The 72,089-nt window shown below is 34.6% G+C and overlaps 4 protein-coding genes across 13 annotated transcripts; 2 read left to right on the plus strand and 2 right to left on the minus strand.

The window, feature by feature from the left end:
• The first annotated feature begins 13,513 nt into the window (after positions 1-13,513).
• LOC131595594 (uncharacterized) lies at positions 13,514-22,052 on the plus strand. Of its 9 annotated transcripts, none has more exons than XM_058867978.1 (12): positions 13,514-13,722; positions 14,266-14,429; positions 15,306-15,553; positions 15,913-15,954; positions 16,061-16,205; positions 16,489-16,718; positions 17,150-17,207; positions 17,765-17,842; positions 19,939-20,027; positions 20,355-20,436; positions 20,928-21,119; positions 21,207-22,049. In XM_058867978.1, the coding sequence occupies exons 3-12, from the start codon at positions 15,381-15,383 to the stop codon at positions 21,345-21,347; spliced, it is 1,230 nt and encodes a 409-aa protein (XP_058723961.1). In that variant the 5' UTR covers positions 13,514-13,722; positions 14,266-14,429; positions 15,306-15,380; the 3' UTR covers positions 21,348-22,049. The 9 variants fall into 9 exon arrangements, with proteins under 9 accessions (XP_058723961.1, XP_058723962.1, XP_058723963.1 ...); XM_058867979.1 differs by having other exon boundaries at positions 14,311-14,429; XM_058867980.1 differs by having other exon boundaries at positions 14,384-14,429.
• Positions 22,053-26,607: 4,555 nt separating this feature from the next.
• LOC131595596 (NADPH-dependent thioredoxin reductase 3) lies at positions 26,608-36,444 on the plus strand. 2 transcript variants are annotated; one of them, XM_058867986.1, is made up of 10 exons: positions 26,608-26,922; positions 27,079-27,289; positions 27,381-27,486; positions 27,602-27,867; positions 29,024-29,303; positions 32,027-32,134; positions 32,945-33,031; positions 33,176-33,280; positions 35,659-35,789; positions 36,041-36,444. In XM_058867986.1, the coding sequence occupies exons 1-10, from the start codon at positions 26,712-26,714 to the stop codon at positions 36,099-36,101; spliced, it is 1,566 nt and encodes a 521-aa protein (XP_058723969.1). In that variant the 5' UTR covers positions 26,608-26,711; the 3' UTR covers positions 36,102-36,444. The 2 variants fall into 2 exon arrangements, with proteins under 2 accessions (XP_058723969.1, XP_058723971.1); XM_058867988.1 differs by having other exon boundaries at positions 26,609-26,922; positions 27,082-27,289.
• Positions 36,445-58,784: 22,340 nt separating this feature from the next.
• LOC131600007 (protein MIZU-KUSSEI 1) lies at positions 58,785-60,196 on the minus strand. Its single transcript, XM_058872242.1, has one exon. It carries the CDS (start codon positions 59,917-59,919, stop codon positions 59,062-59,064), a length of 858 nt encoding a protein of 285 aa, XP_058728225.1. The 5' UTR covers positions 59,920-60,196; the 3' UTR covers positions 58,785-59,061.
• Positions 60,197-61,746: 1,550 nt separating this feature from the next.
• On the minus strand, positions 61,747-63,114 carry LOC131600008 (uncharacterized). Its single transcript, XM_058872243.1, has 6 exons — positions 62,832-63,114; positions 62,537-62,728; positions 62,340-62,450; positions 62,159-62,240; positions 61,972-62,067; positions 61,747-61,886 (listed from the first exon to the last, which is right to left on the minus strand). Exons 1-6 carry the CDS (start codon positions 62,990-62,992, stop codon positions 61,788-61,790), a joined length of 741 nt encoding a protein of 246 aa, XP_058728226.1. The 5' UTR covers positions 62,993-63,114; the 3' UTR covers positions 61,747-61,787.
• Between the last annotated feature and the right edge of the window lie 8,975 nt (positions 63,115-72,089).

A 72,089-nucleotide genomic window follows, 5' to 3' on the forward strand; every position in this document is an offset into this window, starting at 1 on the left:
ATCTCCCTCTTGAAACTCAAGTGTTTTCCTCCTTTTATCGTGATAACTCTTCTGACGACTCTGAGAAGCCTTCATCTTCTCCTGAATCATTTTAATCTTCTCTGTAGTCTGTTGTACAATTTCTGGACCAATCACAGCACTCTCACCAGATTCGTACCAACACAACGGCGTCCTACACCTCCTACCATACAAAGCCTCAAACGGAGCCATACCGATACTCGAATGATAACTGTTGTTGTAGGTAAACTCAATCAAAGGCAGATAACTATCCCAAGTACCACCTTTTTCCAATACACAAGCACGCAACAAATCTTCTAATGACTGAATTGTCCTCTCAGTCTGTCCATCAGTCTGTGGATGATAAGCAGAACTCAGTCTCAGCTTAGTACCCAAAGCTTTCTGCAAACCTTCCCAGAACTTAGACGTAAACCGCAGATCTCTGTCTGACACGATACTTGAAGGAATACCATGCAGACTCACTATCTTCTCAATATACAATTGAGCCAGCTTTTCCATCGGATAATCCATTCTCACCGGTATAAAATGTGCAGACTTCGTCAACCTGTCTACCACGACCCAGATAGCTTCACAATTTCTGACAGTTCTCGGCAAACCCGACACAAAATCCATTGAGATGCTGTCCCACTTCCACTCAGGAATAAACATCGGTTGCATCAACCCAGACGGTTTCTGATGCTCAATCTTTGACTTCTGGCAAGTCAAACAAGAATACACAAACTCAGCAATTTCCTTCTTCATCCCCGGCCACCAAAACAACTTTTTCAAGTCATGGTACATCTTGGTAGGACCAGGATGAATACTCAATCCACTACGGTGTCCTTCTTCTAAAATACGCTTTCGGAGTTCATCAATATCAGGAACACAAACTCGGTCACCAAACCTCAGTATACCATTCTCGTCGACTCTGAATTCACCGTTCTTGCCTTGATTAATCAAAGTCAACTTATCAATCAATCCAACATCAGCTTTCTGACCTTCTCTAATTTCTTCAAGAATACCACTAGTCAGCTTCAGCATACCCAATTTGACACTAACAGGAGTACCTTCACACACTAAACTCAAGTCTCTGAATTGTTCAATCAAATCCAATTCCTTCACCATTAGCATAGACATATGCAAGGTCTTCCTACTCAAAGCATCAGCAACCACGTTTGCCTTACCCGGATGGTAATTCAAACCAAAATCATAATCCTTCAGAAATTCTAACCACCTTCTCTGCCTCATGTTCAACTCTTTCTGATCAAAGAGATACTTCAGGCTCTTATGATCACTGAACACCTCAAATCTCGAACCATACAAATAGTGTCGCCACAACTTCAACACAAAAACCACAGCTGCCAACTCCAAATCATGAGTCGGATAATTCCTCTCATGCACTTTGAGTTGTCTCGACGCATAAGCGACCACTTGTTGATTCTGCATCATTACACCACCTAAACCCATCAGTGATGCGTCACAATAAACCACAAATGATTCTGTCGGATTCGGCAAAATCAAAATAGGAGCACTAGTCAACCTCCTCTTCAGCTCTTGGAATCCTTCTTCACACTTTGCATCCCAAATAAAAGCTTGTCCCTTCCTGGTTAATTTAGTTAACGGTAATGCTAACTTTGAAAACCCTTCAATGAATTTTCTGTAGTAACCTGCGAGACCAAGAAAACTACGAATCTCTGACACTGGCTTCAGAGCTTCCCACTGAGACACAACTTCTATCTTTGTAGGATCAACAGCAATACCATTCTTAGAAATTACATGTCCAAGAAAACTGACTTCTTCCAACCAGAATTCACACTTCGACAGTTTAGCAAAAAGTTGCTTCTCTTTCAACAGCTCCAACACAGTTCTGAGATGTTCCGCATGTTCTTTCTCACTCTTAGAATATATCAGGATATCGTCTATAAATACCACCACAAACTTATCGAGATACGGATGAAAAATCCTGTTCATGTATTCCATAAAAACACCAGGTGCATTAGTAACTCCAAACGGCATTACAGAATACTCATAATGTCCATACCTCGTTCTAAAGGCAGTCTTCTGAATATCGTCGTCTTTCACACGAATCTGATGATACCCAGACCTCAGATCAATTTTACTAAATACACATGCCCCAACCAACTGATCCATCAAATCATCAATCCTCGGCAATGGATACCGATTCTTGATAGTAACCTTGTTCAATTGTCTGTAATCTACACACAACCTCATTGAACCCTCTTTCTTCTTTACCAACAACACAGGCGCACCCCACGGCGAAACACTAGGACGAATAAATTTCTTCTCAAGCAATTCCTCTAACTGCTTCTTCAGTTCAGCCAATTCAGACGGCGACATACGATACGGCGCCATCGACACTGGACTAGTTCCCGAAACCAAATCAATAGAAAACTCCACTTCTCTTTCCGGTGGCAATTCATTCACATCTTCTGGAAAAACTTCTGGGAACTCGCACACAACAGGAAATTCGCTACTCGCCACTTTCTCCTTCACATTCATCAATGCAAACAACATAAACACTGTTGCACCATCTCCGATAGCCTCATTCACCTGTCTAGCTGTCATTTCCAGACTATCAGAACTAACCTCTTCAGGAAAAATCACCGTCTTCGCAAAACAGTTGATATGAACACGGTTGAATTCCAACCAGTTCATTCCCAGGATTACATCGAGTTGTTTCAACGGAAGGCACACTAAGTCCATCCCAAATTCTCTACCAAAAATATCAATCGGACAATTCAAGCATGCAGACGAAGTAGTTACTGAACCCGACGCAGGAGTGTCAATAACCATACTTCCATTTATGTCAGATATCTCAAGATTTAACCTCATAGCACAATCCAAAGAAATAAAAGAGTGAGTTGCTCCAGTATCAATAATTGCAACCAAAGGTGTGCCATGAATGAAACACGTACCTTTAATCAACCTGTCCTCTGGAGTAGTCTCTGACCCGGTCAAAGCAAAAACCTTCCCTCCCGATTGGTTCTTCTTTGGCTTAGGGCAATTAGGACTGATGTGACCCTCTTCACCACAGTTGTAACAAGTCACAACCCTCTTCTTGCAGTCAGCAGCAATATGACCCACTTGGTCACACTTGTAACACTTCTTCTGATCAAGCTTGCACTCATTCCTACGATGTCCCATCTCACCACAATTGTAACATCTGATACGAGCACTGGAATCTCCCCCACTGGGTTTCTTCCAATCAGCAGGTTTACCTCTACCATATGGCTTACCTCTATCCATATGTTTCTTCCCTTTTCTGTCAACCAACTCGCGAGAGTGAGATGACCTCAGCTTGATGTTATCTTCCTCAAAAATCCTGCTACAATCTACCAGATCAACAAACCTCCGGATTCTCTGGTACCTGATACCCTGCTTGATCTCATCACGAAGACCATTCTCAAATTTGACACATTTCGAGAACTCACTGGCTTCATCATCATTGTAGTGCACATAGTACCTTGCCAGTTCCACAAACTTGGCTGCATACTCCGGCACTGACATATTGCCTTGAACCAGTGCCAGAAATTCAACTTCCTTTCTGCCTCTGACATCTTCAGGAAAATACCTCCTCAGGAATTCCCTTCTAAATACAGTCCAGGTAATTGCTGTACCACCAGCATCCAGCTCAGTTCTGGTTGACATCCACCAGTCATCAGCCTCCTCAGATAACATATGAGTACCATACCTCACCTTGAGGTCCTCAGCACAGTCAATGACTCTGAAAATCCTCTCGATCTCCTTAAGCCATTTCTGAGCACCTTCAGGATTATGCGTGCCCTTGAACAATGGAGGATTGTTCCTCTGAAAACTGTTCAGTTGCCTGTCAGCACCAATCGCAGCTCCATTGGCATTCCCTCCCAACACACCAGCAATCATGCCCAGAGCCTCAGCGATAGCATCATCGTTTCTTCCTCCTCTTCCAGCCATTGTTCTGCTTAACACAAACAATCCAGTCAGAACAAAAGTATCGACAAATAACTCGTATTAGTCGCATACACGGAAAGACTGACACTAAGACTCTGGTCACAACGACCGACTATGCTTTGATACCACTATTGTAACACCCCTCTAATAACCCGCGGCATTTAAACAATTATTAATCAGAGTCAACATGCAAGAGGTGTCACAATTCATAAATAAAGAAAAATACACGTTCGGTACATATCATGCATTCACTGAAAACATCTGTAATTATAACTCAATAAACAAACCATGTCTACACAGCGGAATTAAAATCATCAAGTCAACATCCATCATTAATGTATCAGACTTTAACAACAAAACAAATAGAGTTATAATCGAACTCTAAAAAAAAACAACGCGTTCCCAGTGTTACATCTACCAGAGCATGACACCGACACAATACTAAAAACCGGCTTATGAGCTAATCCTCACCAAGTCGCGCCGCTATCCTCAATCTGAAAATGACAACAAGTAAGGGTGAGTCTCATCACAGTTAACCAATGTTATTGCATCATAAATAATAACATTTCATAGTTATATCATTCACCCAATTGTTCTTATTCAGATAATCATCACTAAACATCCACAGATAACAGATAATCATCACATAACATATATAACCATGTTACAAACAATCATGCACATGTATGAAACTGACACCATGCATGTGGTACCAAACATCACCAGTGGAAATCATCCACCGACCGATCTATCATCATCCAGATACGGCCCTGCCAGCACAGATTCCACACAATGGGAATCTTGCCCTTCACTGCATCCTCTCATCTTTAGGATACAGCCCTCAACTATGATTATGAATGCATGCAAACACATATATATAACATACCAACATCATCATCTCACTATGAGTAGCATCATCTTTACTCACACATCATCATACATCATCATCATCAAGTATGTTCAAATATATGTACAATTGCATCATTCAATTAAAATCATATATCAATCAATCATACGATTTATCTCATCTTAATCATCATAAATCAAACATTATTCCAAACAGATCAGCATTCTAAAAGTTACTCATTACCGAACTCTTAAAATCACAAAACAGCAAAACTCTGCAAGTCACGCTGGCCATACGCGTACCATACGCGTACCAGCAGAGTCAGAATTTCACAAAACACACACACCATACGCGTATCATACGCGTATGGGCAGAACCACATTTCCACACAAAACACAAGCATATGCGTATCAGCCTGCCATACGCGTACCTGCCAGTTACCATACGCGTACCATACGCGTATGAGCAGATGGTGCAACCTGATGCACACTTGGGGAGCGTATCATACGCGTATCGTCCCCCTCCATACGCGTACCGTACGCGTATCATACGCAAATGGGCAGCAGTTCACAGAAACCTGCAACTTACCCATTCGTCTTCCTCGCGATTTCACCTGTACAGCCTGCGATTTGGGTCTCAAAACCAGAAAATTTCACATAATAACATCACACAGTTCACCCAACAATCACAGTGTATGATTCTATAATCGAATTCATTCATCATACCCTAATGTATTCAGTTATTAGGGATTTAATAGCCACAGATCCAATCTAAATGATGAACACAACAGAAATCCAGAATACAGAATCAATTATCCAAACAATACTCCTAATCGACATCACTATCCATAACACGATAATAGAGATTAAATGGAGAGTCCCCCCTTACCTTAGACAATTGTTTTTGATCCTTGATCTCTCCCTCTACAGTTCTCCTTCACGTTCCTCGTTCCAAACCTCTGTTCTTTCACGTTCTTTCTTTCTTCCCAAATCCCAATTGTTTTATGAAAAATAATAATAATTTAGTAAAAAGGATTATAAAATCACCCTCCCTCTTTTACTATTTACTCACATGGCCCAAATGCCATAAACCATTATTTATTCATTATTTTCACAAAATCCCTAATAATTCTAATTATTAATTCAATGTTCCAATTAAATTAATATTAAAATTATACGGGTGTTACAGAAGTCACCCAACAATATGATGATAGGTTGCCTAATTGGACTTGGTTTGCCTGAGGCAACCCATTCACCTGCCATACGAAGTTGATGCAATCTTTAATCACCAATCGGTTGTAAGAATGGGTCACATAAGGAAACCGCTTCCTCCATAATTTTATGTGGAATAAGTCTTTTATCAACCACGATTTTTTATCAAGTTATAGGAGCAAACTTCTCTTGGATTTTTAGCTCAGACCCAATAGTTCTCCTATAAATACCTCAATCCCATAATTAAGAGGGAATACAGTCTTTCTCCAAGAAAGAAATACAAAGTTTCTTATAACTATACTCGAGTTAGCCCTAAACGCAAGCAAAGTACCCTAAACATTTCAGACAACCCTACACCGTAAGAGGTTGTCCTCATTGTACTTTTTGTAGCAAGTACAAAGTGTAATTAGGTTTATTCGTAATTTTGAATTTCGATATTCAATTAACTAAAACCTTAGTTCTATGATAAGGTTGAGTTCATGTTCAAAACATCTAAATAAACGTGTCTACATAATTGTAACTAAATCAAATAATTTGGTTAAAATCAAAATTAGAACAACATAATGGAAGAAACTAAGTCGTTATAAGTGTACCTGGGTCGAAGTCAAAGTCTAGAACAAATAAATGGAAGAAAAGTAATCCAAAGCTAAGTTTATTCAAAGTTTGGACAAATAAATGTAAGAAACACATTCCTAAAACGTGAGTATAACTTATTCTAAGTTCCAACATCTTAATGCAAATGTCTAAACCATTAAACATGTAATTAAACTCTTTCGTAGTTCAAAATGTCAAAATTCAATTAACTAAGTCATTAGTTGATTCAAAGTTAATAACAATTAATTAATTCATTAGAAAATATTTTTGACATAATTAGTCCCCAAGTCTCTTAACTTAATCAAATGTTTCTCTTTGGTTTCTAACCTAAAAAATCTTATAAAGTGGCCCTTAACTACCATTTTGTTATATGGAATGATTTGTATCGTTAGCTTTGCTGAAAAAACATTAAGTATGGATTAAGTGGCATGACAAGTAGGCAAATAGTAAAAGGTTGACTCGGTAACTATGTTATAAACGCCTTTAGGGTCCGTATTCTTCATCTTCCATCTATCATCTTCTCTATTCATCTCCAAAACCTAAATCCTTCTGTTTGCAACATTTTTTTCTTACTTGTTCCATCTGAGTTTGCCTTTGCGTTCCTGCTTCAATCACCATTTGTGTTTCAATGTCAAAGAATGTAACCAGTGCTTCAAACAACCAAACCTTTGGTACATCCATATTTGTGCTTTATGAAACAAAAGGATGTAGTATTTTTTTTTCCAATGTGAAAGTATTATTTGTACCATTAGTGATATGAAAAGTGTCAACTATGGGAATTTTTTTTGTAGTTGTAGAAATTATAGAAATCACATGGTTAAGAGCTGTAATTTCTTCAAGTTGTCAAGTGACGAAATTGTTGATGAAAGGGATTTGAAGCTTAACAAACAAAAGAAGAAAACTACAAAATTAAAGAATGAGGTTCTTCACACTAGAGGATGGTTGAAAATGTCCATTGTGGTTGGTATTTTGAGCTTAGGGTTGAATAATTTGTTTGTAACCATGTATTTCAGATATGATTAAGTTTGAAATTTGTATATGTCATGAGCTTATCTATGTCACACTTTGTTGGTTTGGTTTAATGCATATTTTGATAAACAATGTGTGTACATTATACTTTGGTATAACATTGATACAAAACACTGGTATAAAAGTGTTCACAAAAAACCCATATGTGCAACATACTGGTATATAGACCTAAGTTTAACAATGCAGTGCAGTTAATGGATTAATGTGTAACAATTTATAAAGTTAAGGGGAGAATGTGTAGCATATCAGAATAAAACAATAGTTATTATAACTTGACATATCAGAACAATAGTCATTATCAGAACAATTGACCAATTTATAAAGTTAAGGGCAAATGTGTAGCATGTCAGAACAAAACAATATTCATCATAACTTAGTATATTAGAACAATAGTGATTATCAGAACAATTGACCAATTTATAAAGTTAAGGGGTTAATGTGTAGCATGTCAGAACAGAACAATAGTCATTATCAAAATGATTGGCCAATTTATAAAGTTGAGGGGCCAATGTGTAGCATATCAAAACAATAGTCATGATTATAAGAGAATTTCATATAACTTGTCATTATAGCTGAACAATAATTCATCACTATCATACTCCTCAATGTCACTTAATCCTCTCAAATTTTCCTGTAAGACCCCACATTCATTCACAACATCGACTTTCCCCTTCCCATTGGCCTTGCCTTTCGCCTTGCCTTTTTCCTTTCCCTTTTACCTTTTACATTGCTTTTTCCCTTTGTATTCACTTCATCATCAACAACTACTATCTCTCAATCAATTCCTATATCATATTATGAGTCTTCAAAATTTACATTTTGTGAAGACAATCCTTCTACAACTTGGTTTTGACGAAGACAAGATTTCAATTGCAAAAGGAATGGATTAATTCATATGAAAGCATAAAGATTCAAGTATTTCAAAAAGAGCTTAAACTTCATTGATCAAAAATATTAAGGTATGTGGTATACAACTCTCTTGATGCATAAACAAGTGTGCTCAAACATTCATACATGTTCCATAATATTTGCAAAACATTAGAAAATATTTTAAACCTTTAAATATATGTTTTTGGTGTTTTTTGCATGTGGGAACCGAGTTCCAGTTTGGAGGAACCGGTTCCCAGTTCCCTCTGCCCAGCTATTTTTCGCTCATCATGTCCAGGAACCGAGTTCCACTTTCTGGGAACCGGTTCCCCAGTTCAAATTTTCAAATTTTGTTAACGTTACATAAAGGGAACCCGGGTTCTGTTTTAAGGGAACCGGTTCCCACGTGATTTTTTTTAAAATTTCATAATTCCTTTCATTCTTTAAATGGTACCTCTTCACCTTTTATTCTTGCATCCTTCCATACATAATAACCATTTGTAAAGGTGTCTTAGAGGCTATATATTTCAGATTTTTCAGAATTTATTCTTTACCTCTTTCATTCAAATAATTCAAACAATTCAAGTGTCCATATCTTTCACAAAAATCACCAAGTGTCCATACTCCATTTTTATTAAAACTTTGTTCATATAACTTTCACTCAAATACCAAAGTTTCATATCATACATTCATTGAACACTTGTTTATCATTAAAAGGAATTGTATGCTTGAAAGGGAAGGTCAATCCAAGATTGATATATTTTTCATCTTCATAAATTATTGTATCATTCAAAAATTATTTCTCCTTACTATCTAGGATTGTTGGAAGTAAGTGTTGTGTTTGAAGAGGATTGTTCTTCATTCACATTAGTGTTGTTTGATCTTAAAGGTGTTAAGAACCTTTGATCACCCTATAGGTTAGATAGTAGGCATAGGCTTGTACAATAATTCTAACTATAGTGAAATCTCTTTCGTGTTTGAAAGGGGACTGGAGTACTCTCGGATTGTGAGGGGAACCAGTATATATCGTTGTGTTCTTTATCTTTTCGCTTTTACCGCTTTCATCACCATTACCAAGAAAAAGATAAAAACCATCAAAAGCCTTCAAACACTTAACCAAAAATTAGTAAAGACATTCTCATAAAACCGATTATTTTTTGAAAACCTAATTCACCCCCCTCTTAGGCATATCTGATACTTACACATTTAAAGTATTGTCTTCACTCCCATCTACTTCCACATCTCATTGATTATAGTTAACTCCCTCATCTTCTTCCAGGTTATAGTTTGGTCCTTCATTGTTCCCTTCTACTTCAACATTCTTCTCAATGTTATAGTTGATCCCCACATTTTCCTCAATGTTACAGTTTGTTTCCCCTGCACCAATATTCTCCTCAATGTTATAGTTTGTCTCATCTGCACCAATATTTTACTCAATATTACAACTGGTCCCCACATTCTCCTAAATGTCATATTTGGTCCCCACTTTTGTCCCCTCTTCCACCACATAGCAGGGACCCCATTAATTCAGTTCATTCACTCAGAACATCTTCACCCACTGTCACATCTACATTATTACCTAATTCAACTCCTTCACCCACAACATCATCATCCACAGTCTTATCTACCTTATCACCTAATTTAGGTCTTTCACCATTAACATCTTCACCCACAATGGTCCCATCTAGATTATTACCTAATTTAGGTCCTTCTAGTGAAAATATATGTTCATAAATGATATCAAGTTGGTCAAGAGGATGGGTAACATATAAATGAAATGTCTCAGTCATCACTGTAATTGTTTTTATCCTCTTAGTCCCCTTGTCATTTTTCAACAGAACTATATCATCAACACCCATATTATCGTAATACCAAAGCCTATTTACAGTAGGATAACCTATATTTTTTAACTTGCTCAAAACTTCTAAGTAACTCCAAAAATCAGGATAAACATTATAGATTGACTATAATCCTATATAACTTGACTTGATAAAATTAGCAAGCAAATGCAAACCAATTCTGACCTTTACCCTAGTACCTTTCAACTTCTTATTTTTGTTATTTCTAATATTTAAATCAATATAAAATAAAATAAAAAATTCAGGCGGGCTTTAAAACGTCTTGCAAGACATTTTTTTTCATAAAAAACTAATGGGAGAGACCAAAATATGTAAGATAATGTTAGTTAATGAACTAATGTTTTTCAGTTAGAAGATTTCTTAACCCACCCCATAGGTATGAGGCGCACCACCAAATTGACAAAACTGCCCTCGTGCTTCCGTAGATGCATCTCCGGAGGCAGCTTTTTTTTTGTTTAATGTTGTTTTGTTCCGTAGATGCACTTACAAAAGACTTCTGTAGATGCATATAGGGAATCAGCCCAGACCTAGAAAACCAGAACAACATAATTTTTAACCATAAAAGATTCATTATTGATTCATTAATTAATCGACATTACAATGAAATTTCCAACAAAAAATTAAGAAAATTAAGAGATATAAGAAATTTCAACGGTTAAAACAATGTCATCCGATCCATGCATCATTTGAATGCAATCCATGTCAAATTTCACTTCATCCCACCAACGTTCCTTTTCTCTGGTCACAGAAGAGGTCCTTGTTCTAAGCCTCTGAATCCTTTTGATGACTTCGCCGGGTTTGTACTCCCCCTCTAAAAAAGACATGATAGTCCTCTTGAGTTGGTCGAAGGAATGGATATTCCAAAACTTAACCGGCATGGAGGGTTTGACGGGAGAGAAAATGACATGTGCTTCCCTTATGGGATATTCCGGTTCAGGATCGGGACGCTTGGATGATGTTCGCTGCCACGATTCTGGCCTTATGCGAGACATTTTTGTGTTTGTGTTTGTGTTTGTGTTTATGTGTAATGCAAACCTATAAACCCCATATTTATAGAAGCCTTTGGAGACTATGGACCACACAATCTCTGTCACAGAACGTTTTGTACAAACATCAACTAAAGTAGCTAATTCTCTTGAAATATTATCAGGGTGCACCATACCTATTTTGCCAAAATCACACAGAATTACAAAATGCTGGAAAAAAAAATGCAGGAATTATTCCGTAGATGCACCTACGGAAGTGTTCTTCCTCAACACATTCCGTGAATGGATCTACGGAAGCTGCGTAACCTTTTTACAGAAAAAATCATTGATAATGTGAACAATGTAGTGGTTGAAAGTGATTATTCACCTGAAATTCAGACTCTTCTTGCTCTTTTTGATTTGTTGCACCAAAAAGTTTGAGTCTCGGAGTGAAATAGGGTATTGATGATGTAGGGTTTTTAGGGTGTAGAATATGAAGAGTTTGAAGAAATAAAACAATGAGGGGAGTGATCATGCTGGTTCAAACTATATCAGACACTTTCGTAGATGCATCTACAGAACAATGTGGCGCTAAGCTATTCCGTAGATGCACCTACGAAAACGTTTCTGAACTGATTTTGATTTTATGTGTATTTTTTTTATATACACTAGTTTATTACGCTTCCGTAGATATATCTACGGAAGAACCGTAGATATATCTACGGAAGAAATTAATTTTTTTCAAAATATATTCCGGATGTACATCTATGTAAATTGAAGACAAAATGAAATTTTGCATAATGTTTGAGATCCATGAAATTGATTGAGAAACTATCTTTAATTCAGTCAAGGCCAAATATTGAATAAAGTTAACGGAAAAAAATAGAAAATTTATGTACCCACCTCCCTATGGGGGTCACCCCCAGCGAAAACCCAACTTTACCCCGCTTTGAAAATGCATTTCTGAAATATTTTCTTTTCTAAATTTTTCCAGACTTCAGAAGTGCATTTCCGAAAAAATCCCAAAAATTGGGATTTTGATTAATTCGGAGATACATCTCCGAAAAAAAAAAAAAATTAAAAGTCCTAAAAATTAATTTTAGGATATTAATTAATTCACATATCATAAATTTGATATAATTTATGAGTAATGAATAATAATAATTATATATTTTGATATAATTTATGAGTTATAAATAATAATTATTATATATTTAAATTCTTATTCATATTTTAAAATTTAAAATAATTTTAATTAAAAAAATTAAAATAATTTCACTTACAGAATGAGTTATAATTTTTTATTTATATATTTATAATAATTATTATATATTTACAAAAAAAATTAAAAAAATGAATATTTTAATTTATATGTTTATATAATAATTATAATAATTATTATATATTTATAAAAATTATTATATATTTATATATTTATAAATTTATATAATAGTTATTATATATTAATTATAAATATATTTATATAATAATTATAAAAATTTAAAAAAATGAGTGTTTTAACTTATAATAATAATTATATTTTTATATATTATATATTTATATATTTCACTTACAAAATTAAAAATTATTATTATATATTTATATATTTCTATTCTGATTCATAGTTAAAAATGAGTTATAATTTTTTATTTAGTTTAAAAAAATTAAAAAAAGATTTTGTCTTAATTTTATTTAATAAAATTTTTATATTTAACTCTATATAATTCAAAATTTATTTATAAAATTAAAATGTTTTTGATTTATATAAGTTATTAAATTAATTTTTAAGTTTAAAATTGTTTAGTAAATTTTGATTCTCCTTGATTTTATTGATTCACCTTCATTTTATTGATTTACCTTGATTTTATATTTATTAATTGTATTGATTCACCTTGATTTTAATTTTTTAATAATTATTGAATTCTTTCGGAAGTGTATATCGAAACATTCCAAGACCAATTTGGTCTTGAAATATTTCGAAAATGCATCTCCGAAAACGAAAACTCAAAAAGGGGTGTTTTCGGAAATGCATTTCCGAAAACTTAAAAAAGGGTGTTTTCGAAAATACATCTCCGAAAACACATTTTTTTTCCGTGTTTTCGGAAGTGCATTTCCAAAAACATTTTTTTTTAATAAAAGTATGTTTTCGGAAATGTATTTCCGAAACAACGAGTATTTTGATAAATTCGGCCAGAGGTGACTAATAATTAGAAAAACTGTTTTTTCTTTGAATTTTTTCATAAATTCTAGAACCTTAATCCTCATTTGCATCCTAATTCCCCGAATCACAACTATGGGTTAACCTAAATCTGTGTGAAACCAACGAAATTCATACTATATTCACATCTATTTTTATTTCATTCACAGACCTCAATCTTCCTCTTAATCGTCTCAAATTTCGGGTTTGCTTTCAAGTCCTTCCTTTTTTGATGTTGGATCAACTTTTATGTTAGTGTTTATGGTTTATATGAACTTCATTTTGCAGTTATTGTTATTATTACTGTGATTTTTGTGCATGGGTTTGATTTTCTCAGTGATTGCTAATTTGGGTTTTTCTCCACTAATTTTTTTTACCGTATGAAACCCTTAATTTGTACATAGATGAACTTTTCTGATTTGTTGGTTTATACTCTGTCTATAGTCTGTGCATTAACATGAATCGAATTGTATGGATCAATTGATAACAATAATTGTATTGTTTTTCTTTTTGGCATTCTGTTCATATAGGTTTGAAGTTAACATAAATAAACTAGTACATGTCTAGGAATGTCTGTATGTTTGTTTGCTAGTTCCCTCATTCTGCATGAAATCGGAATGGACACCTTGTTTGGGCAATTCAATAAATCATGAGCTGGGATTATATTCAAGTGCTTCTCTGTTACTGTATTGGAAGCAATTGATCGCCTAACACAGAAACATTTAATTAATTGTTCCTATGGTACTAGGACCCCTTTTAATATTTTCCAATTACTATACTTGCTGGAGTTCAGACTTGGCTTGCTCCTTCATAAATTACTGCTATAGCTGGTGGTGACTAGTGAATTGATTATTGGATTATTTCAGAAACATTTGCTCTTGGATAAAGGAATATATAATCTAACAAGGAAAGGTGGTATCTCTATGCATATAGCACGGTCTATTGTCTGTTACACAGAATATTTTCTGTTTATAATATGTTTGTTCTGTAAAATCTCTTTTAATTTATTCATTACGAGTATATAGATATAATTTTTAATATATTCATTACGAGTATATAGATATGATGAATGATGCTAAGAGAGATGTTGGAAGATTGGAGTCAACATGATAACAAGAAACAATAGCATCATTTGTTTATGTTGAATTGTATTAATTTGTACTTGTTATTTAAAACTATTATACTTTTGATATTGAAGTTATTTTGATCTAGGAGTTGTGGTGTTTTTCTCAATTTTGAAAAAAATTAGTTTGTTGAAATGTCTATCTACTGAAATGTCTAGCTAGAACTTGGATACACTTTGAAATAGAATGAATTTTATGGAAAATAGATTAAAGCAAAAAAGATTGGATAAAGAAAAAAGCGGCGATATAACTGGTTTTGAGAGAAACGGTTTTAGAAATGGTTCAAATAAAAAATAATCAGTTTTAAAACAGGTTGAGATAAACCGGTTTTAGAACTGGTTCAAATAGAAAACCAGTTTTAGAACCGGTTAAAATATAAAAAAACTGGTTTTTGGTAGAAACCGCTTTTGACCGAACCGGTCCAAATATAAACTGATTTTGGAAAATAAACCGGTTTTTATGACACAATTCTAAGAACCGAGCCATATATGGTCCAATTCGGGTTGGTTTAAGAACCATGTACACCCCTACTATATGTTATCCCACAATCCCATACTTGAGGCCGGCTGCTCCGTGTCGCTATCTGGGACTGGCTGGCTACTCTGGTATGTAAGATATATCCTTTTTATGGGATTGATTTATGGTGGCTTAATTTTGTTTGCAGTTAACAAAAGGACCACTTCCAGATCTAGAAGAGAACAAATTTGGTAAAGTGGTGCAAGGATAACTGAACTAAAGCATGGGATTTCAGATTTTGAACTTTTTAAAGCCCTCCATGAAAGTGCTGGTGGTGATATTAATACTGATATTTCTGACAAACATCAACCATTCTGTAGCATACTCTTTTCCTTCATCCGAGACTACGATGCACACTAATAATTGGGCGGTTTTAGTCTGCACCTCTCGGTTTTGGTAAATTAAGTTTCATTCTTAATTAATAAGAAGAAATCACAACAATATCTTGGTTTTTTTGTACATCTCTTCATGGTTCTAAACTAGTATTATTTTGAATGATAAAACTCTTTTAAAGCTACCTAATATTTTGTTTTTGCCTTATTCTTTGTTGAAGTTGCTTGGGAACGAAAAACTGTAAATCAAAATAAGGATAGATAGTGAGAATGTGTTTTTCTTTTGTTGTTTTATAAGAACTTTTGCAAATCAGGATGGAGTATAGAGGGTATTTTAATTATTGAAGGTTTTGGTTTATGTCTCATGAATCTAAACCTTTACAACATGGTTAGTTTACTAAATGTGTTGTTTCCACATTTCAGGTTTAATTATCGACATATGGCCAATACTTTATCATTGTATAGGTAATTATACAAGTTTAGCCTTATTTTGAATGGTTGGAATTATGCTGGATAATGACTTATTGATCACTAGATTTTTATATTATATTATAGTATATTTCACATTCAGGACAGTTAAGCGACTAGGAATACCTGATGAGAGGATTATACTCATGCTAGCAGATGACATGGCATGCAATGCAAGAAACAAATACCCTGCCCAAGTTTTTAATAATGAAAACCATAAACTTAACCTGTACGGGGATAATGTCGAGGTAAGTTTCTAGGCATGCATTTTTGTCTAAATATTTTATTGAATATTGAGAAGATCTTTATTATTAGTTTCAGCTATTACTGGTTACAAACGTAACAGTTTTTGTTTTACAAATCACAAACACTACGCCTTTGTTAGTCTGACTTATATTCTCTCCTTATTAGAGAAGTTAGGCCAAATAGTATTTTCAAAGCGATCTAAAATATTAGGAAAATGCTCTTTAATTATTTTAGTGCTCTTGATATGTATTATCTTTCAGATGGTTTTTGACTGCAATTTCTCAGGTAGATTATCGTGGCTATGAAGTAAATGTGGAAAACTTTATGCGGGTACTAACAGGCCGTCATGAGGTTGCTGTTCCGAGGTCCAAACGACTACTTAGTGATGAAGGAAGTCATATTCTTTTATACATGACAGGGCATGGAGGTGATGAGTTTTTGAAGTTTCAGGACTCAGAAGAGCTTCAAAGTCACGATTTAGCTGATGTTGTGAAGCAAATGAAAGAGAAACACAGGTACACATTCTTATTCAATTGAGTTGTGATAGGAAAATGAGAAAGCAATGAGAACTGTGTCAATCTGTAAAGTGCATAGATGTACAGTCGACAAGACACATGCTAGTAAATAATATCCAAATTATAAGAAATTCTGACTTAAAAATATAATTATCACTTGGTTAGTGTTATACCGCTCAATAACTTTTTACCAGATACATATTTAAAAAATCTACCACTTGATTGAATGTTTATATCATATAGATAATCTTGTTAAATGTTTAGGTAAAAATTAAATTAGTTGATGTTATTGAGGTGCATCAAGAATGACATCGTAAGTGCATTTATGAAATGACATTAAACTAGATGCATTTCAATGACATAAAGTAAATCTAAGTTGCAGGCAATAGGTCAAAGAACTAATCTTTTCCCCTCATAATGGAAATTGTTAGGTTTAAGGAGCTACTGGTAATGGTGGACACCTGCCAAGCCTCTACTCTGTTCTCACAGGTCTGATTATGCTACTATCTGTTGGTATATGTTATTAGAAAACTCACATGTCAATCCTCATGAATTGACACAGCATAAACTTGGGCTATTCATTTTCATAGAATGAACACTACCATTCTAGAATTGGATTTTCCTGAGTTTTAATGCTCCCAATGTTTCTCGTTAGATGGTTTTTATTGATTAATGTCATATGGGGCTGTTATACAATTTATTTGGGGCTATAAGCAAGTCCATTATCAAATATTTACCTTATGCATAAATGATAGTTACTTTGCTCTTAGTCATGAGCATACCTATAGCAATTAGATAGTCACAGCAAAAGGAGATTTGTAAATGTCCTATACCATATGGTTTTGGCTTTATCTTCACTATAAATATATACCTGTAGAACTCGTTATATAACATATTTTCCTCTGTTACCAGCCATGTTGTTTCATAATTGTTCTCCTGAAATTTATAATTGCCTACAGTGAAGTAACAAGGTATTTTTTGTTTTGCTGATTATTCTCTCTAAGTTTTGTTGCTTATGAGGCTCTCCTTTTTTCTTATCTTGACAGTTTCATTCACCTGACGTTTTGGCAATTGGAAGTAGCATGAAAGGACAGAACTCATATTCACATCACTTGGACTCAGATGTATGTAAGAACATAATAGTTATTGTGGCGGTGGTGGTTATAGAAATATAGTGAGAGATTTAGTGAAGTTATGGGTTTTAGATATAAAAGGGAGAGAAATAATAAGTTTGCATATTATTGATAATTGTTTGATAGTAAGTTCATATTTTTATAATATTCTAACACTCCCCTCAAGCTAAAGCTTAATACACTTATACCCTTAAAAAAAGAAAACGCAACAACCAGGGCATGACCTGAGGTACATGATTCAACAAAATCCTTTTCTAGTAAACATCATAAGACGATAGATATAGTGGGTTGTTTACACCAGAACCTAGGTAACTGTGGCCTGAAACCGAAAACTGATGATATATATTGAACTGACAATAAAACCCGAGTCAGGCACTGGAAATATCCGCTGAACGCGCTACCAATAATGCATGTGGCTAGAGAAGACCAAGATGGAAAAATGAAAATTATTATTATATTACCAAACTTTTGGGAACTCGGCAGCAGAATAGCCACATGTAAGTTCATGGATTATTGAACCAAGCTAAAATACCATGTTAAAATTGTGGGTCTTAGATAAAAAGGGGAGAGAAACAGGACAAGTTTGAATATTATTGATAATACAATTTGATAGTTATAATATTCTAACAAGATTCATAAGAGAGAGATAGTAAAGAAAGAGATGAGGAATATGAATTGTTACTCTTCATTATTGAGAAAATGATACAAGGTATTTATAGATACATATAACTGGATCAGTTTCTTACTTACAAAACTCATTCTAACAGAATTTCACAGCTGCAACAGTATACTAATACTACACAATACTCTAGCAGTCCTCCACAAACTCAGGGCAGTGATAGTTCTGGACGCTGCTGTGCACAGTTTGTTTGGTTCCAAGATCTGAAAAATGAGTCTTGGTCTTGGACACAGGTTTAGTTAGTTTATCAGCAACTTGCTTTAGGAAAGGCACTTAAGTGACAACCAGGGACTTGTTCAGAAATTTTAACTTACAAAAAGATGTCCAGCTACATGAGTTTGGTCCTTGGGGGGGATTAGGTATTGTAACCTGCAGCTCTCATAAAAGAGACTGAACCCTAAAAATTTCAGTGGCAGCAAGTATGTACGGCCCTTGGTGGGATTAGGTATTAAAACCTGCAGCTCTCATAAAAGAGAATGAACCCAAAATTTTTCACAGGCAGCAAGTATGTACTCGGTTTCAGCAATTGATCTTGTAACCAGAGTTTGCCTTCTGAAGATATTAAATTCGGCCCAAAGGAAGTACCAGCACCAGATGTGGACCTCCTATCATCAACTTCAGAGGCCCAGTCTGCTTCAGGGAAAGTCAAGCATTAGAGGCTGGTTACAGAACGTGGCCAAAATCAGGTGAACCTTTGAGGTATTTCAAGATCCTTTTAACATAAGCCCATTGAGACTGCAAATATTGTGCTGTAAATTGGCACACCTTGTTTATAGGATAGCCAATTTCTGGTCTGGAGACTGTGACATACTTCAGAGGCAGCAAGTATATGGCAGGATCTTCAACATGATCAGACCTACATTTAGAAAGTTTAAGTTTCCCTGGAAGAGGTCTCGAAATATCTTTTGCAGTTATAGGGACATTTCAGCATTCGGCAGTAAGTCTCTTGCATATTTGAGTTGAGACAGAATTATAGACCCAGAGGAGGTGTGCTTTACTTGGATTCCATGAAAGTAATCCAAGTCTCCCAACTGTTTAAGAGAAAACACTTGAAAATCAATGTCTGTACTAAATGAAGGGAGTTTCCTTTGTGATAATATCTCCGTCCACATAAATTAAAAATAAAGATTCAACATCCATCTCTGTTATGCACCACTAAGGAGGGATCACATTTACTTTGGGAAAAAGTTGATAAAAATTTATGTTATAACATGTATGCTCCAGCTTGAGGAGGAGTGTTAGGCAGTGCTACTATTCCTTAGCTGTACAGCATCCCTGATTCATGCTAACTAGGATCATGATTAAATAATATGAACAACTAAATTTGTCTTTAGAGGTATCTTGCTCCGTCCCGAATAATGATATGAACAACTAAAATTATATTTTTTATTTTTTTGCATATATGCAGGTGGGTGTTTCAGTTGTTGATCGCTTTACCTTCTACACTCTTGCCTTCTTTGAGAGGCTGAATATATATGACAATGCTTCATTGAGCAGGTACATGTAAAATATTTATAAGCTGCTTCATGTTTAGTATTTTATCCTTATTATCAAATGTCTATAAAGTAAGTTCCTCTTTTTGCATGTTCTTTTGATTGAATTTTACTTTCCAAATAGTTCTTGGAGTATGTTTCTTTGGCTTGTAACAGGCCTATCATTTGTTCATATTTTCTATCCTTAATATATGCATTAAACCATTACTCGCACATATTTATTAAGAAAGTTTAGTTTTGAAGTTATATTTGCAGTATATCAAGAAATGGAGCATCATCCTCTTTTGAAGGCTTGATTGTTTAATCATGCGTTTTTGTCCTTTCTTCGCAGTCTTTTCAACTCATATAACCCAAATTTGTTGATGTCAACTGCATATTACCGAATGGACCTGTATCAACGGCAGTTAGAGAAGGTAATAAAGTTATGCACATACTAAAAATCTTTTGCTCTTTTTTTTTTTTAAAATTTTTATTTTTTCTTTTTTGAAAATTTAAGCTTTAATTCTCTCCCTTTTTATTCAAAACACTATTTTCTTTAGCTATGGTTCGACCCTCCAATCTGTTTCCCTAACCCCTTTCAAAAGATTGTCTAAGGAATTCGAATTCAGAATTTGTCATTGCTCCCCAATGGATTCAACTATTTTACATGGAATTTGGTTTTACTTTAAACAAGAAATTCACTGTCAACATCCCCCAATCCATCACTGCCTTGCATGTGCAAACCAAACCTCTGGCTCAGCGAGCATTCTCGCCCCGTTCATCATATGCTATGTTTTTGTGCCATGTAAAGATTAATATCTGATGCACATTTATTAAATGATAATTATTGTTTGATGTAATATCTGCAGCTTGAACGCTTTGTTTGATTAAATTGATGAGTTCTTGTTCCATTACTTCTTTTTAGGTACACGTGACAAACTTTTTTGGCTCTGTGATGAAAATAATACGCACCGACTCAGCCTACAGGTCTCCGTCGAATAAAAAATTTAGCAAAGCGAAAATTAAAATGTCTTTGGACGAATCAACCTCAGACAATGGCAGAAGAATTTTGAGAAATTCTGATGATGAGGACCAATTTAATAAATTAAGTACAAAGGTGAATTGAACATATTCCCCAACAGAATTAGTATACACAATTTCATCTAAAGCTGTAACTCATGGATACTGGATTTTTACTATGCAGGAACATTTCCTTGGTGTTGGACAACTGTGGAATACTATTCTCAACAAATTGAATACTTTTGAAAGCATTGATGCTTTTGTTTGCTATGGCCTTGTTTCAATGCTTCCTCTGTTGATAGTTTCTACGTGGCTATCATCATAGATGACTACAGCAATACTCTTTGACAGCCACATGTTATGGCTGCTTGCAATGCAAGACAGTGGCTTATAGAACTTCATTCTGTTAGCCCTTGCTTTTTCCATGGTGGTGGAGTCGTGTTCTGCAGTTATGGTAACATAGATTCTTGACGGGTCATTGAATGGCAGAGAGGCAATTCTTAAAAATGTTCTAATTCTTGAAGTCTTTCAAAGACCAATTAAATATCTTAAGAGACAATCATTCTTTAATTTGTCTTCACAAGTTTTAGTACAATAGGTTCAAATATCTATTGTTGTCCAAATGAGTTTAGAAAGTAGGTTTAGATAGCTTAAAGTGTGGTTGTACAAATAGAAAGACGTGTGATCTTCCATGTGCTTATCTAATTTCAAAGAAGGTGAAATTTAAAAGCCCAATACGAATGGGTGAGGTTTACACTCACTGAAAAAGGACCCACTTTGATGATGATGGTGTGATGAAAGATAGTAACATATTGACAACTCAACGATGCAATTTTTATCATATTTTGAACATATTCACACACTTTTTCCAAATTCTCCTATTTCAAAAGCTCATAAAGTGTTTTCAAAGGTACTCGCATTAGCAAACCATCTCTTACACCACGTTTACAAAAAACTAAATATATCTAAGAGATTATGATTTTTATGCACAAATACATTGAACGAATTGTAAAGGTTGAGGGTGACGGTAATTGTGGTTATCAAGCTGTTTCTGCTTTGTTCTCTAAAAGAGATGAGAATGTTACAAGAAGAAGAAGACTTATAGTCTCATCAGTCGGGTTATATACAATTATGTCTAGAAGACTTAGATTCTTTATGTTAACTAACTCTCGCATAAAGGACTTAGTGTTTCTTCAGTTGGATTACGCATTGCTATGGCTAAAGAACCCAGATTTCCTAGGGTAGCTTAGACTTCACGAGAGGAAGAACCAATTCCCAGGATATTCCCATAAGTCGTGATTTAAACACTTTGTCTTCTACCAAAAGACTTATGCTTGAGGTACTATGTAGTGTTATATTTGCAAACGACCTCTCATAGGGAGATGTAATTAGACCGTCCTAGAAGAGGCGACAATATAATGTCGCCCAACAGGATGTATCACCTTGCCATGTGGTTTTTCTATAGCCCCGTCGTGGGAAATGTGAGACAAGATACTTCTTTGACAGATAGAAAGTCGCGATCATTAACTGATCCACGTCTCCCTTCGAAATAAGGATTCAACGATTAATTATTGACTGAGTGGGCGAGACCCCTTTCCAAGAAAATCCTAGGCCATAGAGGCCTCTATAAATACGCCTCCTCTCAAGAAGAGAAAGACATATCCTAAGTGATACTCATTCTCTACACCATAAAGAGCCCAACGCTAACTACAGTCTTCACACACGATTGCCTATAACTATATGTTTGCTACAAAGTATCACCACTCATCATGAGAGCCTCTCACCTCACATGAGTAGGTCTCCTAAACTACCTCAAAACACCACCGTATAAGACTTCTCACCATCGTGAGAAAACCCTGACCATCATATCGTGTTATTAACCTACTAAGACATCTGAGTTTCAATTCCCTTGTAGGGGGAACATGCACACCTATACTTTTTGACGTGTAAAAACATTCAACAAAAAATGTTATACTTTTTGCAAACATGTTTAGTAAAAATTAAAGTTATAGATCATGTTTAAACAAATAAATGCAAATAATGTTTAGGCAATTTCATTAGAAATTTTACATAAAGAGTTCTCATAATATCATTAAAATAAACTAACCTATAAACACAAATTTCAAAACCTGGTAATAACTTAAAAGCATAAATATAACATAAAGCATGTAAAACCAATTAAAATAAACAAAAAAAAATCATAAATAAAAAAGATAAGCAAATACAAATAAACATTTAAAAAACATGGAAACTATCCATGAGACAACATAAACACCAAAGAAACAAACAAAGTAAATCAACTCAGATGTAAAAGACTTAAATAAAAATATAGTTTGATTATCCTGCTTAGAGTACTTTTCAATAATTTATATCCTTCCTCTACCATTTTCTCATCGACATCATGTATTCCATCTAGTCTTTCATGTTGAGCCTGGTCCCTTGGTAAAAAGGACCATTCCCAAACCATGCAGAAAGTGCGTCAAATGACATTGGGTCCATTACTTTATTTGAATAAGGGCTAGAGTTATATAACTGCAACCAGTGTATGGATTTATTCAATGATGTCATTACCTTTTGTTGGGCATCCGTTTGTACCAATCGTGAGTAAAGTAATCCATAATGTTGGAGTTCATGGAAGAAAGATATGTAGATAATGGTACATATTAGGTGTGTGTATCTTCGCGATTTCTTATTTTTCGACAATATTTATCCATGAATTCATCATCAATGTCTGGACAGATGAGATAGAGAGTCGAATTAGTTATTGGACATTTGACACGCTTAAATAATTTCATGAGTAATCTTGGGAACGTGAGGACCGATTTTTCTCTAAAGGAGGGATATTCCAAATTCGATAGGGGATGATTTTGGCCAATTCTATTTTTTACTTCTTTCATTATAAACCAAATTAGTTTAGCTACATCTATGGTAATACTGAAAATGTGACTTTTTTTAAATGATGTTGTGCAAATTTAGTATTGTCCATAATTGTAATTCAAGCTCCAAGCGTTGTCTTAGGAATTAAATCATACTATTGCGGGAATTTCTCATATATATTTTCCCTTGTTTACAAATACGCCCTTGTGATTTCATCAAAGTACCGGTTGATGGTGAACATTTTTTTTTGAAAATCAACAAGCTCTCCTTTTGGGTTTTGAAATGGTTTATCGAAATATGAGTTTAGGGTTATTATTCACATGGAACTTTGACTTATGTAACCATAAATTATTGCTCAAACGATTCCTCCTTTGTTGAAAAGGAATTTACATAGAATTCTCGTATCAATTTAATGTTTTAATGTGAATCAGGGTGTGCTACTTTTCATTAATCGTGAGCATCAACTGTCGTAACCAAACTGTCATACTTGTCCTCATGATAAAAAAAGACTCATCTATTATAGACCTAATGAGTCTTGATAACAAACTTAACTTGGATGAGATACTGAGTTCCAATAATTTGTCATTCGTTAGGGTGATACATGTAAACACTCTAACACGCAAGTTAGTGACTAAATAAGGAAGAGAGAACGTGTACCTCAATCACGATATTTATCCTCCTTTGATAGTGGATTCTAAGAAATCAAGGATCCATAACATTCATCGTTGGGAAGGTGTTATAGTATTACTTGTTATATCATCGAACAACTTTTGTCAATCATGAACTTTGATTAAGTGTATCCCTAGGGAGAAACATAAAATGTTCCCATGGTCTTACACCCCTCTCGCCTAGCCTACCGCCCCCTTTGATCCCTTGATCCAACCGTCCAAAGGCTCAGTGTTGAGATTGAATCATCTTTAGCATAAGGAAAAACCTTATTGGGCCCATGTTATATTGGAGGTCGGCCTATGTAGGAACATTTTCTCCCTAAGCCTGGTTTGATGAAACCGTGACATGACTTATGAGGTAATTCCAGGTTGGTGACAATACTATTGGATGTTTTATACAACATTAACTTGTCTCATCACTTTTTATTTTATATTTTCACGTTCCTTTGTTAGGAAACAATGAGGTTTCTTGGAATAAGTTGCCTTAATTTCCTAACACATTTCAATCTATAACATTTAGCACGGTGTCTTATTGCTAGACCTAATATGATAATTTCCTAGGAGCTGCCATTGTAATTATTATTCTAATGATGTTATTATTGAAGATGTGTTCTTCATTTAATGGTTGCCATGCGACTCTTCACTTCTAATGCTTTTAGATCATGGGATTTTGTTTTTTAGTCATTTTCCCCTAAGGAGCAACACATGTAAATATCTAAATGTTCTACATTTGTTTTATTTCTTTTGATCTTTTCATGCAATTGTCATATAATGCTAGAAGTGTTCTTGCTTTTCTATTATTGATATACTTTTACTTCTTACGCAACTATCTACACGCTCCTATAGTGGAGAATACAAACACCATTTGTATTCTTGGGTAAATGATGTTTCAATATGTTGACACACAATCCATGTTTTTGGCCCTATTTAGGACGACACCAAAGGTTTGTTGGGTGTGTGTTGATGACCTTTTATTTCCTTATTTTTCCTTGTGTTTTAAATTTTTAGTAAATCATTATTCTTCTTTTTCTTTCTATAGATAACATGTCCAATGAAGAAATGCTCAAAGCTTAGAAGAAGTCTCGGCCCAAGCTCTAGCTAAGGCTGCTATAGCAAAGACTACCTTGGATGTCTCAATGAATGAAGATGTAGGGAGCCCTTCAGTCATAACCTCAAGTATGAAGACATCTTATTCACTAAATGTTTGTTCTTTCTTTTTGGAAAGGAAAAACTCAGCTCTTGAAGGATATAAGGAAGGAAAGTTCTTGTCGGTATTGGGTAATCATCTACCAATTTCTTCAGATGAACTCTTCGAGTTGATCCTTGACATGGATCACAATTATTAGCTAAGATGGGACCCTTTGGGTGTATGTTCTATATTTGTCAAGGGCGAGTACCTTAAATAGCTATATGCTTACCATAGACTAAGATTTTCGTATCCAAAGCTAAAACTTTAGATAAAGAGTTGAGCGTGATCTACTAGTCAAAGACGCTTTAAGGGCTGAGTTGAAGACTTCAAAAGATATTTGAAGACAAAAAAGATGATACGAAGACAACTCAAGAAGCTTTCAAAGGAGAAAAGAATAGAGTTTCTTTTTAATTTTATTCCAAATCATCAAGTTTAAGTGAGTTAGACTCAGGTCAATGTTTTGAAAGTTGAACCCGTAATATTTCAACTTATGAGTGAATTTTTTACCAACAACTAAGCGAATCTAACTTGGCTCTTAAATAACAATTTATTAATTATTAATAAATAGGGAAAAGCTAACATGTGTCCCAAAGACACAAGTTAATGAGATATTTATAGAAATATTTTCTTGGAACGCGTGCATTCAATGTATCGAAACTTTAAATATGACTTTATATTTAATTACATTTAACTTTTTCTATTTATAGTATCCTTAATATGTGCCCTTGGGCACAGGTTAGCATGACCCTAATAAATAAACTCAAAATTTAAATCAATTTATCTAACCAAATTTAAAGATATCAAATAAATCTTTTTTTGCCTTCCAAAACTAAACACTTGGCAAAGGAAAACTCCCTTGTTTCGTTGAAACGCGTGTTCCACAAACGCTAAATAAACAAACCCCGCTTTTAATCTCTAACTCTCTTGCTGCTGATTGTATGGTCTGAAAGAACCAATGGCTACTGCGAAGATAGGACTCGGAGTGGCCACTCTTCCCACTCACCGAGTCACCACTGCCGCCGCTCTTTCCTCCCTCGCAAGTCCCCCGCCTCACCGTTTCATCTTCATCAATTCCCGCCGCTCCCTCCGAACTCGTCTTCCTTCTCTCACACTCCGAGCCTCTTCCGACACTTCCTCCACCTCCTCCTCTGTAACCGCCTCACCAGGTTAATCACTTGCTGTAATCACTCTCTCTTCGCTTTTGAATGACGATGGATTAATTAATGCAACTCTTACTCGAAATAGTGTTATCGGTGAATTCAATGCTTCCAAGGTTTCTCGTTTTGCGATGAATTGACTGTGGCGTTTTTTTCTTCTTATAGCAGGAAATGAAGTTGAGAATGTGGTAATTGTAGGTTCAGGCCCTGCAGGATACACAGCAGCTATATATGCTGCAAGAGCCAATTTGAAACCTGTAGTGTTTGAGGGTTACCAAATGGGAGGTGTTCCTGGGGGACAATTGATGACTACTACTGAAGTAGAGAATTTTCCTGGATTTCCAGATGGGATTACTGGACCTGATCTAATGGACCGGTACTGTATGCATGTTAATATGTTATAAACCAGTGTTAATTTGTAGTTTATAATATAAATTCCGGAGTTCAGAGATTTTCTACTTGTTTAGGATGCGACGGCAGGCTGAACGTTGGGGTGCAGAGTTGCATCATGAAGACGTTGAAGCTATTGATGTGAATACTAGTCCTTTTACTATCCAAAGCAGTGAACGTAAGGTGATATATTCATTAGCAGCAAGCTTATTTACAATTAAAATATCTTTCTAGTTGGGATTCTTTGGAAGAAAAGTTGATGCTATGTTGTTTATTACTTTTTCTTGGTTACGTTCAGGTTAAGAGCCATACTGTAATTTTTGCTACTGGAGCAACTGCAAAACGACTTAGGCTACCCAGAGAAGATGAATTTTGGAGTCGAGGAATTAGTGCTTGTGCAATTTGTGATGGAGCATCGCCTCTCTTTAAGGGTCAAATTCTTGCTGTTGTTGGAGGGGGGGATACAGCTACAGAGGAAGCGTTGTACTTGACAAAATATGCTCGCCATGTTCACTTACTTGTACGCCGGGATCAACTAAGGGCTTCTAAAGCCATGCAAGATAGGTGTGTCCGATTAATATTTCTTATCTCTCTTCTTGGTAGCTTACTAGTTATAATTTTGTAAAAGAATAACTACCTATGCAATGTATGTTAAAATTTACAGTGATCATACATGTGAATAATCTAATTTTAATCCTACTATTATAAAATATAATGTGAAGTATTCTTATATAATTACCAGCTCTTATACACTTAATAATGTTTCCATTTTAGTTTATCAACTCTGTCTCTTTCTCTCTCTCTGACATACACATTATTCCTATGAAAAATTGGAGTTTTATACAAACTTTGTCAGATTAATCTTGTAAAGGCACAAACCGTGGCAAGGGTTTCTACCCATTGAGCCTTGGACCTTCATATTTTTTTCGATGTCCTTTTTTTTTTCCTTTCTATTTCCACCTTATGTTTACTTGAGGCTATACAACTTGTAAAGTATTATTTTTCTTTTCTTTGTTTTTGCTTCATTTTGTAACATTGTTTTTTTTTTATCTTCTTTTTTTTTATTTTCATATGCATTATAGGTTTGACGGGTGGTCAGTATCTTTTACTATTTATTGATTTGTTAGGCATTATGTTTATATCAATAATTTGTATTGGTGATAACAACGGATATAATTAATTAGAAAAGTATTTCCTAGATTAAGGTTTCTTTGTGCTTTGGCTTTTAGTGTAGATGAAAAATTATATCTATCCTAATAACTTAACATGTTTGATCATAATTCTCTTCTCGCATGGCAAATCATGACCGTTCTCTTTCTGTATCCCCCAAAAGCGTGAGCTTGCTAAATATTTTACTGAATTCTTGTCTAAATTGTCATTTAATAGGGTGTCATGAACAACTGCTATGAGATTATTTATATCTGGATTCTGTTATATATTTAGCGAGCTAAAGTGTATATATCGTTTACTTTATACATTCTGAGTATTCTCTAGACTATACCCAACCAGTGCTTGGTTCTGTTAAATTCTGGTTTTGTAAAAGGGGAAAAAAGAGTTTTGCATTATGTACTACTACTTTTCTTATTTCTTGTCAGTCTGTCGTGGAGTTTTCTATTTGGACTTCTTTAAGGCGGTGGATTATCTACTAATGAACATTTTGTATGTGAGTTTTCAACTCCTGAATGTTTGTTTAACAGGTTGATTATCACGAATGTTTCAGAGTGTATGACAATCCAAATGTCACCGTGCACTTCAATACAGAGGCTGTGGATATTGTAAGCAATACAAAAGGACAAATGTCTGGCATTTTAGTAAGAAAGCTGGATAGTGGGGAGGAGTCTGTGCTCGAGGCCAAAGGACTATTCTACGGCATAGGCCATTCGCCAAATACCCAACTGTTGAAAGGCCAAGTTGAACTTGACCAGTCTGGCTACTTACTTGTTCAAGAGGGCACTGCAAAAACTTCAGTTGAAGGTTTATTTGCTGCAGGAGATGTTCAGGTAACCTATTGGATGTTTTTTTGATAACATACTTGATTGTCATGAGTTATGAAGAAAGTCTATGTTCGGAACAGTAAGAGGGAGTAGAAACAACAATTATTTCCTCCGTCCCACAATAGCTGTTACAATTAATCATTTTACACATTAAGAAAAGTTGGTAAATGAAAGAGAGAATAAGGATTTTATTAGTTTACCCATGTTAGCCACTGGTGTATTTCCATTATCTCCTAAATGTAAAGCGTAGAATAGTAACCTCGTAGTGGTATACATAATATTAATTAGAGGGTACAATTGAAAAAATTTAATTAAAGTTACATCGAAAACTAAAGCCGGTGCTATTTTTAGGGCAATTTTGTGTGCAAATGTGATTGTTTATGAGACAGGGAATAATACAAAACAGAATAACCATAGTAACTTTTTAGTTGGTCGTTACACTTGTACATAGTAAGTAGTCGTAAAACTGTCAGGGAGAGACATCGGAGGTTACGGGAGGAGATTGTCTCCCGTGAAATTCATGTGCAGTGAAATCCCATCCCTTCATTCTTTTCAATTCAGTACAATTAAAGTATTTTTAAAAAGAATTATTGGTGAGGATGTCCACTTCATTCCCTCCAGTGAAATCTTCATGGGAGACAATCCTAATCCGGAGGTTACCAATTGTTTTACAAGAAAGATAGAAAGGAGATTCCAAATCTCTCGAATGTTTGAGAAAGGGGGGTTTTACCTTATAATTTTTATTCTGCAATGCTATTGATCTCTGTTCAATATCACATTGGTATGATTTCAGAGAATGTGTGTATTATCAATACAGATTTGGTTCCTTCACTCATTCATTGTAGTTCTTTACGGTTCTATTGCTATACTACAGTGTCTTCTTTGTTTTCCAAATTTGCTATTTATTTAGGATTGACTATGTTTCCATATAAAAAGGGATTAGTGTTAAGTAATCTGTATCAAGCCAACATGAAGTTATTTTTCAATAATAACATTCAAAGTCCTTATTATATTTTCTCTTCCTTTTATCTAAAATTTGGCACCTTCAACCTGGTATCTAGAGCTTGTTTTGATTCTCTTACCTGTCTCATCACTATTCTGCCGCCGATTATCAAAAGTTTAGGAGTGAAATAAAAGTTCCATCTTTCCTAACTTGGTCTTCTCGTTTGACTGATCATGACTTCATTGTTCAATATTATCAAAATCGACCTTGGCAGATGGCTGAATTTTTACAGACCGTCTTACAATGGCGATGGCATATTGGTATTGCATCGTAGGACAATGACGTCCGCAATAAAGTTTGCAGCTATGGCGGGAGATTCCTAAAATATTGAAGAAAACACGAGTTGGATGTGTGATTCAACCGGAATATGACCCAAATGAGTTAAAACTCAAAAAACAAAAATAAATTCTTGAGTTGCCACTTTTACTGTTTGTTTTACCTCAGCCCTCTTCTCTGCTTGTCAAAGATTCAATCTCTACATGTCCGCCGATGAACTTCACCTCTGGCAACCCCACCCATAGAGAAGACCCATCTTGTGAAGCACTTGTCTTTTTTCTTCAGTTTTGTTAAAATTTTTGTAATATTTTTTCTTTCTCCTATTTCTGTACCATCATCTCTGTTCAAATATTCATTTTTTCTTAATTTTCTAAGTTTTCCTTGGCTAGTCTATTGGTTGTTAATTCGTTTATTTCTTTATTTGCTTCATTTTATTTAAATTGTTTTTGTAATTCCTTTTATCTAATACAATATGTTTTCCTTGTTCTTTTTTTGCGTTTATTTCTTCATTTTTTAATTTCTTTTTATGTAAACATTTTTTGTGCATTGTGCTTCTGCCATACGCTATCCACCATATTTATATGGCAGATTTTGTCTCTCCTCCATCGACAACACTGATGTTGTTACAACCTCAATTTTGCGCTCCTTTGGTTGATGCCTTTTAATAGATTTTTTTTAGGCACGTTTTTTTGTCTGCTTCTTCGATGCTTTGGCCCCAGCATTTGTCCCAGATGCATTGACTTCGTCTTCAACATAAATGCAGTCTGGCCTCATTTTTGTCTCAGATACTCTAGCCTCAACTTTCGCCCAAGATGCACTGTACCCATCATGATCCCAGGTGCCCCGGCCTTGTCTGTCACAGAAGCAATTCTTAAACTTATTTACAGATTAAATATTCTAGGTCTCTGATACTATTGGTTTAAAGCTTCCGGATGCTGTTTAGAGAAGGCTGAAGCTGGCTTGTTCTATTGCTTGCCATAAAATTTCTTAGGCTGATGATCATTCCATCTGTCTGGCTATGCTCTTTTATAACAGTTCTCTCTGACTATGCTCATTTTAAGGAAGAGGTGCAAAAGTAGAGCACCAGTTGACCAACTTCGTATTAGTATATATTATACCATTTCATTAACAGTCATAGCATGAATACATCATCTGATCTGCATAGCCAACTCCACCTAGTGAAATTAGGTTTTGCTATTATTTGTTGATAGAGCCTCTTAAAATTCTTGAAATGCCATTTTAGGTGACATAATTTGGAACCCTTCCCTTAAAATGATCACAATTGCTGTTGATAAGCACGCCACTCATATTTTGATTAATGATTGTGCAAATCTGTTGAGCCATTTAGCATCCAAATTTATTTTGTGTTCTGATATTACATTTTGTATGAAAAAAGGGGTTACTGTTGCTTAGGCGCCTTTGTTAAGGTTATTTCTTTTTATTTTCATAGGACCACGAATGGAGGCAAGCCGTAACTGCTGCTGGATCTGGATGCATTGCAGCTTTATCAGTTGAGAGATATCTCGTCAGCAGTGGTCTTCTTATAGAGTTCCATCAGGTATTTTGGTTCAAAGAACTCCAATCTTACATGCACTTATTTTTTTCGTCTGTATATAGCATTGTAGAATGAGTTGTTCACAGCACAGTTTCAATTTACTATATCTTTATTATTCATGTTCTTTATTTTTTTGGCTTTGAGCAATACTATGGGCTTCTCTCATCTCATCAACATGCAGTTAAATCATAATTTGGTGACATCATGTGGTGCTAAACAGGCACCGCGTTGCAGCGGCAGATTTAGACAGAGAAACACAGAAGCTAGAATGTGCACAGCACACACATTCATGTAAAAAAAAAATCAAGACAGACCACCTTTGGCATTTAAAAAGCTATGTAAAAACAATTTATATGGTTGGTTGGGCGTTTACTTTATCAAAATCACGTTAAAAAACCAAGTTAAACTAGAAGCTTACTTTTCTAGCTTCATAAAATCACATTAAAAAATGCATTGGGATGTGAAAATGGTGGCGGAAACGCTCATCCAAACATATGCTAACTGTATGTTGTTTTACTGAGTAATATGTTACCTATTACTCTTCAGGAATCAGGATATTTTTAAAGAAAGGACATAGTTTTGAGAAAATATGAAGAATGATATTCTAAACTATGATATTTATCTCGGGATATATACAATAATCATTTCCATATGGCCATAAGCTTTTAATTTATAGCTGGAAAAAAGCTGTTGGTAGTAAGTGTTAGTAAAATAGTAATGGGGAAGTGAGTGACTTTACTTTAAATCAGTTGATTCATTCATGCTGTATATTCCAATATGAATTCCACCCTTCCAATTTAATTCTTTTAACAGCCAAAACATGAAGAGGTTAAGAAGGAACTAACAGACAGGGATGTTCATGCGGGCTTTGACATTACACTTACAAAGCATAAGGGGCAGGTATGTATTCCTTATCGGGTGGTTATGCTAATGAGATTAAACTCTTAGCATATATTATCTCCAATAAGTTCCTTTTTTCATTTGATTCTTAGCATAGGATTGTATCATAATACATTTTTTTCCTGTATGATTTTCTCTTTACAGTATGCTCTGCGAAAATTGTATCATGATAGTCCAAGGCTTATATGTGTATTATACACGTCACCTACATGTGGTCCATGTCGGACACTGAAGCCAATCCTTAGTAAGGTATGTTAAAGAAGGAAGAATTTAATTTATGTTATGATCCTGAAGTTAGATATCATAGTACTCATGGACATGGTATTGCTAGTCAGTAACATGATACATGAGTAATTTCAAAGAATGAAGTATGAATACTCAATTGTCTTTTGTTATATGGCGGCGTGGGACAGAACCTTAATCTATTTTGAAGAAATGAACTATGCTGCGTGATGCAATTAGATATATGCTTGTCAGGATTATATGTAAACTAGTGCTGTGCAACACACATAAGTCGGCATGAGAATGTGGTCCGTATGCCACATTAATTAATTCTTATGAAATTGTTGAAAAAAATTATAGAACATGTTCTGAATTAAAGGCATCAGAGTAGTCATTCCTGGATAGTGGTGCGGAGTGGCCAACCCCAAAAGTGGGATAGCGGAATGACAACTCAATTTTATCATTTTTTGGACAAATTACGCATAGTAATTATAAACATATATTTAATGGAAATTAAACAAATAACTCAATTAAAAATATTCACAAATCAAAGCACACATGACTTTTGAAGTGCATAAAAGACTTGAAATGCATAAATGACTATGAAGGAAGGTTAAGGTTGAGTCTCAACTCAAATTTGATTGAAAAACCCAAAATTACCCTTATAACATTGTAAATTTAAGGGGTAATTTTGGTTTTTTAGAGGGGAAAAGGATAGGGGCCAGAAACCGCTCTGCTTTGCTGTCCCACAATTTTCCCTATAGTGGTCGCTATAGTGTTTTGCACTGCTTAGACACTCTTCCCATAGCGGCTGGCCTCCTCTTCGCTATAGTGGGATAGTACCGCTATTGGCCGCTATTGACTACTCTAATATGCATAATGAAGAAAAATACACTGTCACACTGTCATTGCATTCAAGCAAAATGCAAATAGTCACTAACAACTTCATAACATAAATTGTCTGATATGAATTGGATGATACCTTAGTGATGGAGATATTTTTCTTAAGGTCGGATAATTAAAAAGAAATGCCACAACAGAAACAACATTAACATTAACCATATACAGAATTTCAATAACAGAATATTCAGATTCTTTGTAATTGTTTCATAGCGTTGTCGGATTAAACTGAATTCCTCAGTATGAACAAGCTCTATATCTTCTGGGAGATACTTCAGAACCGAATCTTTTCTCTGGGAGGTTTGGAGTATTCATTTTCATGTAGATACATGTTTTGAACCCGGATGAAGAAATCATTACCACCCCCATACATCAGTCGCATCCAAGCACCCCATGGAAGGTCTTAGTGCACGAGGAGAATGTAGAGGCTGATCGAAACCCAGAAATAACAGTATGAATTAATGGAAGAAAAACCAGTATTCAAACGATAGATAGCGTGTATTGTTTCTGCGTGGAATTAGTATCCCTACCCAGAGCTCTTCTCCATAGATCAAAGCTCCTCTCTACCAATAACCAACTCCATGATTCTCCCAGATGTCTCATTATCCTCTTCTCGCCCTTTTATATCAGACTCCACTTCCTTTCTCTCAATAGCAAACACTGCCTACCTCCCTCCCTCTTACTGAACCCTTGGACATTTGGGCCTATATGTATAGATCAGGCACCTATCAATACCACCCCACTCAAAATTCTGCCTTGTCTTCAAGGCAGGAAAAAAAAATCTGCACTTTAACAGCTTCTGCCACTTCCCAACCCTCCCAGCAGAAGAAAGAGTGCTGCTGTTTGTTAATATTTGTTTCCTCCTACGTGACTTCTTCTGCTAATCACTCAATCAATATTCTACCACTGCGTTTAATCTTTCCACATTCAAGTACTACTTTATTTGGCTTAACAATAGATCTTGTTGTCACTGGTTGCTCAATCATGGAAGTAGAAAATGGAATTTCCAAAACATTTTCAATATGTACTTTTGTGTAAATCCTTCCATGTAAACCAAGTTCATAATTCAGTTTCAACCCAACCGTTTTGATTTCAGTAGCCTCTACTTTTGCAAAACCAAAAACATCTTTTAACTTCATGTTCGGCAACCTTGGTGGATTAGTTTACCAGTTCATCAGCAAAGATCTTGGCAAGGACTCCCCTATCCTTCAGTTCTTTCCTTAACTCAAAGTCTGATAACAAGGGATTCACTGTTTCTGTTAAGCTCCATTCCAAGGAATAATCCTCTTCTCTGTGCACCCTTCATGCTCAAGATTTGACATTTAAAACATGAACCTATACCTATCTGAATGTAATAACATGTATCTCAAATAAGAGAAAACGTTAGTGGTTATATATATGCATGACTTAGTAACTAAATGAAGCCACTTTTGCTTCCTTTTTTGATAGTATTCTAAATCTTAAATTGAACAGTATTGATGTTTTTCCAAACTTTTCCATGGCAGGTAATTGATGAATATGATCAGAGTGTACATTTTGTTGAAATTGATATAGAGGAAGATCCAGAAATAGCAGAAGCAGCTGGAATCATGGGTACTCCGTGCGTGCAGTTTTTTAAAAACAAGGAGAATCTTAAGTTAGTACTGCTTGATCTTTTCTCTTATACTTATCATTTATCATCTCCATTAAGATATATGGTTCAAGCATGAGTTTGTGTTTCCTCCAAGAAATAAACATAAACTGTTAATTCTTATCACTGTGGAAATACACACTAACTAAAGTTGCTAATTGCCTTATTTATTCTAAAGAGATTGAGAGGCCATTGTAACATGCTTCATGGATATTCTTGCTAGTCTTGACTGCTGATGATTTACATTAATTTTGCAGGACTGTTTCAGGCGTTAAAATGAAGAGAGAATACCGAGAATTCATCGAGGCAAATATATAGAAGTACATAAAAAAATTCGAGGGTGATAACCGAATTCCATGATTCAATTTTGTTTTCCAAATTGGCCAGCTGAATAGTGGTGTCAGTTTTGACAACTATTCCTTGAACTGAGCAGCATTTTCTTAGATTGTACATGTAGATACCAGTTATTGTTGTTGTAATTTTGATTGTTCTATATTACACTTTTCTATTTGAATCCAGCAAGTTCAACTACGAGCTTCTCGTTGACGACAATGCGGCGAGTGAAATGACTGTCATCATGTATCATCCAAGCTGAAATGACTGCTCATATTTATTATTTTTTCACACTTTAATTGGTAAGTTCATGTCAAATTTAGTGCAACCTATCCTAGACTTGTTTAGGCGAGCAAGAATTTGGCAATTCCAAGCTCCATTTCTTACTTTGGGTTAGCCTAGAATGGTTTTTGTACCAAACTACCTGCCAATTGATCATTATTATTTTGTGCAGATTATTAATGAAAATATGTACAAATAAAAGTATAATTTTTTTATTAAAAAAATTAAAGTAAATTATTACAAGAGCTTTTAATTTTTAATTAAACTTTTAAGTGAGAATAGTTTTAATTTAATGTAATGCTATTTTAAAAAATAAAATAAAAATGTCAATTATTACAATTGCTTTTAATTATTTATATTAATTAAATGTGATGATTATATTTTGAAATTATCAAAGCTGAACATACCTTGTGTATATAGAAAAATAAGTTAGACAATTTTTTAAAGAAAAACCTTGATATCATAAACGAAGTTCTGTTGAGAGAGCTATGAACATTTATACATGATAGCCTAATTATTTTTTGTTGTTGTGAAATAGAGTTATTTTTAGACATGTGAAATAGTTATTGTTATAGATATTTATTTTTTATGATTATATTTTGTATGTCAATTACAACATATATTTTTTGTTAAAGTTTAATATATACATATAACATATTTTTATCACATGTTAAATTAAAATCAAAGTTAAATAACAAAATATTGTTTAAATTTTCATACGTGTATGCAGTAAAGTATTGTTTAAATACCGTTTAAATTCTAGGCACATACTTGGTAAGTTGAAATTACATTCATTTTGCAAAACAAAATTTAGAGGATAAGACATACCAATATATTCGATCAAAGATTCTTCTAGAAAATTTCTTTATCCACCTCCCTATGGGGTGACCCTAGTAAAAACACCAATTTGCCCCTGCTTCAGAGATGCATCTCCGAAGTATTTTTTTTCTAAAATTTTTCAGACTTCGAAAGTGCACTTCCAAAAACACCAAATGGGGGGTGTTTTCGGGGATGCACTTCCGAAAACACATTTTTTCACATTTTGGAGGGTTTCGAAAATGCACTTCCGAATTTTGCAGAAATTGTTTTTTTTTTTTTTATGTTTTTCTTAATAGTCCCGTATTTTTAGTTAAACGAAAACGCCGAACAAAATAAACGACATATCAACATAAAATACTAATATGATAAATAAAATCCAAATAATATATATATATATATATATATACACACACACAACGTGTGCGAAATATAATCCGAATACAAGAAAAATAAACCTGAACCCCTACTGGGTATGCCTAACCCTCACTCCCTAGGACCTCCTCTGCCTCCTATATGCCGTCGCACGGCCCGCATCACCGACGATCCTCTCCACCACGGCGACTGTCTTTGGACCGCCCTGATTAATGATACCTCGGTCCAACGCGTCCCGCCCAAGCAGCTCTATCCGCTGGCAGATTGGCAGGAGATCAATGGCATGGTCATCCTCGGCCTGCTGGTTCTCTAGGAGCTCCTCGTATGTTGGTCTAGGAGCGTCGGGAGCGTCGACTATCATCAGAGAATGTGACACCCAATAGAACCATGTGACATACCCCTCCACACTGTGCCAGTCCTGGGTGACCTGCATGCGACGATACTCCTCCGGGACCACATGACGCTCCCAATCCGCAAATATGCCAGTGAGCTGCACTCGGGTAACTGTGTTGGGAGCAGGCTCAAAAGGTGACCTGGGTATCATCTGCACAAATCCAAACTGCCGCATGCACCGCTCAGGGAGATACCTCACCATGATGTTGGTCCCGCATGTCAACCAGCCAGAATATAACGAGATGCGGTCAAAGGCGACAACAGCAGTGTAGTCACTGAATGACCTCCAACTGATGTCATCTTGAGCTGTGCGGTCGAGGTACCCACGATATGGTCCCACTGCATTGTTCTCCCTTTAGAGAACGTATCGGGCGGCCCTGGGCATGGCGTCCTCGTACGCAGGATCAATGTGAAAGCACGATAATGTATTAAAAATAAATACGAACCATAAATAAATGTGAAACAATTAAAATGAAACGTACCGTCAGGAGTGTGGCGGATTCGGTCAACTGTCTGGTCCTCCAGTTGGAGGCCTCATTCAGCTTCTGGTATAGGTATACCAGAATAGCTGACCCCCGGTTCCACTGGTGAACGGTAGTCAAGTCCATGAAGTAGCGGAGGTAGGTCACGTCGACGTATCTTGCACTCTTGTCCACAAAGAGTGCAGTGCCTACCAAAAACATGAACCAGCATCGGAGAGCGCATGCACGGTGATACTCCATAAATAGTCCGTTCTCCACATCCTCTGATTCGGCCGCTGCCACCAAGTGGTGCTCGTAATAATCGCTCAATGTGGAGAATCGGGTATGAGGCCCATTTGTCGTCTGACACTCAAAATCAGCCATATCTGGCTCCATACCCAGATAGATCGCCATCCACTCGATCGCATCGACCCTCTGGATCCGGGAATGGTCCAACAGCATCCCCTAATCGGCAAGTGGAGAAGAAACTGCACATTGTGCAAGGTGATCGTCATCTCCCCAACCAGTAAGCGGAAAGAAGACGTCTCCCTGTGCCACCGCTCCACAAAGGCCCCCTGCATGCCGTGGCTGATGGTGGTATACCCGGTCATGCACAGTCCACCTAGCCCTGAAGTTGTCACCGCGTCGTTAAACCACTGCGCCTCTGGTTTAAAGAGACCGAAAATCTTCTGGGCGTGGTTCACCATTTTTAAAGTCTGTCTCTCCTGTTACAACAAAAACAAAACAAAAACATTGTTAATTAGACTGTTAAGAAAATGTGGAATAAAAAGCTAATTAAAAAACGATTAAATAATAAAGTCGGACAAATTATAAAAAATACCTCTCCCTCCCAGACACGTCGAGCGACGTGCTCGTGGTAGGAAATCAGCACGAACGTGTCAATGGGTCCTCCTGGGTAGCCCTCCTCCTCCTCCTCCCCGTGCGGAGGGTCAACATCCGGTACCTCCTCCTTCGCCTCCTGGTATCTAATTACCTCCTCTTCCTCCCGTACCTCCTCCTGACGGGAAGAAGATACCCTAGCTAGCCGACTCCTCGATCCAGACGAGGAACCGGGCTCATCAGTATGTACGGGTGCTCATACTCCATCCCGTCCCCGCGTCGATGCAAGTTGCGCCGCGCGCTCGCGTCTAGCCGACGCTGTCTGTGTCTCTCTCCCCTGTCTGATGCGTGCTGGATTGCCTGCCATATTCTTGAAACAATTGAAATCCATAAGAATGCGAAACAATTGAAAAAATAAAATAAATCAATTCTGGACAACACTTCGGAAGTTCATTTCTGAAACTGGTGAGGGAGGTGTTTTCGAAAATGAACTTCCGAAACACCCCTACGAAGCCAACTTCTACAACTTCCATGGCAGAACCCAAAATCTAATGTTCAAACATGTTATGATGCTTCTAAACAACCTAAATACTAATAACAACCTACCCCCAGTGGCGGATCTAAGCTCCGGCCAGACTGGGCATTTGCCCAGGCTCTAACTCAAGCCATGGCATCACTTCTAACAACCTTCCATTCAATCTCCTTCACTTTCACATCAATATTCCTCACTTTCATCACACCATATATAACCAACATAATTTCTATGTCGTGCCGCCGCTTCCTCCACGTCTCAGCCGCCCATGACGCTGATCAGTCTCTCCATGAGTCGCCACCGGAATCCGCCACAGGTAGTCTTGTTTTTGTCTTTCCCGTTTTTCATCATTTCCATTTTTTGTTTAAACTGAAAACATTTGTTGGTTTGTCTGGTTATTATGTTCTCAATTTAAAAGAAATATAGGGTTCATGTTCATGTAAGTCATGAATTCACATCAAGAAGATAAAAAATACATGTCCATGTAAGTCGTGAATTCACATCTAATGCATAAAAATACAGCTTTTGATCTTGCCTGTAAGGTGTTCGATAGAATGCTTTAACCAATTTCCGCCTCTTTTCGTTTCAATTCTAACTTCATGATGTTGAATTATTGTTGTTGTTGTTGATGATTGTCGTTGTTACAGGTTGTGGTTTATGAATCGGTATTGAATTGGAAGTGATTCATTGTTCAACTAGGTTCAACTTTCATCACGATAAAGTGACTATAGAAAAATTGGAAGTCATTCATTGTTCAACTAAAGCTCAAGTGGCTTTGGTTTTTACAAAGGCAGACAAGGCTGATAGGATTGAGAAATTGAGAGATGAATTGGAAGTAACATAGTTGAAGAAACAATTGTTTGAATTAAGAAAAAATGTTGAGAGTAATTCAAACTATTGTAAATAAGTTAGGAGGTGCAGATTGTAAGATAGCATATTAGAAGAATTTGGTTTCATCAATTTGTTCATCCACTAATGTAATTAGAAAAAGAATAGTGAAGCTGATGCAAAACAAGAACATATGGACATCATGAAGCAAAGGAATTTCCACTCTTGAAGGGATTGGCTGGTTTGGTTTAATGACAGGATTTCAAGTAGGTGCAACAATAATTTGAAACTAGTATTGTTCCTTGTTTAAAAGAATCGTGTCTTTCAATTTTTTTACTCTTGGTTATTCTATTAGAAGTATATAATATATGCAAGTATCAGAATAGTTGCAATTGATGTTTTCACATGCACATATTGGTAGCAGTTTTGTGTATACGGATGTATACGAATTTATTGCAATTGATTTAATCACATGCACATACTGTTTTTTTCTTGATGTTCATACAATACAAGACCAACATATAGTGAGAGATTAGACAAGACTCTAGTTCATAATTATGCAGGCTAAGGTTGGTAGAGAAATGTAGTAAAAAGAGACCTTAATATGTAACTAAGTACATCAATATAACGAGTCTCTTTTATTATATATTATATACAATGTGAATTTGAGGTCTTTAAATTTTTGCCCAGGCTTCAGAATTTTTCTGGCTCCGCCACTGCCTACCCCTATATCATTTTTGTAATTTCTAACAACCCTAACATGCATTTCAATCATGGATCTAAAAGATTAGGAAACTTACAAATTGAAGTGATTGAGAAGCTTTTGAATGTAGTAGAGCAAGTAGAAACAACCTTTGATGTAGCCTTGGAACTTGGTTTGCAAAAAATTTCTTTGAGGAAGTGTTGATGGTGATTTAGGGTAAATGAATTGGGGGGAGGGGCTATTTTGCTTAATTTGCAAAACGCGCGGTATTTCAGAAATGCAATTCCGAAATCCTGTTTTCAGAAATGCATTTCCGAAATAAGACAAATTTTGAAAAAAAAAAAGCATTTTCGGAGATGCATCTCCGAAAACAACATTTTTTGCATTTTGGAAATGCATTTCTGAAATAGAGAACATTTTAGAGTTTTCACCAGGGGTCACCAAGAAGACAGGGGTGGATAAAGAAATTTCCTTCTTCTTTTTCATTTAAAGCTAGGTTCCATTGCTTCCCCCATTTCAATATTGCATTGTTATATTGTTGCCTAAAGTTATTAAAAAAAAAATTATAAAATTTTACTGGAAATTTCAAACTATACTAGAAATTTCAAAAAATAAATTTTAAAAATATAAAATTTACTAGAAATTTCAAAAAATAATTTTTAAAAATATAAAATTTACTAGAAATTTCAAAAAATAAAAGCTTTCATAAAAAATTTCAAACTCCGATAATTTATCCCTGTTTGCAGAAACGCCAACACAATTATTTAAAAAGATGGCCATTATATTACTTTTGAAGAAGCTGTTACTATATGCACAACTAGTAGAAGACCCGTGCGTCTGCACGGGTAAGTCAAATCTTAAGATGAATAACGTATTATAAACGGAAAAAAAATATTTAAAAATTCGAATGAGGAATGTTAATTTAAAATTCACAAAATATAATATATATGAAATGGATCTATATATAGTAGCTATGTAAAAAAAGAACATGGAAATGCAATAATCATTTGTATTTTAGATAATTCGATAAGGCTAGGTTGTTGATGATATACAATTGTTATTATAAAATTAATAATAACTGGAAATATTTATCAAATCACCAACATGATAAATTTAATATGTCTAATAAATATAAATATTTACAAATATGATTAATAATTATAAATATTTACAAATATCACTGATGATTATAAATATTTATAATATTTTATTGTTTAAATAAAAAAGATATTGTGGTGATAGTGTCCCGTGAAAATGGTAATAGTTGTCTCACATAGAAGCATCGAGGGGCTTGTGCTCCAAAACATAGTTGTGAGGAAGCTTTAAATGACGCTTAATCAAATCTTTCAAAGCCATTACCGACTGCATGAGAAACCAGGAACATTAGTATGCTTACAAGGTGCATTAGGGCCGGCCCAATCAACTCCAAGGCCCCGTTATAATTTTAAAAATGGACCCTAATTTTTTAAATATATATATATATATATATATATATATATATATATATATATATATATATATATATATATATATATATATATATAATAATTTAAAATAACATATAAAAAATATAATTATATATTAATTCAAAATAAATTTAATTATAATTATTTTAATTTTTAATCATTTTTCATTTATTTATTTATTAGGTTTTCATTATAGTTTTTTATTTATTTATAACATTTTTTTATCTGTTAATATTAAAAGAAAATAATTACACTTTCCAAAATAAAGGATCCTATGCTGTAAAATTTGTTGTTCAATTGATTAATAAATCTTGTAGGAAACTATTATGATTGTGAAACTGTCAACATAGTGTTCAGTTTGTGTTTTCAATAAATGATAAATTCGAACCGAAAGCATTTTGAATAATTTACTTAGAATAGTCAAATTAGAGTATTTTCTATAGATATTGCAAGTCCAATATACCTAAAAGTTAACATAGAAGTTAGTGTTAAAAAAATACCCAGTAAAAGAAAAAGGTATTTGAAAAAATATTCTAAATAACAAAATGAATCACCATACTACCATATAGAAAACAAAATTTTTAGATTGTTAATGAATATAGGTGTGTAATGGAACTTTAAAGAACATATCGTTCATAGTTGTTTCGAATTCAGTGCATACCAGAAAATTCAGTAAAATGAATCATCCATATTTTAACAATACTACATTTCTACATCATATAAAGAAGTAATAGTCTAATTAGTAACATACCGTGTACGAAGTTTTTTCGAACTCAGTCAAGAATATGAACCTGCTGATACATAGCTATACCAGAAAATATATGATGTTAATTTTTCAACTTCAGTACGGGATAAGGAATTTTTTTCTTCATCATACATAGCTATAACAGAAAATCATTTATAAAAGTATACCTGGATGTAATACCCCATTACTTGGAAGCAGATATTAAGCCAAACCAGGATGTTTCAAGACAGGAAACAATTTATTTGCTAGTAAACCTGCCCAGTAAACAAACAGTGCAACAATTTATAGAGATGATATAGAGGAGCAAGCAAACAAACAGTGCAACATTTCTGAAACTAAACCTGCCCAGTAAACACTATCGCAACAATACAACAGCAAATATACAGATGAGATACCGACGCGATCCGAACCACCGATGCACACAAAAACTGGAGCTTAATGTCTTTAAGATAAATAAAATCCAGTTTACAAATCACCAAAGGATAGAAAGTGTCATTTTGGCATAAACTTAGGGTGATCATTATCTATATTAGCATATATATTGGATTCCATTTATTTTGAAAGTATGTCATTTTGGACTACACATAACAGTATATATAATGGCTTATATATGGTTATTATATACTGAACAATCATATAATAAAAACCAAAATATGACTACTAACTAAAATATTAAACAATCATACAATGTTTGTATACACTACAAACCTCATCAATTGTGCTAAGCATGCTATTTACAACATGTTTTCTAAAAGAAAAACTAAACCACAAGAAAACAATTTGAAACACTTGAATCTAAGTAGAAAAACAAACCAAAAGCAACTTAAACCACTTGCACATCATACATCTGCCCAAAAGTAATTTTGGACTGCCTCAAGACAAATTGAGAATTCTTAGACTCAAATACTTTGGACTACAATCATGTACTTATGCAATTCTCATAGGCTGATGACAACAACTCAAATTTGACTTACCCGAGACACCGTATTTGTCAAAAGTAATAATATGGGGTAAAGAGTAATAATGAAAATCTGCCAAAAGATGATTGTGACAGCACAAACGAAAGCTTCGTGACTCAAACTATGTTTATAGAAGTAGGATATTACCATATCAATGCAGTGACTGGTTCACAAGGCTAGGCAGAAGCTACAAAAGGCCGATTTCACTCAAAAGCCTGGACTCTACTGCAGTGATCACCATGTTGATGAACCATTCGTATGCTGATAAGTTCTGATGCACACAAATAGAATAATGAGTGTTCCCCTCATGTGGCTGCAAAATTTGCATTGTATTTATTTTTTTCAAACTTGGCGAGTGAGATGCAATTGAACAATTGCAATTGGTGTGTTTTTGTATGATACAATTGTATTACTGTGTTTGGATAATCAGTGTTGCTCTAACGAAATATTTGCTTTACATTATAAAATATATTAAAAAGTGCAATGTTTTATACATAATAGTTTTAAAAAAAAGAGAGAGAATATGTACTTCGACTATTATATTAACAATCATTGATGAATTTGATACAAATTGTTCCAAAGTCAGACTGGATTATGTGATATAGCAGCCTATTCAGTCTGGACTATTTAATACAGCCTAGCCATCTACTGTCTAGTGAATTATCTTTACATATGCTAAAATGAGAGATAAAAAAATTGATAACTAAATATGATACTGAATAATGGAGACGTCAAGCAACTATCAAAAAGCTTCAAACTTTATTATAAAGAAAATGTGAGGCTTCAAACTTTGTTATAAAGAAAATGTGAGGCTTCAAACTTAGTTAAAACAAAAATGTGAGCAAAGTCTTCTATCACACGTCAATCATCAATTTCTTGAACCCATGTTAAACCTGTGAATTATATCAGTAGGTTAGTTTCTTGATTGAGTTTGACAATGAATGGGATGAAAACTTATATGCGAACAACTCGTGGCCTCCTATGGCTTAGGCACGCCTGTATGAAAGTTGAGGAAACAGGGAATGAAAAAGAGATAGTGCGGAAGATCCAAATTTCCAATAATTTTTGACACTCTTCGACTCGAAGCGCAATCTCAATGATATAATTGCTTCAACCTGAACAGATTTCTCATGTCAACACAATAACAATGCTATAAAAAACAGAAGCGAAAGAATCAAGAAACCGGCAAAGACATTTCATCGAACACTTTGTAAGCAAGATTGAAAGTGAAATTTTCTTCTCCTTTAAAGCAGTTCCACACCCACAGAATAAACCCAATACCAACCTGGCCACACAATAAACACAGTCATAAATCAACCACGAAAAGTAACATCCCTTATGAATCAGTAATCAAAAAATCAACAGATTTTGCAAAAGCTGAAATCAAGCTACAATCAACAACAAAAAGAAACAAACACATTATTTAATCAATAAATAAATTAACTTATTACATAGCTTATTGTAAATCTTAGAATCATTAACAATGATCTTCCTGCCATTGTTCTGCATCTTGCTTCGTAGCATAAACCCTAAAATCAAAATAAGAAAAAGAGCAGAGCTTGAGAAGAAGCAGAAGAATAAGAAACAATATCCATAAACGAACCAGAAGAAGCTTAACCATAAAACACACAACTTGATTCAAAAGCTATGTATACCTCATACTCTATTCACTATATGTATGGAGACGAGTGAACTTGGAAATGAAGGAGATGAAGGAGAGAGAGGAGATGAATGAGACAAATGTGTTTTGGAGAGAGAATGAAGAAGATAGTTATGTGTGAATAATGAGAGGTGTTAGGGTTTGTAGGATTTAGAGAGAAGAGAAAAAACCGGAGAGAGATTGTGAAAGTGTTGAAAATGTAAAAAGTGTGGAAGGATGGTGGATGGAGAAGAATGAGAGGGAAAAGGGAATTTGAAATAATTGAATGCCACTTGTACAAAAAGACTGTTTTCATTGGTTGGAATTAATTCAATTAGTAAATTACGATAAAGGACAATTCTTAGTGTTAATTAAAAAGCAAAGAAGGGTAATTTAGACGGTTTGGTGGTATCTTTCATTCTTAGTTAGGTAGTTGACTACAATCTATTGATTGGAATATAAAAAGTTACCCACTATTCCATCTTCACGTGTATCTTATTCCAAAAGCGGTGAGTAGCCTTGAATTATCTTAAGTTTCATTCTTTTTAAATATTACTGAGATTGCCTTATATTTTGATAGTTGCTTTTCAATCTCAAATAAATTAATTTAACAGTGTAGTAAGCGTTGGAAACTCAATAATATTAGTCTACAGTGTTTGAAAACTCAGAATAAGGTGGTTTATAGCTTTGACCCGGAGTTTTGACCAGTATGGACAATGGGTTAACTAGTAATAAAATAGGAAAGTTTCTCATCCAACCACATAGGTCTCTTATACACCACACAAAATTTCAATTTTATCCCCTGCTTCCGTAGATGCATATCCGGAAGTATCCCATATTTTAAAAAAATTTGATTCTTTCCGTAGATGCATCTACGGAAGCGTATAAAATAAAAGAAAACACAGTTAATTTCACCTTATTTTCAGTTTAAAAATACTTCCGTAGATGCATTTACGAAATGTGGTGAAAATAGAGTGTTCCGTAGGTGCATCTACGGAACAATTTGCTATTTTTTGAATTCATGTCATTTTCATTCAAAAACTCCATTTTTAAAGACATACATTTTTCAGATTCAGTAATACATTTTAAAGACAGCAGTAGGTAGACCAATAAAAACGCAATATATAAATAATGTCGGTCAAAGTGTCGAGTACATCATCAAATACATACAAAAATGAAATATAAATGCATCATTAAATATAACTACTGAGTATGCGGGTATCAGATGAAAGCGGGTGATGAAAAAGGAATGGCTGGGGCGGGTGTATTAGATGTCGTAGGTGCATCATGTGGAACAGCTGCTCCATCCGTGACCTGAGATACTACACGCATTCGTTCTCGCCAGACAGATGCGTGCTGTGCAGTCCTCCCATGAATGTCCCTATCCGGGCCATGGGTCATGATGTCTATATTATGATACAAAAAAGCTCGAGTTAGATACTGCGTATTTATAAATAAACATCAAAATAAAAACAGAAAATTACTCTTCCGTAGATGCATCTATGAAAGTACCTTATTTTTCAAAACATTGGGTGCTTCCGTAGATGGACCTACGGAATGCCCTAACGTACATCTCTTCCGTAGATAAATCTACGGAAGCCACTGAAACTCAGAAACACAACAATGGCGTCTGAGTACTGTTCCAACTACTACAAACTATATTTTTGTGGCTTGATCGTCCGTTTAAAACCTCAAACAACCCCTACATTGTCTCTAAACACTATTGCTAAACATATCAATTTATTTTACACCTAAATATCGAATTCTAATTCGATTTTACAAATACTCTAAAATTAATCGAAATTTCAAAAACTTACTGGTTAAATAAATATAGGAACTGGATAGAAGCTGGTACTTGAGTTGACAACGTCTTCCGAACTTGGGATAAAGAAATATGTCAATTTGAAATTTGAAGGTTGAGAGAGTTTGAGTTTGAAAATGTGAAGAATGAGGGAGGGGAAAGGTCTGACGCGAGTTATAACGTCAAATCTTTTTCGTAGATGCATCTACGGAAGTCTTCCGTAAGTGCATCTACGAAACAAATTAACGTTAAACAAAAAAGTGCTTCCGGAAATGCATCTACGAAAACACGAGGACAGTTTTGTCAATTCAGTGATGCGCCTCGCCCCTATGGAGTGGATTAAAAAATCTTCTAAAATAGGACTTTCTTGTGGATTAGTATCATTTTGTACAAACATATTACTAAAAAAAAATTAGTACATTTAGTGCAATTTTTTTATTTTATTTTATGCAATTTTTAAATATAAGAAAAATATGTTATAGAGTACGGATTTTGTGTAAAATCATCAATTTAAAATCGAGACAAGATCTTCTCCATTTCCTTCCTTCTCCATTCTGTGCATTACTAAAGTTTTGAAAATATTAATGTAATAATGTGTACATTTATTTTTTATGCCCTACATATATCTTCAAAACTATAGTAATGGAGAGGGGAAATGGAGAGAAAAAATGGAGAGGATCCTATCTCTTTAAAATCAATCTTTTTCAATGTTCCTCGATAAAAACAAATCTTTTCAAGACCCAAGAAAAGAGTATAAATATAGTAAAGTTCGTGTTGAAATAAATGCCACTTTATTTCACCTTAATTAGAAGAAAATAATATTTTTACTATAGTGTCACTATCATGTATTGGGAATAATGAAATTTTAATTAATTAAAGAGTAGAATTGGAAAAACGGTATTAAAAATTGAAATTAGTCATTCATTTTAGGACACTATTTTATTTCAAATGAGTCATTCATTATAAAACGGAGGAAGTAATATATTAGCAGTGTTTTAAAAACCGGACCGGACATCAAACCGGTGAGGGTACTGGGTCACTGGTTTATTGGTCGAACCACTGGATCACTGGTCGAACCGCATGACTAAACCGGTCATTATAACAAAATTATATAGGTATAAAACATGTCGAACATGATGATTTAGTCTCTACAAAATATAACCGGAACTTAAATTTTTTAAAAATTTCATATCCTAAATAAATTCACAAGTTCATAATTTAAATTTAAATTTTAAACATAAGTATCACACATAATAAAATAGTACAAAATTACAAAGTATATATTTGCAAACAAAATTTAATCGCAAACTGTGAAGCACGGGTACTCCGTTTTAGGTAAAGTACCGGTACCGGGTACGTACCGGGTACCGGTACGCGTACGGTACGCGTATGGTACGCACCGAAGCCGTACCAATTTTTTTTTTTTTTTTTTTTGCTTTGGTACACCAACCGGTACACATTTGGTACACGTACCCAAAATTTTGTATGGAGCAGGAGTAAGATTTATAATGAAGCAGTAACAAAAATGTGGAATATTGGTGGAGATGAATTTGATCTATTTGATGGAGCTGGTATTCTCGAAGTTGCTACTCTTTCTCTCGATGAACGTGAACTAGATGCTGCATTCATGGGAGGAGAAAATATTGATATTCAACCATGCATGATTTTATGATTTATTAATACTTTTAAGTGTGATTTATTTAAGCAAACTATTTTTTATTTTATTATTGTACTGTTACTTAAATAATATAATTGTTTAGTTATTTTTGTAATTGTATTTTTAAAGCATTATACTAACGTACCCGTACCTTAGTTTTTCTAAAAATGCCGTACCCCGTACCAGTACCCGTACTGGGTACTAGGTACGTACCGGTACCTATGCAACGCAGATCGCAAAATAATCTAATTGAATAAATTATAACAAAGTAACTTTATTGTCTACTAAATTTAATTTCAAAGAAGAAAAAATTATTTCAATGTTGGTATCTCATTCTTCAATATCAAAATCATCTGCAACAAAATTAACCGCATTCGAAAATCTTTATTTTTATCTTTATTTTTTATTTTAATTTTTCATTAAAATAATTGAAATGATGTTGTTTTAAGTTTTTAAAATAAAAAAAATAAAAAATGCATTTAAACCACCGATTCTGGAAAACCGCCGGTTTTTCCGGTTTTATCAGTTTACACCGATTTTGACCGGTTCACACCGATTCAATGACATATCCGATCCAACAATCGAACCAGACCGGTTACCTGACCGGTTCCCAGTTCAACCGGTCCGACCGACCGGTCCGGTCCGGTTTTTAAACATTGTATATTAGTACAGTCCACGACAACCATCCATAATCATATAATGATTGCATCAAGAAGAAAACATTGGTTTCTATTACTATTGTTGTGAAAAAAAATGAAAGAATCGGAAGAAGAAGAAAATAAAATTAATGATCAAGAAACTTTATTCAAACAAACTCATCATAAATTTTTTATCAATGAATTTTTTATCAAATTGGAAATACGAAGAGAATTGGCTTGTCAAAAACTTGACAAGATTCAAAATAATGCTGGTTTGTTTCAATGACAACAGTGATGCAATGAAAGATTTCCACAAACTTATAGGATATTCAAGTTAATGTCACATTTTTACCATTTTTACCGGTATTTAAGGGTGTATTTGTCTAACTTGTATACTTCTTTATATTTAGTCTGTGTTATAATGTAGTTTTTATACTGAGAAATGAAAATTTTATAATTTCTTTTTATTATTTTGTTCTTATTTGTTTAATTGATCTCTATATAGTATTTTTATTATTCAATTCATAAATTATTGAAATTTTCTTCAAAAATATTGATTCTTTAATTTAATTTAATTTTCTAGATTTGTTTTGATATAGAAGAGAAAAATCTTTTGACAATATTATATTGTTTTTATAAAAATTGATTCTTTCAATAATTAATTTCTCTAAAAATTGATTCTTTCAATAATTAATTGATTCTTTAATAACACATTATTTTTTAATTTCTTATAATTAATTTTTGTTTACTTTTAAAACAAAAAGATATTTATAAGAAAGAAAAATGTAAATTGAACGGAAGAAGAAATTTATCATTCAATTCCTACTATTAATGTCTATATTATTTTCTTAAAAAAGACAATAATTGAATGACAATAGAAAAATATTAATTGAGAGGATTTATTTTTGGTAACGCATGATAGAGGACTACTTAACTATAATTGAAGTTATAGAATCGATTGTACTATTTATTATTACCTATAAGTAGATATCAATCTTTAAAAATTGGTGCAGTTTATTAGTGTATATTTATAACCTTTTATTAGAATAATTACATTTTTAAATTGTTTAATTTTAGTTTTGCCTACTAATAGCATTTGTATTCATTCCTAAAAATTTATTAAAATTTTAAATTTAAATAAAAAAAATATTTTAAAAGAATCTCTCTATTTTAAAATAACTGCCCTAAGGCCTAATACTAATTGAAAAATATTATGCCTCACTCAATTTTTAAAAATCATGTTTATGAATGATCGTAAAGAATCCATCATATTAAATAATTTACATTATTTATAAAATTTGATAATAATAAAAAATAATTTTATTTTATTTTATATATCATTCAATCTTATTGAATATTAAAACTTTAGTTTATAGCTTAAATAAAACTTAATATTTATAAAATATGAAAATTTAGTATTAGGAATATGCATATTAAAATTATTCATAATATACCTATGCAAATTATATTTTTCTAATGACAAAATGATAATATTTATACTAAAAATTGCTATAATATTTGTTTTAATAAAAAACATGAGACAATCATGATGTATGAAAAACACAACATTCTTATGTAAAAAACATGAGACAATCATGATGTATGAAAAACACAACTTTCTTATGTAAAACACAAATTTATCATTCTTTTTATTCAATTCATTTTATTGTATATTAAATATTTATAGAAAATATGAATAAATTCATACTATATTTTTGCTTATGTGAATTTCTACTATATTTTTGCTCACGTAAATTCATACTACATGAACCTCATGTATATTTGTAAAAAAAAAATTTCTTAACCATTATTATATTATATTTATTTTTTATTTATAGCGATATTTCTTAACCATCATTATCCTTCCATTTATATATTTTCTTTTTTAATTAAATTAAAATTTTTTAAACTAATACAAATATTTAAAATTATTAATCAAGGCCGTCTCAATTTTTTGGAGGCCCTGTGTAAACTAGTCATAGTTCAACCATGATAAAGTAATTAGAGGTCCTGTTTAACCTCATTTTAACCATGGTAAATATTTACGAGGCCTTATTTAATTATGGTTTAACCATAAAAAATTTGAGGCCCTGTGCGGTAGCCCGCCTTGCACACCCTCAAAGACGGCCCTGTTATTAATATATATGTAAATATATATATTTATTTACCACAAAAATCATTTTTTACTCAATTGTTAATACTCGTACGAGTCTGAACGTATCTATGAGATATCAGCTGTAGGCTGTTAATTTTGATGTCATCTTTGTAAATTTTTTTGTTGCTTCTGTTTTATATAATTGAAGTTAGAGAATCAGATGTACGGTTTATTATAAGTACATATCAATGATTAAAAGTTAGAGCATATTATTAGTCTATATTTGTAATTATGTAAATATTAACCAATTGAAGAATGAATTCGAACTTTACAAATAATAACTTGGTAGATGTGTAATGTGAATTCAAGACCCAAGAAAAGAGTATAAATATAGTAAAGTTCCAGTTGATATAATGCCACTTTAGTTCACCTTAATAATCCATAATAGTATACTAGCACAATCCATTACAACAATCCTGAATCATATACGACAACAATCCTAAATCCTCTGATCGAGGTGTAGTTTAAACACTAGAAACACACTATTTTACGTCAAGGGCCTCCTTATCGGTATTACTTTCCTTTCCTTTTATATAACAATCCGCCTTTGTGACAATCTTTGCTAACGAATATGCTGGCCTTTGGGCGAGGGACTCGTTGAAGTGTCATGCTTTGAGACCATTCTAAAATGCTCGTACAAACATTTCTTGGTTCGAGCGAATGACTTTTATGGTGGAATTAATGGAAGGAGCGAGTTATTCCCTCTGTGACTCTGATGGGCCTTGTCAAATTTTAAATAAACTGGTTGTCGACATCATTCTGTGTCGACTAGCTGCGAGATGATGTATGAGTTTCTTCACCAGCTCTTGGTAGCTGGTGATGGAAGCTCGGGTTAAGCCCATGTACCATCATAGGGTTGCATCTTTGAAAGTTCCTGACAAAAGCTTGCATTTTTAGAAATTCGGGCGCTCTGATGATGGCCATCTGCGTATTAATAAATGCCACATACTTGTAAGGGTCACTACACTCTTTGAACTTTTCCTGGGAGGGAGGCTTGAAATTTTTGGGAGCATGTGCCTCCCAAATTTCGTCTGAAACTGGCTGGGTGTCTAACACTTTCATCTCCTATGTGGGGGTAGTCTCTTGTTATCGTTGTTGGATGTTGTGGATGTTGTCCTTCAGATTTTGATCGAGGTAGTGTAGTTCATCCTTGGCGGCACACATATCCGTTATGGTGTTGGAATCGCTGCTACCTCTTGTGTGCTCTTATGTGAGGGATTATGCTCTCATAGCAACCATGGCAGGGAACAGTTAGGGCTAAGAGTGGATATTTTGATGAGTGTTAAAGTGTTAGTTATAATGGAAGGTGTGACCCAAGTTAGTCTTATTAGGACGCCACGGTGGGCACCAATGTACTTGTTAAAAAGTACATATGCGTGGCACTTCTATGCTGGTAGGGATGGCCAGAGGCTTTAAGGACTTTCAGTGGTTTAGGCAAGCTTAAAGTGGTGATAAGCCTCTTTTTGAAGGTGTTTTTGGTTTGGAGAGAGCAAACTTACTTAAGATGAGAAGCTCTGTATCTTTGGAGTATTTTGTGGTGTATTCAGAATATCTCTCTCTTAATCCTAAGGTGGGGGTATTTATAGAGGCCTATGGGCATGGATTTGGAGGCTCTTGAGAAGTGGTAATTGCTCCACCTTGATTGTGGCACTTGTTAACTACCTTCTTCTTAGGGAGTCGTGACCAGGACTTCTTGCACATGTGTTTATAGGCTATGAACATGTCACCCTCGTGCTTCTCATCAGGGCGAGTCACTTGCAAAGTAGGGGTTATGCTTGGGCAACATACTCTAGGGTAGTCACCTTATAAGACTTGGCCCTGTACCACCTTATTGTGGGACCTTATAAATATATAACTACAATATAAAAAATGATTTTTTTTATGTAAGATGAATTAAATATGAATTTTTTAAGCGCTGGATTTAATTTTATGAAACAAAAACAACGTAAACTTTGGCATATGATTGGATTTTGAGCTAATATTTTACAAAGACTTATTCATGACACATATAAAGGATCTACAAAGTTTTGTGACGTTCCAAATAAGTCTTGATTTATTTGATTTTTCGATCAGAACACAAATATTAATGTATTTTTTAAAAAAGACAAACAACATAAACATAGGGATACACATCGTATTTTGATCATTTTTTTTGGATTTTTATGACAACAAATCAAGAGGAAATACAAAGTTTCGTAGCATTACGATGATGCTTCATTCTATTTTGTTTTTTTGAGTGTTAAGTATTCAAGAAGGAAAAAAACCACGAAAACACAGGTATATGCATCACATTTTCATCTAAATTTTTATTGGGATTTCAATGACAACATATAGAGAGGAACTACACCATTTCGTATCATTATGGGAATACCTTAATTTATTTTAATTTGTTTCCGCCTCTTGAAAAAAATACATTTATATATGTTTCGAGCGAAAGATCAGAAAAAATGGAGACTTATTTGAAATGCCACGAAACTTTGAAGGTCCCTTCTATGTGTTTTGACATAAATCCCTATAAAAAATTAGTTTAAAATTCAATCATATGTCAACATTTGTGTTATTTTCTACAAAAAATATTAATGTGAATTAGCTAAACATTAGTTACAGATTAGCTACGGATTAACTACTGTTTTTGTATTTATGTATGACGTTCATTTTAATGATGGATTTAGTGACAGACTTTTCGCCGTTATAATATTAATTAATATTAATAATATAAAATGATAATAAATTATCACGTGACATCTATGTTAGTATCTTTGTTACACTGACATTGTGACATGCAAGTTACCAAAAATTTCCACATAACATCTCATATAAGCTTTTATTAACAAACATTAATATGAGATATTAAAAGTATGGATAAAAAACATTAAGATAACGATTTTTTTAAGAATTTTTTTTAAAAGGCTAAAATAAATTTTAATATATTTAAAAGAACCACATAAATATTTAACTATAATTACTATTTCTCATTAGAACACTATATAATAGTGACATATTAACATGGTAAATAGGAAAATGTTATATTTACAAATGAGCATTTCAGGATTCTTTAATTTAGTTGGTCCCATTAGCCTCTCAATCATATACTATTATTCAATGACATGTTATTTTTTATAATTATTTTATTTTAAAATAAATTCAAATTCTAGACTAATTTGCACTAAAAATATGGGTGTTCAAAACCGAATCGACCTAATAAAAAACTGCAAAATCGAATCAAACTAAATCGAAAGCGCAAAAAATTGAAAATGGTTCAAATGTATTTGAGTCATTCTTTAACAAAATCGTGCTGTTCGGTTCAGTTTGTGGTTTGTATTTTACAAATCGAACCAAACCGCATTATGTTACAACCCAAACTTCACTTAACCCACATGCAACCCAAACTCAAACTTATTATGCCCCGACCTTACGATTACGACTGATTTTTTCTTCCTCACATTTGAGGTTCCAGTTTAAGTCTTCTCAAATCTCTCATAGCGGTATCTCACATTCTTCTCATATTCTTTTCTAAGTACATCTCACATTTTGCTACATCTCATATCTCTCATATGCTTTTTTTATCTTCTCTATTATTTCATCTCTATTATTTCATCTCTGTCCATAATATTTTTTATATTGTTTTATGCTACTATTTTATATTTTTATTTCACTTTTGTCTAATTTTATTTTTGTATATTAAATGAAAAGTTGTTGTCATATATGATGAAATTTATTGTTATTTAATAACTCATAAATAATTAAGTACAGAGCTATGTTGTCACCTATATGTGTATGTATGAGTTCAATAATTTTTGTATGAGTTCAATAATTTTTTTATAAAAAACAGAACCAACATAACAAATTTAAACCACATTGATTTGGTTTGGTTTAGTTCGGTTTTATTTTTAAAAATCAACCGAACCAAATCGAACCGCACACTTTTTCTATTACAGTTTGGATGACTTTTTATGTCAAAACCGCTCAAACCGTACCACAAACACCCCTAACTAAATTTCGATACTCAAGTACTATAGGTAGCTAAGAATATTCCATATTTACCCCTAACTCTTTTAATCGTTACTAAAAATTATTAATTTTCTAATATTGTGAATAAAAAATAAAACAGTCTCATTCACAATGACAAAGTTCTGGATAGCGAGTAATAATATAAAACTAGTAGTACTTGTACTATCCAAGAATGTTTTAACCATTTCAATCCGTCAATGTCAGGCCACGAAGCTCACATGCGCAAGGATTAAATTATTGCCTATTTGATTAAATTTATATCAAATGAACCTATTTTATATTTGCAGAAACCTTACTGATGACAAGTGTTGGTAACTCTTCTCGATCGATTAGATGACAAGTGTGCAAATTAATAAGCTTGGAACAGAATCATTTGCACTTTTAGTATTTAACTAGTAACAAACCCGTGTGTTCGCACGGGTTCTGATACGGGACGCGCATTTGTTTCAGATGTATATTTTTTAATAGAAAAAAGTTTGGTACCCGTGAAAAATAATAATTGAATGTATAGAAAAATATCTGGTACCCGTGAAAAAATAATAATTGAATGTATAGAAAAATGTCCGGTAACTGTGAAAAAATTAATAATTGAATGTATAGAAAAATGTCTGGTACCCGTGAAAAAATAATAATTGAATGTTTAGAAAAAATCAGGTACTCGTGAAAAAATAATAATTGAATGTATAGAAAAATGTCCAGTATCAATGAAAAAAATAATAATTGAATGTTTAGAAAATTGTCTTCTACGCATGAAAAAAAATAATAATTGAATATATAGAAAAATGTCTGGTACCCGTGAAAAAATAATAATTGAATGTTTAGAAAAATATCTGGTACCCGTGAAAAAATAATAATTGGATGTTTAGAAAAATATCTGGTACCCGTGAAAAAATAATAATTGGATCTTTAGAAAAACGTCGACTATCCGTGAAAAAATAATAATTGATCACATAGAAAAATGTCTGGTACCCGTGGAAAAATAATTATTAAATGTATAGTTGGACGAATGTCTGGTTTTTAATTAGAGGATAATTATTAAAAACTTAATACTACATAAAATAAATAATTTTAACCAATTCAAAACTGACCCATATTTAATTGGTCAACCACATGTTTTATTTACAAACAAATTTATTCTTATTTATATTTAATTCTACAAATCAATAAAATATGTTAAGCTGGAATTCAATTTTACAACCTTTAAGGTAAAGTTGAAAAAATTAAATACAATCGTATGAGACGCGCATTTGTTTTAGATATACATTTTTTAATAGAAAAATGTCTGGTACCCGTGAAAAAATAATAATTAAATATATAGAAAATGTCTGGTACCCGTTAAAAAATTATAATTATATATATCAAAAAATGTCTCGTACCCGTGAAAAAAAATATATAAAAAAAATATCTGGTATCCGTGAAAAAATAATAATTAAATATTTTAATCAATAACTTCATGTTCCTCCCGTTAATGTTAAATAAATTACATTGAATGTTAAATATGTAATATAGGAAATAAGTAACACAACAAATCTATACTATGAATGGATTGACATTGGACAATACACATCATACATATTAATTGTATTCAATTATATTTTGGAATAGATTATGTTACATGATTGAATGGTTTAAACTTTGACATCAATACTTAAAAACGGTTTGGCTGACTGCTTGTTAGTATGAGAACTTTGAAACTTTTACTCTTTAATTTTCATTCTTAATATGAATTTCTATATTTTTTTTATGTTGAAGCTTTTCAATAAGAAGAAAAAAGAGATGGGGCAGTACTGTACAAGGCGTGACTAATCTATTTGAAAGGTAATAAAGTGACTAATTATTAAGAAAAGAAAAGAGACGGGACAGTGTAGGGAGAGACTGAATAGGCTATGTTTCTTTGCTGTAACACACATTTCATTAATTTTCCAGCTTATTTTAATATGCACAAGTACTATACACATATGTACCTATCCCATATTAAATTGAGGGTGCTGGGTAGCAGAATATATCCTTGTTCTTTCTTTTTTGTATGACAGAGGAGGGTGGAAAGCAGTTAAGCTGAAAAATGGTTCTGCATCTTTTTGTACGCTGTAGAATTTCTCTTGGCACATCTTGTGCTTAGAGTTTATTAATAATATTTTGCTTTTTCCAAAAAAAAAAATTTAGTTTCTCCTTTTGTACTTAGATTGACATTGTCCACCTTACTGATTGCTTATAAGTGTTGGTAACTCTTCTCGATCGATTAGATGACAAGTGTGCAAATTAATAAGCTTGGAACAGAATCATTTGCACTTTTAGTATTTAATTTCACAACATGCCTGCATGACCACTAGCAGTCAAACATGCCAACACATTCAAAACTCCTCACTTCTCTTATTATGCTAATTTAGAATATACAATAAACTTGTATATAACTATTCATATTTCTGATCTTAAAATAAATCACATTCAATACAATCTCATCTTTATGTATAAAATACAGGTACTAATATCAAATTAACAAGTCATCAAAATCATCTTCCTAACTAAACAATACATATTACAATATCACTCTCACATAACGCCCTATTTTTCTAAAGCTATTTCAAACAAACAAACTCAATTTCTAATGACATTATTTTTTATTTGCATTGCATACATCAATCCATCATATTCTCAATAGAAAAATACTAAGTTCAGGTCCTCCATTACCATCAGGATTCAACATGTAAAACGCTTCCGAGTCACGGCTCCCAACCACTCGTTCGAATCTCGCTCTCATATACATCAACTCACCCTCAGCCCCGCCGCAACCGCCATCTTCTTCCAGCATCGGAATCACTCCAGCACCAACTGACACACTCTGCACGGTTCTCAGCACGTGCAAGTCCAGTTCCCCGCACGTGCGTGACACGGCATAACCGCATTTCCTACCGTTGCAGTACATGGTCCAGTCAGGCTCCTGAAAGAGTCTGTGATGACGGCCTTTGATATTGATATCAGAGGCTGCCGGTGTCTTCCGGCACTCGAGCGCGATGCGGACGAGGCCGGAAGACATCTCTTTGACAAGAGAGGAAGTGGACATGGCGAGTTCGAGAAGGAGGAGAGGCTCGGCGCGAGGGTGGAGTTGGACGGCGAAGGAGATGTGGCCGCGGCGGTTTCCGAAGAGTGTGCCGGTGACTTTGCGGGTGGGAGAAGGGGAGATTGAAGTTGAGAGCGTGGAAGGAATTGTTAGCCAGTTGCATGAAGGGAAGATGGTTTGGAAGGTGAAGATGTTGAGGAATGATCTTATGAGTGAGGATAGTTTCTTTGTTGTTGGTTTTGTAGGTTGTTGTTGGTGGTGATCGGAGAAGGAAGAGATTGAAGGTGATGATCCTTGCTTTAGGAGGAGTTTGCCGGAGAAATCATCGGATTCTGAGAGTCTGTGGTTTGAAGGGATGATTCTAGTTCTGTTGTTTCTTGTGGTGGCGCTTTTGCTTCTTTGGAGGATAAGGTTTTGTTGTTGTTGTTGTTGTTGGTGTTTCATGTTTTGTTAGTTACAACAGAGAGAGAGAATGAAATGAAACTGTAGAGACTATACAATACACAAGTATAGTACAAAAATAGGAAGATTGTGATTGAAGTTTCCAAAATGAAGAGAGAGAGAAGGGAAAGGGGCAGACAGAAGTGATGATAGTGTTGGGAAGAGAGGGGAAGAATTAATATAAAGGGAGGCTGTGGAGGGTTGTGCTTGTTATGATCATCATTTGTTGGACTTTTTATTTGTGCATATGGTCCTACAATACTGTCCTACAGTGTTTACAAACCATCGTGTGTGAGATTACAATCAATATATAGGGAATAATCAATACCTAATATTGATTGGAAATCGGTTGACACTCATTTTTATTTATTTTAATGAACTAATTCGATGATTAATTTATCACTCAAATTTCATCTTTAGGGCTTAAAGTTGACACGTTTTAAGTTCAAATTTAAAATTCTATTGAATGAAATATCCGATCAAGGAAGGGAAAAGAGAAATTGTATTTTCTTATTATTGTGTTGAGTGTTTGATAATCAATACATTCTCTACAACAAGTGTTAATACAAACATGTTAGGTGTTAAGAATATAATAAATGTGAGAAATAATCGTACATTGAATATAAACGTGGTAATTTGAGTATTTATAAGTGTGAGAATTCACTCAGCTATCACCTTAAGATTTTAGGTGAATAATTAATGTGTCTTACAGAAAGGTGTGTTGTTCAAAAGAAAGTCTCACAAAGTAAAAATGCTCCTCGCTCGATTTTGTCCTGATTATTGCGCTAATGATTTGTAATTGTCTTATATTTCTTTAAAATCTTTAGTAGTTTTTTTTTATGTGAACTCAAACTAGAACTGTTGATAGTTATAAATTTATTTTTCTCACTGAGGAACACATGCTTTAAAGGGGAGGGTAATTGTTTGAGCTCCACCCCCTTTTTCTACGTGGATTCATTTAGATCTTCATCTTCATTATTGGGCCTCAATTCTTCCTACTTTGGCATTCTTGTGATAAATGTAATTTTATGTTACTTCTAATGGCTATGACTTCGAATTCTCTTTGGTGATCACCACATTCTTCAACAAATTATGATCACTACAACGAGGAAGGGCTTTAAAAGCGCTTTTTATAGCCTTTAAAAGCGCTTAAAAGCGCTGTGAAAGGTGGCGCTGGCGTAGCTAACAAAAGCGCTTCTGAAAGCGCTCTGGTAGGCCCCCCTATAAGAGCGCTTTTCTGGAAAAAACGCTCTTGTAGGCCCCCCTTTAAGAGCGCTTTTCTGGAAAAAGCGCTCTGGTAGGCCCCCCTTTAAGTGCGCTTTTTCCAGAAAAGCGCTGTGATAGGCCCCCCTGTGAGAGTAAAAAATAAAAAAAAAAACGCAACATACTAAAGCGCTTTTGGAAAAACGCTCTTATAGGGTGGGCTTTAAGAGCGCTTTTTCTGGAAAAAGCGCTCTGATAGCCCCCCCTATAAGAGCGCTTTTCCAAAAGCGCTTTAGTATGTTGCTTTTTTTTTTTATTTTTTTTGCTTTTTTATTAATCTTTGGCAGCGCTTTTACAAAGAAGCGCTTTAGTAGGTGGGCCTTTAAGAGCGCTTTTCAAAAGCGCTTTCGTTGCTAAATGAGGTATTTTAATGTGCAGCCTGTAATTTAATCCTCCCGGTCGACCTGTAATATTTTCGACCTGTAATATGTTTTCAACCTGTAATATTTTCGACCTGTAATTTATTTTCGACGATATTATTTCAGCCATCAGTAAGACAATATATATATATATATATATACTAATATAATACCATTATAATATCCAAAATTATATATATATACATCATTACAACATCAATAATATTATAGTTCAAATCGACACAAATCCTACATGAAAAAGCGCTTAATATAAAATTGACACAAATCTTCTTTGATTTCTTCCAACTTAAGCTTCGGGTACGCAGCAGCACGGAATTCGTCAAGGTACTACAAAACAAAAACATAATATGAATGATATATTTAGTTAAATGTAATAAATTATATGAAATTATCTTAAGTTATAAATTCATACCGTGAGCGGAATCTCTAATTGATTCGCCTGAAGGATTTCTTTCATATACCTCAAAACAAAGTATCCGCAATCGTAACTGTTTCGCTGTTGCGGACACTACATAGAAAAACAAATAAGATTATATAGTTGTCTTGTTTTATCAAGTAGCATAAATATATTATAAGCAACATTGTGAAAAATAATGTACCTGCACTTGGATCCAAGTAATGTTGTTAGATTTAGTTCGGGATACCTGTGCGTCCCGTTGACTTCGGAACACTTGTATTGATCTAATTAACAAATATATAAAAGCATATGTTTAGATCAATCCCACAAATAAGTAAATATATAAATATACACGAATATATATTTAGAACGATCCCACTTACAAATCAACGATGTCCTTCATGGCCGGATAATTGGTCCATTCACCATTTACCGAATTCAGATAATACACGACTTCCCTTATAGGGTTGATAGCAAGCAGCAACCAGTGTGCTCTATAAATTAAAACAATAGGTTATATGAAAATTTTGCTATACACAAAAGAAACAGAGATTAGATGAACAAAGAATGAGAAACTAACCCTACTGGTCGGGTATTATACGCCCAAAGATGCAGACTTTCTGTATTGCCGGTGGACATGAATCTATCTACTAAGCGCTGTCTAACTGATTCCGGTTCCGAAGCAATTGCCATTCCGCTGCAGTGGGCGGAAGACACGAAACGGAATCTGTTAGACAACGGAGTCCCGCGCAACACTCTGTCATACAACAACCTTAAATAAAAACATAATAAACATTAGATTATTTTCATTGAAATGTGTAAATAAATTATATTGTGGGACTAATTAAATAATATATCGGATGAGTGAATATTACCGGATGTATGAGTGCATGTTAGTGACGCCTAGTTGATCATGCTTAAAAATCTCCTCCAAGTCATCAATTGTAATAAGTGACTTGAATTCAATACCGAAGACACTTTCATCCATAACGATTTCACGTAAAGCACCATCCTTCAAATCGGACATATCAACCATTGTTGCGAGCGTCGACCGGTACCGAGGCACAAAAGCACCGCCTTTTTTTCCCGCTGGCTTCGGAGGACCAGTGGGTGGTACGGTACGAACTTGCTGCGTCACTTGTTGTGACTCCCGAGCGGATGCCTAAAAATCATATAAGTTAGGTAAAATATAAAATCATGCAGATTTAGATTCAGATTAATTATTAACACTTTAAATGTACCTCTTTTAGTGATGCAACAGACTCCTCCTCCTGTAAAATCCCTTTACCCTTAACTGTGGGTTTTATAGGAGCAGTCTAAAATTAAAATGTAAAAAATAATTAATAAACGGTTTAGAATTGACATTCGAAAACTAAATGATTCATAATCATTTTCAATATACCTCATCACTAATGGTAATGAGCTCCGAGGGCCATGCAACAAATGATCCTATTGCATCTCGCAGCAATGTCGTCTCTGAGACCATGTCAGGTACCGGTAGCATCGCATCATGATCTGCTACAACATCCACCGATACTTTCAGGTGTCCATCCGGGAGCGGTCTATGGTGAAGTAAATCTCCCAAAGTGTTGTGCACTTTTCCCTTGCCAACTAGTCGATAATTCGGTTCCGATAATTATAGTTGGCAAGATGAAATGCCCTAAACCAATAGTAAATATAAAGTCATTATCATTAATAAAATAGAACAATTTAAAAGGAAAAAAAATTATAATTACCTCGGAAAATTTCCTTTGATAGTTGATACTAGCCTTATCACTAGTTTCTTTCACCGATGAAGTGTTGCACTTTTCTCTCATATACACTTCTTTATCTCTTTGCAATTCAGAGACTTGTGCTTGCAATTCCGCCAACTTTTGTAACACTTCTTCATTTAAAGGATTTCTTCCCCTAGGACTCTTGTAAAAAGAGGTTGGAGTCACACCATGACCCTTACCCCTCACTCGACCGGGATACTCAGGAGCATCTAGTGCTCTACTAAGTACGCTCCCCTCACCGGTGGATGCCGATTGCGACAAGGTCTCCTGTAATTCATTTACATTAAAAAATCATTTATATATTAAAAAACATTTGATTTAATTAAAGACACAGTATTATACTTACACATTCAGTAAAAACTCTCTGAACTTCGGGATCGACAGCTTGACTCTTGCCCACACGAGCTTCCCTCCACAACACATGTACAGGAAGTGAGGTTTCCTCACTTTTAGACTCCTCTAACTATGCATTGACACAAATGATAAAATCGTCAAATAAAACACATTTAGACAATTAATTAAAATGCATTTCTATTTACTTACAAGTTTATCCTCTAAGCGTGCATATCCCATACGCCCTTTTTTGTATGGATACGCGGGTTTGGATGCTCTCGCACTATTCGTGGCACTCCTTTTCCGAAAATCTTCATCTCTTTGATTTACAAACTCAGCCCAATCTTTTTCACCAATGAAGATCTCATACTTTTTTGGCCGTCCCGGTGCCTCTTCAAGAAAGTTTCCATCTTTATCCTTAAGATAGGTGTTTGTCAAAAAGGCTTTCCACCCTCTATATCTTTTGCCGGCCAAACTAAGTATGTAGCGTTTACGATCATCTGGTATCTCAAAAGTCCTCTGCAAAAAAACATACGCATAGTGTGTTAGTATAAGTAATTTAAACAATTTATCGTCAAGATAATAACAACAATTAACCATATATGATATATACCTGAAGCTCGTCCCAAATCGCTTTTTTTTCCGCATCCAACTCTTCGCTTTTCAGATTCCATTTAGCTGTGGAGACCGGAATATGCATACGAACAAGTGTACCAATATAGCTGGTCAACTTTGCAGAATTAGGACCAATTGCTTGTTTATCAGAATTCCAATCCAAACGGTATACTAATCCTTGGTCTCTATGTCGAACGATTCCCTTCATAATAGTGATGCCTCGTGCAACTTCTTTTGCTTCAGTATCAGGTGGAGCATTTGTATCCGTGACATCTCTTTCTTGAGCATCTCTTTCTTGTGAGTTTTCTTGTGAGTTTTCAGGTGGAGCATCTCTATCCGGAGCCATTTAACCTGTATCAAACAAACTAAAGCACATTAGTACACTATTAATAAGCTAACAATCTATACAAGTAAAATGGAAGTCAAACCATGCATGTACAAGTGTATCGGAAACGAAATCGGTACAAATCAAAATAAGCGTCAAAAAAGAAAGTTGTCGGAATTGAACGAAATTTACATGACTATGGTAAAACGTCCCCACGGACTCAAAAATTAAGTCGGTTTTCCGAAATTCAGACCCTAAGCCCGACTTTTGATTACGGGCAGAAGCAAAACCGATAAAAAACAGTCCCGAAATGTAAAGATAAGTGCATGAGCAGCTCCGGAATCGTCAAAATAGTATAGTTACATGTAAAGAAGTCGACAAACGGATACATGGTTCAAAAGTTATGTACAAAACGAGAATATGCACCAAAATTGAATAAGTACTATACTATTGATTAAAACAATCGGTACAAATTGAATAAAACAAATTAGTCGGAATATGTATACTATTACCTTTATCACTAACGTCTCTTTCTTTTCTTGGTAGGATTGTGTTCTACGCGTCTCTTAACAACGCGGACGGTTGGATTGATCCAAATACCCTCATTATGATCATTTCTAGTACAAGATTCATTCTCATTTTGATCGTTTCTTGTACAAGATTCAATGCCAACACCAATATCACCTTGATCTTCAATGTTTTCATCAACTATTTTGTTAGATAAAAGCACTATAGACCATTTCGTACTTGTCGGATCATTGACATAGAACACTTGTTTAGCTTGAGAGGCTAGAATGAAAGGCTCATCTTTGTACCCTACCCTATTGAGATCCACTTGCAAAAATCCTGACTTATCCATTCGTATGCCACTATTATTTTCAACCCACTTGCAACCAAATACAGGAATCTGAAACTTCGCGTAATCAAACACCAAAATGCGCTCGATAACCCCAAAATATGACAAATTTGCAAATTTCGGATTTAAGTCATTCGCACTTGATATGTGCATTGCTTCAGCTACCAAGGTAACACCACTATTTTGCATAGTACTTTTATCATCCTGTTCTTTGGTATAAAATGTGTATCCATTAATAGCGTATGCGCTATAAGAAAGCACAATTACAGTTGGACCATAGGCTAAACATCTCAACCTTTCTGTTACTGAAGCAGGATCTGAACGATACTTTGAATAAATATGATCCCTAAACCACGGTATGAAACTTCGATTGTGCTCTCGTACTATCCAGTTCTCATTTCTATTTGGATTTAAATCTCGGAGAACAACCTTGTGCATTTACAAGTGCGCTTGATCCCGTTCGACCATTGATACTGTCACAACTTTATTTCCAATTAGCCTTTTTCCTTCTTTTTTTTCGACAATATGAGATTTGGGGAGACCAATTGATTGAACATTTGACAGATATTCAGTACAAAACTCAACCGCTTCTTCAACAACGTATCGTTCGGCAATACAACCCTCCGGTCGACTTCTGTTTTTCACGTACCCTTTTAATATTTTCATATAATGTTCAGCAGGGTACATCCATCTCATATAAGTTGGTCCGCACAATTGTGTCTCTTTCACAAGATGAACGACTAGATGAACCATTATGTCAAAAAACGAGGGAGGAAAATACATTTCAAGATCACATAAAGTAACAACTATCTCTTTTTGCAATGTTGGTAAGATCGCGGGATCGACCACCTTACTGCAAATTGACCTGAAGAAGAAACACAGCTTAGTTATTGCGCTTCTTACTTTTTCTGGCAGAATAGAACGTATACCTATTGGTAAAAAATGTTCCATTATAACATGACAATCATGCGTCTTCAAACTCTTTAACTTGAGGTCTTTCATGGACACAAGTCTTCTAATATCTGAAGAGTAGCCTTCTGGAACTTTAACTTCACTGAGGAACTTACACAATGTTTTCTTCTCCTTTCTAGATAGAGTGTAAATAGCAGGTGGCAGATATGTTCGTCTTCCTTTCGTCACGGGTCCCAATTCAGTTCTCATCCCCATGTTTACCATGTCCTTCCTTATGTTAAGGCCATCCTTAGACTTTCCTTGTATATTGAGTAACGTACCTATGACGCTGTCAAATACATTTTTTTCAATATGCATAACATCCAGGAAATGTCTTACGTACAACGACTTCCAATATGGAAGTTCAAAAAAATGGACTTCTTCTTCCACCCACCCTTGACAAGTGAATGTGCAAAAGGCTTGCCAAACTGAGTGCTCACATCTTTCACCTTTTCAAAAATTTGATCACCTGACAAAAAAGGCGGGGCTGTACCATGTTCGGCCTTTCCGTTGAATGCTTTTCTCCACCCACGGTAGTGATGATTAGAATTTAAGAATCTACGATGGCCGAGAAAGACATTCTTCTGACAAAGCTCCAATCGTGTCGTATCGATTTCATCTTCACAAACGGGACACGCCTTTTGACCTTTATTGTTGTACCCGGATAGATTTCCGTATGCTGGAAAATCATTAATTGTTCCAAACAACATCGCCCTCAAGTTGAAACTTTCCTTCCTATACCCATCGTAAACCTCCACACCGTTGTCCCACAAAAACTTTAAATCTTCGATTAACGGTGCCAAGTATACGTCTATGTCATTCCCTGGTTGTTTAGGCCCAGAAATTAGCATAGATAACATCATGTACTTACGTTTCATACATAGCCACGGAGGTAGGTTATAGATCATAAGAATCACAGGCCATGTGCTATGCGAGATACTTTGAATACCATGCGGGTTCATTCCATCAGTAGACAATGACAACCGAAGGTTTCTTGCTTCTTTTCCAAATTCAGGATAATCAGTATCAACTTTCATCCATTGTGGTGAGTCTGCCGGATGTCGCAACTTTCCATCAATAATTCTTTCATCTGCATGCCAAGTCAAGTGTCTTGAATCGGTCTCACTACGATACATGCGTCTAAATCTCGGAATTATAGGAAAATACCATAAGACTTTAGCAGGAGACAACTTTTTCTTATATCGAGGGGCACCACATTTAGGACACTCATTCAACGCTGCATACTCGTTTCGAAACAAAACGCAATCGTTTGGACATGCATGTATCTTATCATAGCTCATGCCAATAGAGGACAACATCTTTTTGGCTTCATACGTTCGATTGGGAAGAACATTATCCTCTGGTAGCATATCTTTCATAAGGGCTAATAACTCTGTGAAACTTTTATCCGACCATCCATTGTCCGCCTTTAAGTTGTACAACTTTAACACCACAGACAATCTTGTGAATTTTGAACAACCATCATACAACGGTTTCTCTGCATCGCTTACCAACCTCTCAAACATTTTGGGACAATCCGCAAGATCTTCTTCAAGCGCTTCTGCAATCTCTTCGACTCGATCGCAATCGTATGTGTCTGTGCAATCGTTGTTTGAAGCATACTTCCTATTACACCTCGACTCAGCATTCCCGTTACTTTTCTCACCATGCATTGTCCAACATGTATAACTTCTATCAATTCCAAACCGTAGTAAATGGGATCCCAACTGTTCCCCGTCAACCTTACCCCCATAACAGCAACCCAAGCAAGGACACGGCATTCGAAGCGGGTCTTCGGAGTGCTTAGCCGCAAACTCAACGAATTCCCATACCCCTTTCTCGTACTGTTTCGACAATCGGTTTGAATTCATCCATGTCTTATCCATGTCTTAATTAAGCTAAACAAATGCTTCTTGGTTTCTCTATCAGGTACTAATGAATTCTGTCAAGATAATAAATAGCTATCATCATAATAGAATACCTAATCAGAATACCCGATTTCTTAAAGAAGACATTACCTTATTTCAAGGTAATATAAGTCCACAAACCAAAAAACTGGTTGAAAATGAAATCACTAGTAAAAATTTGAAAGAGAATAATGTAAAATTTGAAAGAGAATAATGTGAATGTTTCCCATCTCATTTCATTTCAGAAATAAATATAGATATTTCCTTCTTATCTCTTAAAGTCAATTTAATATATGAGCATGTTTTAATATAGTTCAATCCATTTCAAAACTTGTAGAATTCCATAAACCAAGTTGCAATAAAGTAGAGACATCAATATGAACTCATACATTAAATCCAAGACCAAACTAAGACACCTTTTTCAATTTACAAAATAGCAAGAGGAAGAGTTGAAATGTTTGTATTACATTCAAACATGCTCATAGTGCACAACGATCATGGTTTAGAATAAAGATAGCATTTTCATTCTCAATCCCACAAATAAGTAAATATATAAATATACCTCACGAAATAGTATGCCAAAGTTTTCATGTAATCAAAATAACAGTAGAACTTCAAAACTTATACTTTTATATAAAACCTCACGAAACATTGTTCCAATAAGTCAACAAAACCTGAAGCATAACAACCTAACTTAAGTATACTTAAGTATAGTTAAGAGCACAAACCTGAACTAAGGAGAAAGAAGAGTGGTGATATATTGGGAACAAGGTTAAGCAATTTTCTTTTAGAGATTCAGATTCTGCAGATACAAAGAGACAATCATAAGTCATCGTATAATAGAATACATTACTACTACCTTAGATACTTAATACAATTGAATAATATATGAATCTTGCTAAGATGACCAATTCAAAGATTCAAAGATTCATGAATCAACAAGTCCTTAATTCAGAAGCAAAATTGGCATTACATATGTTAGTTTGTCTGTTTTTTAAGTTTGAGTACAAAATAATTCAAAGGAGCTGGTACATTGCTGTATAGTATTTAGCTATGAAGAAATATGACAATAAATTTGTATACAGACTTGTCTATTCAGCAAGAGAATCAAAAACTAATAATATTTAACCTCAAGAAGTTCTATTCAGCAAAAATCACAACGAAACAATCATTTCGCAAGAGAATCAAGAATCTCGACAACAATATCACATAACCCATAACCGAAAAGTTGATGAAAAACGAGAAGAAACGAACCTGTGAAGAAATCGACGGGTTTTCGGGTACTTAGGGCTAACGAGTTTCCGTTGAATCTTGAGAGCGAGCTTGTAAGTTCGTTTGAGCCCCAAGAAATACGCAGTTCCGAGTGTTATCTCCCACAGCAACACTTTGGCTGAAGAAGAATCAAATGGCTCTCACAATTGTAACTAATAATAAAATGAAAATAAACAACCTTGAAAACAGTAGCTATACAACTCAAATCATTTCAACAATTATCAACTCAAATCATTTCTTTCAGGCATTTCATCAAACAAGTTGTAGGCAGAAGTTCAATCTTTGATACCAAATAAAATTTTCACTGAAAATTAAAATAAGTGACGCCTAAAACTCACCGGCGGTGGAGAAAACGAGTGACGGAGGAGAAGCCGACGGAGGGACGCCGACGGTGGTGGCCGATGGTGGTGGACAGAAGGGTTCGCGTGCAGTGGATGAAGAACAGTGGTGGACGGAAGGGTTCTGAACAGAAAACGAAAGAGAGAAAGTGAGAAACAGTAACACGTGTTTTTGGTTTTAATTTTTAGTAATAAAGGCTACTAAAGCGCTTCTGAAAAGCGCTCTCATAACCTGGTCTATACCAGCGCTTTTGACTAAAAAGCGCTCTCATTAAACCCCCTATAGCAGCGCTTTGAAAAGCGCTCTCATAGCCCCCCTTACCAAAGCGCTTTTGAAAAGCGCTCTCATACCCCCCCTTACCAAAGCGCTTTTTAAAAGCGCTCTCATACACCCCCTACCAGAGCGCTTTTCAAAAGCGCTCTCATACCCCCCCCTACCAGAGCGCTTTTTTCATCATTTTCCCTTTGTTTATTAATTTTGTTTTTAGCGAAACCTACGAGAGCGCTTTTATGTAAAAGCGCTTTAGTAGCTGCGCTTTAGTAGCTGCGCTTTAGTAGCTTAATTTTGGCGTAGTGGATGGCATACCTAGTACTTTTTTTTAAATGCCAAATAAATTTATTAAAGAACAAGACATAACTAATGCCTAATTATACAGTATTTTGCATACAGACCAAGCCAAACAATAAACCATGACAGTACCATAGCCAAACAATAAACCATGACAATACCATATCCTATACACTACAACCAAAAAACTCCTCAATTACTCTGGCAAGAACATATTATGAAAAACACCACCTACAACTCGGTACAAAACTCCAAACCAAAGACAAATCATATCATATGCTCCATTACCTGCGAAAACAATACACCATGGCTCTCGACAGAATCAACACATCACCGAAAAAACGTCGCAAAAGAAGACAACATCTTAGAAAAAAGCCAAACTCCCCAACACTGCAGCAATATCTATAACTACTGATTCTCCACTTCCGCAGTTTCCAACTCCGCCAAAATCTCTTATACAACCAGATTACCATCATTCCATCCCAGACAAGATTTTGGGTTAAAAATTCACTAGTAAAGAGAAAACTAGAACCCTCTAACCTTGCTTCGAAGCCACCACCAGGATGTCAATTGAACGTCGTATATAAAAGCTTTGTCCCATTTATCCTTATTTATGAAAACTATGTTGTTATGCCTTCTCCAAATAATCCAAATGCATGCGTACCAAATGACAAAAAGTTTTTCCTGTATGCTCCTGCCACCATTACTTAAAACTGGAAAAAGATAAAAATTCTGCACAACAATATTATGAAAGGCCCCAGTAATATTCAACCATCTCGCAATATCACTCCATGATGATGTCGCTATGGGCACTCAAAGAAAATATGATTCAGCCACTATACCTCTCTTGATTCAACCATTATACATACCTCTCTTGATTAAATTATCTCTCGTCAAGATTTTGTTTTGCCACACCCTCTAGACTAACACCAACACTTTTAGAGGAACAATTTTGTTCCACACAACCACCAGGCCTTGGTCTTCATTATTCAATAGGTGAGACCCCTCCAAACTTTCTGCATAAGCTTCCTTCACGGTATACGTCTTCTTAGCCCATGTCCACCAATCAACCATATTTTCCTTCAAAGTTAGTCCTCGGAACTTGCCTATAATTTTTTACTTTAATCTAAGGTTTTCCTTGTTTAAATTAGACTCCCATTCATCCTTCCACACCAACTCCTCTCCCTCCCTTG

This window comes from Vicia villosa, linkage group LG4 (assembly GCF_029867415.1).
Source record: "Vicia villosa cultivar HV-30 ecotype Madison, WI linkage group LG4, Vvil1.0, whole genome shotgun sequence".
NCBI lineage: Eukaryota > Viridiplantae > Streptophyta > Magnoliopsida > Fabales > Fabaceae > Vicia > Vicia villosa.

Excerpts from the sequence above, each read along its gene's own strand:
- LOC131595594 (XM_058867978.1), top strand. The coding sequence starts at position 15,381 with ATGGGATTTCAGATTTTGAACTTTTTAAAGCCCTCCATGAAAGTGCTG. Across the intron at positions 17,208-17,764 it reads CCTCTACTCTGTTCTCACAG|TTTCATTCACCTGACGTTTT; the intron begins GTCTGATTATGC and ends TTATCTTGACAG. Across the intron at positions 20,437-20,927 it reads ATCAACGGCAGTTAGAGAAG|GTACACGTGACAAACTTTTT; the intron begins GTAATAAAGTTA and ends ACTTCTTTTTAG.
- LOC131595596 (XM_058867986.1), top strand. The coding sequence starts at position 26,712 with ATGGCTACTGCGAAGATAGGACTCGGAGTGGCCACTCTTCCCACTCAC. Across the intron at positions 26,923-27,078 it reads CTCTGTAACCGCCTCACCAG|CAGGAAATGAAGTTGAGAAT; the intron begins GTTAATCACTTG and ends TTCTTCTTATAG. Across the intron at positions 33,032-33,175 it reads TTACAAAGCATAAGGGGCAG|TATGCTCTGCGAAAATTGTA; the intron begins GTATGTATTCCT and ends TTCTCTTTACAG.
- LOC131600007 (XM_058872242.1), bottom strand. The coding sequence starts at position 59,919 with ATGAAACACCAACAACAACAACAACAACAAAACCTTATCCTCCAAAGA.
- LOC131600008 (XM_058872243.1), bottom strand. The coding sequence starts at position 62,992 with ATGGTTGATATGTCCGATTTGAAGGATGGTGCTTTACGTGAAATCGTT. Across the intron at positions 62,729-62,831 it reads AACATGCACTCATACATCCG|GTTGTTGTATGACAGAGTGT; the intron begins GTAATATTCACT and ends TTTTTATTTAAG. Across the intron at positions 61,887-61,971 it reads AATTAGAGATTCCGCTCACG|TACCTTGACGAATTCCGTGC; the intron begins GTATGAATTTAT and ends TTTGTTTTGTAG.